Source organism: Hakea prostrata, chromosome 8 (genome assembly GCF_041222555.1).
Source record: "Hakea prostrata isolate BN-2017 chromosome 8, UWA_Hpros_2, whole genome shotgun sequence".
In the NCBI taxonomy this organism is placed as follows: Eukaryota; Viridiplantae; Streptophyta; class Magnoliopsida; order Proteales; family Proteaceae; genus Hakea; species Hakea prostrata.
The window spans coordinates 46144343-46204583 of NC_142607.1; the positions used below are offsets into that span (position 1 = coordinate 46144343).

At 38.2% G+C, this 60241-nt stretch overlaps 4 protein-coding genes across 4 annotated transcripts; 3 read left to right on the forward strand and 1 right to left on the reverse strand.

The window, feature by feature from the left end:
- The first annotated feature begins 2418 nt into the window (after positions 1-2418).
- On the forward strand, positions 2419-5615 carry LOC149008203 (heat stress transcription factor A-3-like). The gene is made up of 2 exons (XM_089167390.1): positions 2419-3327; positions 4312-5615. The coding sequence occupies exons 1-2, from the start codon at positions 2791-2793 to the stop codon at positions 5431-5433; spliced, it is 1659 nt and encodes a 552-aa protein (XP_089023516.1). The 5' UTR covers positions 2419-2790; the 3' UTR covers positions 5434-5615.
- Positions 5616-23166: 17551 nt separating this feature from the next.
- LOC149008204 (polyadenylation and cleavage factor homolog 4-like) lies at positions 23167-45048 on the forward strand. Its single transcript, XM_089167563.1, has 6 exons — positions 23167-23972; positions 27914-28015; positions 28471-28731; positions 36604-37050; positions 39871-41803; positions 43498-45048. Exons 1-5 carry the CDS (start codon positions 23574-23576, stop codon positions 41797-41799), a joined length of 3138 nt encoding a protein of 1045 aa, XP_089023689.1. The 5' UTR covers positions 23167-23573; the 3' UTR covers positions 41800-41803; positions 43498-45048.
- Positions 45049-46034: 986 nt separating this feature from the next.
- Positions 46035-46779, reverse strand: LOC149008205 (phytosulfokines-like). The gene is made up of 3 exons (XM_089166385.1): positions 46627-46779; positions 46474-46535; positions 46035-46368 (listed from the first exon to the last, which is right to left on the reverse strand). The coding sequence occupies exons 1-3, from the start codon at positions 46727-46729 to the stop codon at positions 46261-46263; spliced, it is 273 nt and encodes a 90-aa protein (XP_089022511.1). The 5' UTR covers positions 46730-46779; the 3' UTR covers positions 46035-46260.
- A 10504-nt stretch (positions 46780-57283) lies between these two features.
- LOC149008206 (arogenate dehydratase 1-like) lies at positions 57284-58971 on the forward strand. Its single transcript, XM_089165428.1, has one exon. The coding sequence runs from the start codon at positions 57587-57589 to the stop codon at positions 58841-58843; it is 1257 nt and encodes a 418-aa protein (XP_089021554.1). The 5' UTR covers positions 57284-57586; the 3' UTR covers positions 58844-58971.
- Positions 58972-60241: the final 1270 nt, after the last annotated feature.

The following is a 60241-nucleotide window of genomic DNA, read 5'->3' on the forward strand; positions in this document are numbered from 1 at the left end:
TACTCCATGTTTTGAAATTGAATCTAGTGAACAAGGAGTTGTTTTATAAATTTGAAAAAATAAATGAAGTTTTGTAAAATATTTCTTTTCTCTCCATGGGTAAATTGGTAATTTTAAATTCAAGTGAACAAAAAACTAACATTGGATTTTTTGTAATATTATAAGTTCACTGATTGGGCAAAAATGAAATATTGGTCACTTAAGTGGCTAAGCAAGAGTTTGGAACCAACTTAAGTGGGCAAAAAAAAAAAAAAACTAATTTTATAATGCAACTTTTACATTGAGAAGAAGCTCAAGCCCTCAAGAGATTCACATTGTCATTTTGTCAATTGAACGAATTCATTGGAGTTGAGGTTTGTAATATTATTTTCATGAAACAAAATGTATGATCAAGATTGATTTAACTACATCCAAATCCAACCTATTTGTTGGTGCAACCTAGAAGGGGGGTGATTAGGTTGTACCTAGTGGTTTATAACAATTTTTCGGTTTGATTGCAATTTCAAAATGGATTGACAGTTCAAGATGAAATCTAATGAAAACGGCAATCACAAACACATAATTTATAGTGGTTCGACTCTACGAGTCTACGTCCACTCCTCTCTTAGCCTCAAGAGGGTGTTTCCACTAACGAATCTCTTTCAATACAATGGGTAGAGAATCGAACTCTTACAATCTTCGTTACGGGGCAAGAGTACCCTTTACAATCTTCGTTCACGGACAAGAGTATCCAATACAATGAATTCTAATCAACCTAAACTATAATTAAAATAACCAATTTACAATACGAAAAGTATTAGATATTACCTATCAAAGGAGAGTAACACTTTACCCTTTGAGTGCAAGTGATGCCATGAATGAATCAAGAATAACACGCATCAATATACTTCAGCAGCTTTCAATAACTCCAGGCTTTGCTTCAGTAAAAGCTTGAACTTTGGAATATCCCTCAAAGTTAACCGGAGTTGGGAGGACAGCAATAATGATAAAAACACCAAGAATTTGCTTTTTCACTTGTGAGTGAATATGTGCTTGATGGGGGAGAAGGATGATTCTCAAATGGAGGTGGTTGGGCTTTTATAGACCTCAAGTTACTGCCCTTCCCATTTCCCCAACGTATATAAAATCTTTGCGAGATTTTGCTCTAGACGGACGTCCGTCTGCCCAGACGGTCATCCGTTTCAAGGTATCCATTACAAACAACTGTAGATGATATTCTCTTTAAACTAGCCGTTATAGTCAAATCTGGGCCAAACAGACGTCCGTCTGGCCTGGACTAGCTCAGACGGGCATCCGTAAACAGACAGACGTCCGTCTGCTCAGACGGACATCCGTTTGGGCTCTGTTTTTCTAAACAGTTTTGGGCTGGGACATGGCTTGGATTTTTGGATCTTTTTGACAATCCTAAGCGTTGTACACCTTACTAACATGTCCTAGGTCACTCTAGTAACATGAATTACATATTATGGATACATTTACATGTGTGTGTATGCAAAGGTGTCCTAAGCCCTGATTTAGCCTAAGTCTTGATCTTTGACTTGGTCTTTGACTTGATCTTGATCAGTGGTCTTGATACTTCTCTTGACTTTGGTTCTTTGTCTAAGATGGTTTGATCTTGAGCTTGACTCTTTGGTAATTTCTTTGAACCGGATATTTACATCGAGATTCTCTGCAGTGATGAGCTGGACAAAATATATCTACATAAAAACATTAGTAGAGTGTTTGTCATTATCAAAACTGATTGGAGACTGATGTGACAAATGCTGACATGGCATTTTCCAACACTATTGATTGTGTGAATCAAATTGGAACCTATTCACAAAAGAAATGATAAGTGGAACAATTTTAACCCGGTCCACCTGAGGTTGGGCCGGATGATACAATGGTTCAGACCGAACTGGTTCACTTGGCAAAAACTGGTATAATATATTCAAATCAAAATTGGGTTGACTTTGGTTTTGTACTTCACATCCACGACCAAAATCGAAGGCCGACAAGCCGACCAAATCTAGAAGTTTAGGGTCTTGCTTGGGTCTTGCGTATTAAATGCGCAGGGTCCATCAAGCCACACACTATGGGTCATCGGATCTAAATTCGATCTTGACCATTGAAATTCAATTTTGACTGAGATTTGGGTCTGACGATCCAAAATATCAACTTGATGAGCATGCACATGACCCAAGCATGAGCCAAGCAATTTCCAGAAGTATAACGGTCAGTCTGGCAAAATCCAGAAATTGCTGACTTCACTTTCTGTAGAGAAAAGAGAATCTTTCTCCCCCAGTGGACTTAGGAAGAGTAGAACCAATCAACAAAACGTGATGTCAAAATAACAAATAATAAATCAATAAAAGCACGTGACCACAAATTTATTTACAACTGGCCCCTGTTGCAGATTCTTTTCGAATCTCGAATCTTTCGAACCTACCGACTTGAGTTTTACCCACAGAGAGAGACGAAGAAACCACACAGCTAGGTCAGGTCATCATCTTCGTCGTTGCCGTCGTCGGATTGATGGGTTCGATTAATCAAATGCCCAATAGCGTTCGAAAGCTTCTCCGTGTCCGTCTACAGAGATTTCCGTGTCATGACCCCAAAATCCTACCTGAGCCACCTCCACCGCCTCTCGAGTTTCTCCCCAAAAGCCCAATTGAACCTTCTCACCACCGCCTTTCTGGTTTCTGATTCTCTCTTAGGCAAAATATCTAACAGTTAGGCGGCGAAGTTCTTACCACACCTATAAATTGTCCATTTTCACATGACACTCGACTTCACTCTCGGATATTCTTAATGAATCCCAACGAGAAACAGTATCTTCGTCCAACGAATTCTCCTCCTTCTCCTCCCACCTCGATGGCACCGCCACTACTACCACCTCATTCTCCAACTGGGTTTGCTTCTTCTGCAATGGATTCGGGATTAGGATTTCCTGGGAGAGGTTCTTCCTCTTTGGGCATGCAATCTAAAGGCGACCCATTTGGAGAAAGCTCGTTTCTGGCTGGGTTTTCATCATCTTCTTCATCTGCTTCTCCTTCGAGAGAGATTGAAGGGGTTTCTGCTGTGAAACAAGAGATGGGTGGTGAGAGGGAAAGAGAGCTTGTTGGGGTTCCTCAGCCACTTGAGTGTCTTCAAGGGAGCCCCGTTCCTCCATTCCTTTCGAAGACTTATGATTTGGTTGAAGACAAGTCTCTGGATCCAATTATATCGTGGGGATCGACCGGTGAATCTTTTGTGGTCTGGGACCCGATGGAGTTTGCTAGGGTCGTTCTTCCTCGGAATTTCAAGCACAACAATTTCTCCAGTTTTGTCCGGCAACTAAATACTTATGTGGGTATCGCTGAAACACAGCCAATTTCGGCTGCTGTTCTTTGTTCGTAATTTTTTGGTTTTCTCTTTCTTTTCTTCTTCTTCTTTTTTCGTGTTTTGCATTTCCTTCTGTAATAATATTTGAGCAGGGCAACTGTATGTAAATTGTTGCGGCGACCATTTTTGTAGATTCGAGAGTTGTAAAATTAGTGCTCTAGGAGGAATTTTTGTATTTTTATTTTTTTTGTTTCTTTTGTTGTATCAGCTTGTTTGTATGCTTGTTTGGGTTGTAAAAATCTTTGTATCTCTGTATAGTGTTCTGTTTTATTTCCTTGAAATTGCTTGTATAATGCAAAGGCTTCTGAATGTTGGAGTATTTGCTGTTGTATCTATATTTGTCTGTACAAGTGGTTGCGTTGTGGAAGTGTTTGCCACTGTAAAGAACTTCAGTTTGAGGAGATTCCAGGTGGATGCTCTAGTCTGGGTTAGAAACTCCTCCATGAAGTTCTGGACATGTTTGATTGTAAAGGAAGAGATGTTTGTTTCTGTTCTAAATTTTCCCATAGTGGATCATAAGAGTAGAAACCTCTTCCATCAGCTCAAATTTGGTCCTGAAATGCTCTCTCTGGAAGATATTCTTCATATCTGCTACCGAAGAGAACATCCTTCCTTCCTCATAGCTTGGAGTGCGGAGTCTCTTCGCAGGTATCATGATCTGAGAAATGATTTTATGATTTTTAATTGATAGTATCAACCACTACTGCATTTACTGCATCTTTAAGTAGGAATCTCAAAATATCTTTTTCAAGAAGAAAGCAGGTTTTTAGTGGTTTACAGATTGCCTGTGCATATCATTGGATTCCAAATCTATGTGATATCGGCCTCTGGTATTTTCTACTGTGATGGATCATTGGACTTGTGTATAATGTGAAATTGCATGCTTACTCTTGTAGTATCTGTTGTCTTCTACCAGTGACTTGGAATCCTTTTGATTGTCAAATGCAGGGATTCCGCAAAATTGACACTGATCGTTGGGAGTTCGCTAATGAAGAATTTGTACGGGGTAAGAGGCATTTATTGAAGAACATCCACAGGCGCAAATCCTCCCAGTTGCATCAGAGTGGCAGCTTTTCCGAGTCTTCTATTGTAGCAGAGAAATCTGGATTGGTAAGTACGTTGGAGAGGCTGAGGACTGAGAAGAATCAGATGATGCAGGAAGTTATGACATTGCAACAGGAGCATCAAGGTTCAGTTCAGCAGCTTGAGGCAATGAAGGAGAGGCTCCAGACAGCAGAGCAGAGGCAGAAGCAGATGGTCTCGTTTTTTGCCAAGCTGCTTCAAAAGCCAGCATTCTTGGCTCGTCTTCACCAAAAGGTGGAACAGAGAGAAATTTCATCTCCTAGGGTGAAAAGGAAATTCATCAAGCAGCAGCATCAAATGGGCAAAGTTAATTCCACTTCCCCCATGGAAGGGCAGGTAGTGAAGTATAATCCTGATTGGAGTAGCACTGCATTGGTGGAAAGACAAGAATCAGAACAGTTTGTGGATGAGCAACTTCCCAACTATAGCTTAGAAGATATGGTGGGTAAACTAGACTTCGGTGAATCAGCTTTGCAGGTTCAAATTGAAAATGTTGCTTCAGCTGAGATGCAGCAACACCTCATTGGGCCCTCAGACCAGATGGGGTTGGGAGCATTGGACTCAAAGGCCAGGGGCCCAGAAGATGGTTCCATTAAAGGGAAGAATGTTGTGAGTACCCAACCAAATGTTATGTCTGAATATTATGCATCTTCCTCAGAGGATTTGGCTCAGGAAAGGACATTTCCAGCTTATGCATTCCCAGGAGCTGAGACCATGATGAAACCAGAGGATATATGGAGCATGGGTTTCGATACCAGTGTTGCTACATCTAGTTCTCACTATGATATCTGGGACAATCTTGCCAATTACGATTTACAAGATTTGGGAGTTTCTGGGGAATCGACAGAACCCTGGGACCTGAGTTCACATCAAGCAGGGGTGATTCAGGGAGTTGACCAGTGGCTCGGTGATGAACCTGCTTTGGTTGATCTTGGCAAGAGAGATGAAGAGTCAAAAGATGATACCTCTGTGAAGACAGGTCCATAGGGTTTTAATTATTTTGGCCCTAGCTGCCATTATAAGTAGACTTTATTTTCCCCCTCTAGTTAGAGAGCCCCTCTAGTTAGAGAGTTAAGTTCGAACTTATATTATGGATATTGGTTTTCTGTTCTGTCCTATTATTTGTTCATTCATCCATTCCTGTCCATACATTTTTGGAGAGCACATCAGTTAGGCAATAACTGTTGTAGTTGATAGTGTTCGCCCCCCCCCCTCTTTTTTTTTGGGGGGGGGGTTTCATTTATTTAGTGCATTTGTTCTTTCATGAGATTCACCTGCCTTGTAGGGTAGCATGAACAGATGCTGCTTTATTGGAGTGATGGATATGCAGGATCATTGACTGGAAGTAGCTGGAACGCTGGACTTGTTAGAGATGGAGAGATGGAGAGATGGACTACTTTCAGGTCATTCTTGGAAAGAGCTGCCCGGTAAGCTAACTTCATTAGTTTTTGTTGCCTCACAGATATTATAGTATGTTGCTTTCTAGTTTTTAGCAGTAATGAAGTCAAGATTGATGGTGCTTCATCATAGACTAAGCTGACATGATGGGTAACAATGATGGTTGAATCTGCTCTGTCTGTTCTTCGTAAAAAAAAAGGCCCTTTTTGGTACAATATCATTGTCAATTTGATCATTTTTAATTGTTTGCACATTCTGATTTTTTTTATAGGGACCCCCAAAATCCATAAGCTTGTCCTGGTTGAATTTCTTACCGTAGTTTGCAGAAGAGGGGTAAATAGTCCACATCTCCCTTTTCCTCTTTCCCTTGTTTCTTCTTTTAACTTTTTATCTGCCCCTTTTTCGGTTCTTATTTTCGATAGTCCCCCATCATTCTTGCCAAAATGAAGTCTTGTACTTATTGGTTGGGGATTGATGCGTGCGTCAAGATTGATGGTGCTTCATTATAGATTAGGCTCTTTTTGGTATCAATTATCATTCTCAATTATGAGAATTTTTCATTATTTTAAATTGTTTGGCATCTATTTTCAGTTTTGTTTTTATTTAAAATAATAGAATACCCTCTAAAATTCATAATAGACTTCTTGTCTATTATGGATTCTGGTGAGAATTTAATTCTCTTCATTTATGCAAAGATTTATTTAAAATTTTATAATTAAGATGAGGGCAATTATTTTATAAAAAAAATCGTTTTTTTTTTTTTTTAATACTGGAAATGAAACGTCGTCCGCAAAGATCAAACCCAAGACCTCTCCACTGAGAAGCATGGATCTCTTTTCTCTTTTCTCACTTGCTCATTATCATTTTCTAACAGTTTTTTATTTTGATATACCAAATTTATTTTTCATATCATAATTTGTTTTTGATAAAATTCACCAAACCATTTTTCATTCTTGACCAATAATGAATTCTTGTACTTATTTCTTTTAAATAGGCATAATAAAGAATGAAAATTGATACCAAAAAGAGCCTAAGCTAACATGATGGGTAACAATGATGGTTGGATCTGTTTTGAACATTGAATTCTTATGCCAAGTTTGCTATGAATCTCGGAATAGATTATTGGTCAATGATGCATTCTGAATTCTAATCCCTTTTACCCATCACGATGAATTTTAAACCCACAGTCTATTTAGAGAATGCATAACAAACATAACCCTAAATGGAGAGGGTACAACATGCACCGGTCTGATGTTTATGTTGAAGGGTTCAGCCACCCCCACCCCAAAAAAAAAAAAAAAAGAATGGAAAAAACTGGCCTCTGGTTGATCACCACTACTAGCCTGATGCCCTCCCCCGGCGACCCCCTGCCCCCACCCTATCACCTTGTGTTCCAAAACCTTTTCAAAGATGAGTCCGGATCAGCGACCCCGACGGGGAGCACTTTGTGCTCTCCCCGCGATTCCTGACCACAAAATGCAGTGGGGCCCACGATGAAAAACACTTTTTGGAAAAAAATTTATTAAAAAAAAAAAAAAAAACTTTTTCACCAGTGGGACCCACTGCCACTGCATTTTGTGGTCAGGAAGCATGGGAAAGCACTCTGTGCTCCCCCGACGGGGAGAAGATCCGGATTCTTCAAACATATCCGACCTTAAAACGCATTCGAGCTTTCCAATTTATGCATTGGTCTTGTCATTTTTGAAGAGACAACTAATGAAATGCTAATCCACCACTTTCAAAAAAAAAAAAACTTGCCAATGCCAATGTGTAGATTTCAGTATCTCTCTCCCAGTCCCAACACTATAAGAATTGCAGCAGTTTGTCTGTTTTCTTTCTTTCTTTATTTTTTTTGTTCTCTTTTCCTCTTTTTTTCTTTCTTTCCTTTTTTTTTTAATAATTCGGGCCTGAAACCGAGTGAGCCTTCCGTTCTAGATGATCCACTACCATGTTGGAACCTTTATAGCAGTTTGTCATGAATTAGAAGACCTAAGTTTAGATGCCTTTTTTTGTTTCTGGGAGCTTTCATGCTATTGCATACATTTTCTTTCTTCTAGGTTTTCTTTTAGTTTTACCAAATTTACTTCAATCTCATGTTTTAATGGACATCTTATGTGATGATCTACCATGCATTGAATAAACAGTGAGGTATTATGTACATTAACTTGGCTTTAAGACTGCACTGAGATGTTAAATCTTGTGTAGCAAGTAAAATATTCAAAATGTCAAAAAACTAAATGGGAGGCCAGTGGGTGTAGTTAAGATGTGTGGTTTTGATATGTTGATGGTATCCGACTAAAATCTATGATTATTTCCAAAAGAGCCATGGAAAAACCATATGATGTCTACCAAAAAAAAGAAAAGAAAACCATATGATGCATGCCATAGTCATATTGGTTTGCCCAAAATTAAATTTACTGAATTTTGCTAGGCTTTTATAGGTTCTGAAATGCTGGAAGTAGTGAAACACTTAAGCAGGCTGGTTGAAAGAATCGAAATTTTGGTGATGCAGTGCATTATGAGGCTGAAATTTGCTGATAAAATTTCAAGACATTGAATTTTCAATTTTTTTTTTTTTTCTTTTGAAAAATTATCATCTCATCTCTGCCAATGAAAATATTCAAAAAAAAAACTCTACTGTTCTGGGTGAGGCGAGCCTAGAACTCAAGGCACCTAAACTTGAATCCAAAATCTTATCTAACCTGTGAAACCTAAGAATCTCCAATTCAAACCCTGCCATATCAGGGTTCTTCTAAGCCCGTTTTGTCCTGATTTATCTTGATCCTCAATTAAGGTAGAGATAGCCTTAATTTACTTCGATCTAACCTTGATTTTAAGCTTTCCTTGCCAACGAGGCATGCTTGCATGATGTGTCCTAGTGAAAACAAAACAGCAAAGCATCTTTTAACTATTACAATTTTTCTGTAAATTGAAGAATTAACTAGTGAGAAGAATGTGAGATCTCCGTTAAGAATAGCTTTAAATTTTTTATTTTATATTTTTTGGAGAAAATAAAATTTTATATTAATAGAAATAAATAGAATACATACAATAATGCAAGATTAGGTTCTAAAGAACCTACGACCTTGCCGCTCTTCTATAACATATTGAGAGAGCTGAGCAGGTAAAGAGAGAGGATCTGATACGGAAGATTTCTACCCGACTGGGTCTGACCCGGATGGGGCTCCACATGCTAGTTAATCGGGAAAGATGCCGATCATCCATGACCAAAAGCGTAACATACGCCACATATATAGCAATCATCCTTGTTATAGAAGGTCAACTCAGCAGCTGATTGAATGGGACCAATGACAAGGGAGCATGATCCGAGGAGAAACATCAGCCCTTGTCTGGCTAACTTACCAAATACATAAAAGGTAACACCCACACTATAAATGCACAGATCTACCCCTCCTCTAAGCAACCAATACACTTTGAGCATAATCTTGTGTAGCTTCTGCACGAGACCTCATTCGGTTCATCATCTAACTTTGCCATTGGAGGCGGCTGCCCGGCACACAAGCCGGCCCGCATCTAACCTTTCTTGCAGGACTCATCATCCCGGATACGAGAGGAGGCTCAGTCGGATCCAAAAGCATAATTGATCCGCATCAGGATCCAACAGAATTTCTTGGTTCGCTGTTGCCAATTCAGCTAAATAATCCGCGCACCTATTAGTCTCCCTAACTCCATGCACCAAAATACACTCCTGAAACAAAGATCTCAAGTGAAGAATATCCTCAAGAATGTGTAATATCCCCCAATGTGGGCGGTAAGTACCCAATGAAGTCCTAATTGCCACTTGGGAGTCTGAATGCACCAAAACCTTATTACAGCAGTATTGCCGTGCAAATTGCAAGCTTGCAAGCCACACCTAATTGCCAGCTGCAAGCCACACCTAATTGCAAGCATCTCAGCATGAAAAACACCCACATTAGCACAACCACCAGAACAAGCAAAAATAACATCTCCTCTGCAATTGTGAGCCATAGCACCATACCCTCCAATATGTCCCCGGTGAGAGCCGTCACAGTTGATCAGGATCTAACCCCATGGTGGTGGTAGCCAATAATGAACAAAACTCTTGACTTGGGCAAAAGAAACCGAAATACCCCAACTAGCGAAGAATTGTCTCTGTCTTGGGCAATCCTCCACCACTAGCTTTCCAAATTGAAACCATAATCGGGTCATCTTAGCCGCTAAGCAAAAGATGTCGAGGTCACTCCGAGAACCCTTCTGAAATGTATGATTATACCTTTCCTAGCATAGAAAGTAAATCATGGTAACAAAGTTGAATCGTCTCACATCATTCAAGTTATCAAATCCCTTGAAATGCTCAATGCACCATTGCAAGGTGTCGGCCGACGAGAGAGGACCAGGATCCCTGAGTACATAACTCAATGAATTTTTGCGACTCTCAGATTTTGTAATTGTTTTTCTTTATAAATTCTCGAGTTTCTATGTTATTGAGTAAAAAAAAATGTTGGCAAGGATTTCCTTTACTTATTTGAACTGTATTACGTTATTACAATCTACATGGTCGATTGAGAAAGTGAATATTATAAGATTTCACAATTATCTTCAGTGATTAATTGAAAGTTTGGTTAAAAAAACAAAAAAGAAAGGAAATTTTTGAGAGACTTGGATAGAGTTGGAGATTCTTCAACGGTATGTGGAGTCTTAGAGCGATGGAGTTAAACGAACTGATATGGCAATTGAAACAATAATGCATTTCCAAACTACATGCCACTTTAACCTAATCCCATGATCGTATTAGGGCGCTAAATTTTGGATACAAGTCACGAATGACCTCCTAAATCTTACGGAAGACAAAACTAATTTATAGGAAACAACTACCGTCGAGGCGGAGAGGGAATCGTGCTAAGGTTAGTAACTACTCGCAAACTCCGAATATTAGGGGCAAAATCCTACAATCGGACGGCCACTTGTAGAGATCGAGAACTCACCCAACGGTCGAGAATTGAAGGTAAAATCTATATAAACAAGTGACTCACCCACTCCAGAGTTATGTGAATCGTTTTTCTTATACTCGTATTCAAATTTACGCTCTGCAACTTACCAGAGCTTTGTGATCAGTTCAGTAACTGATTTAGTCTTCGGACGTGGCCTCCCGACCCCACGGTCGGGCCACGCCTAACCCTGTTTTGCAGGTTATCTTTACAGATTCGAAGGCTTAACAGATTCTGGACGCATCATCTATAAATCTACAAATTCATGTTTTTAGTGTAAAAAAAATCTCTAGAATTCATAAATCCAAAGATTTTCACAACCAAATAGGTAAAATCTCTTATTCATGAATCCAAAGATTCAAATCTCTGAAATCATGTAACCAAACAGGCCCGTAAATAACAGAAATAGTCATGTAGCTTAGAACGTGATCAATTTACTTTAAAATCGTCTGATAAATGATTTTCATACTATATGTTCTCATGCTTGAAACTTGGTGTGAAAAATGGATAAAAGTTTTTCATGGAAATCCGATGATGTGGAGCATAGGTGCGGAAGAGGTGCTATTCTTGAACCCAAATTGAAAAATTCAACCTGAATGTAACAGGAAAACCAATTTAAAACATGACTAAATTCTCTTTGAGTTGATTTTAGATAAAATATTATGACCGAAGATCAAAAGAGCTTATATCAAAAATTGAAGAGGTCATAGGTTTAACTAAGAGGCCTGTCATGATGAGAAGTCAATGATGACCTTAAACCCATTATTTAGAAGAATTTTCAATCATTGGGTAGTTGTGTTTCTAAGTGTTCGTACCTGATCTATTGTTTTGGTCATGATTTTACATTGAAGAATACATTAAATGAATGACAACTCTGAGTACCTCCAACATTACCCCAAAAATAGAAGGCCTAGGAATTGGGTCTCTTCTATTCAAGATGGCCATGGCAATACTCTAACAAAAGACAGCGAGACGAGAAACGAATGGCGATGAATTACTTCTCTAAAGCTTTTAACGGTGATGCTCAAATTATTTGCAAGTGGTTGGATCCAAATGGGATAGAACCTCAATGGAGGAAGAAATGGAAGTGTTAAATACCTTGTTCTCTAATGAGGAGATTAAGGGTGTGGTCTTCTCTGCTAATGAATATAGTGCCCTCTAATTCCGATGGGTGGCTCAGTTGGCAAAGCCCAACGCTTTCACATAGGAGGTCAGAGTTCGAATCCCCTCGGGGTCAGGGGCGAAGCTCCGCCTATATTAATTATATAAAAAGCTCCTTGAGGATGTAGTCGTGATGCGCGCAAGCTGGCCCAGATGAACCTCATTCCAAAAAAAAAAAGAATATAGTGCCATCAGGACAAACGGTTTTAATGCAATGCTCTTCAAAAGAACCTAGGATGTCATTGAGTCGGGATCAGCTTCCCAACCACAAATACAGTGGGGTCCACGGTGAAAAGCACTTTTTAGAAAAAAAATATATATATAATAAAAAAACTCAAAATTTTACCTGTGGGCCCCCCCCGGTGTTTTTGTGGTTGGGAAGCCGTTGGTGTGCTCCCCCGACTGGGAGGTGATCTCGATTCAATGTCATTTGCCTTTCAGCGGGTGATGTCATACCGGATTTTTTCATAACTATAAGGCTGCGTTTGTTTGCAAAGGTGGGGTGGGAAAAAAAAACATGTGGGTCCCATGTATAGTGGGTTGAGGGAGAAGGAAAGAAAGGGTTTTGTGGGAAAGTTATAGGGGTGGGTCCCACTTTTTAATTTTCCCAACTTTCCCACAAAGTCCCACCAAATATGTGGGGTTTTAAAATAACATGGGGTGGGAAAGTTGGGCTGCCACTTCAGCAGACAAGTTTCCTTGATGTTTCCTTGATTCAAGGAAACTTGTCTCCCACTTTCCCACCCCAAGCAACCAAACAATCTACCATTTTAGGATTTAAAGGAAAAGTAAGAAATTTACACTTTTTTCAAGAATTTTCCCACCCCTTTTTTCCCACCCCACCTTTATTCCAGCAAACAAACGCAGCCTAATTGGTGAGGAAATCATGGGCTTAGACAGGGGTGTCTTGGTCTTTGCCATCTACCCAGATGGAACCAAGCTGCATTGATGAGGTATATCTAGAATCTAACTTTTGAAAAGCCCTCATGTTGGTGTAATTATGTTCATTGTCAATGGCTAAAACACAATTTTGTTTGGTCATTTCCAGCCCTCAGATGCTTCAGCACCATTGAAGGCCATTCTCAAAATGCGTCCTATTGCACAACACTCTATTCGTTAGAGAATCAATGATGGTATGGGTACTAAGTTGTGGCATGATCCTTGGTCATTGAATGGACTGATTGCTTCTCAAAATGTTCACCTTGTGGAGGCCATTGGTAGGCAACACCATGACCAAGTGTCTTCCATTTGTGATGACGAGGAGAGATGGATTAACATGTATAATGAATTGGTTATAGCGTATCAATGGAGAGAGATTTTAAATACTAAGGTCGACCCCAGGCTTGCTCTCGACATTGCTACTTGATGATCCTTCTTCTGATGGTTATTTCTCCTTAAGAACACTATATTTGAAGAGTTTCTGAGCCTAAGTAGTTTGGACGAAAGAAGTTCAGTGGACAACAGAGCATTTTGTCGGTGACTTGCCAAGATCTGGATTTAGTAGGGGAATTCAATAAGCATGCATTCATCATTATTTATTTGATTTAATTTTTCATATTTAGTTGATTAAAAGAGAGTTAATTGAATATTTTTGTGTCTTTTTTTAGGAATAAAGTGATTTTTTGTTATTATATATAATATGGAGCAAAGTTGGCAAAAATATTAGAGATTTTATTTAAAATAAAATCATGGGATTCAATATTACTGGACAATAAATCATGAATGCTAAGATCCAACTTAATTAATGCAATAAGAGTACTAATCTTAGCTAAATTGGAAACAGGTGAAGGTCCAAAGAATAAAATTGGTAATAAGATATGAAAATCGTATAAACAAACCCACCTTAAGTATTTTGGGCATATCTCTCTCGTATGAACTTGGATTGCGGTGATTTAATATTATCTGGACCCCCTGAGGTTTGGTCCAGGTCACTTTTAGTCCAGTTTAAGTTTCTTTTTGCATATGGCTCCCCTGTAGTTTTAATAAATGATTAAATAAGGACAAGTTAACGGAAACTGTTAATTTAATAAATTTGGTGACAAAAATACCCTCGTTTGGGATTTTTTGTTTTTTACTTTTTATTTTTGTTTCGTCCCACAAGGCTTCGTCTTCAACATCGAATTTTCAGCGAGAGGGAAACCCTAGCGGCATAACTTGCTCTTATCGTTTTGAATTCGGTTCAAATCACAACCTCTCAAACCCTAAAAACATCAAAATGGAAGTAATGAGGAACAAATTTCAAACTTCAATTCGATTATGATCTGAGATGAAAGATTATTTGTAAGATACCATACTGTTCTCACCGTGGTTCTTTGAGAAAAAAATTCAAAACGATGGATCTACAATCCAAAAAAAGCAAAACAAGAGCACAAAAACCAATAAAGAAAGTCAAAAGCCAAAAAGAAAAAACTAATTTTTCTATCGAATGTAGAGGAACGTCAACTACGAATCCATTCTAAAATAGAAGAAGAAAAAAATCGAAAAAAAAAAAGCCCGTACGAAGAAAAAGCCGTCAAACAAAGTCGAAACCGAAAAAATTGAAAATTAGAAATGGGTATATTCATGTATTCAATAATCCCAGAAAAAGAACCGATTGTCATTCTTACCTCTGCGATTCTAAAGAATGAAGCAAAAGATCCACTTCCAAAAAATAGCAACCGATCCAAGCTTGAAACATGAGAAAGGTAACACTTTTGAAGAGCGGTTACCCTCTGCGGCGGAGACCAACGTAGTAGCGGATAAGAGTAAATCGTCCTCATTTTCTTTTTTGTGCGGTAGCATGAGGATCACGGTATGGTTTTGATCTCCAAATGTGGCTCACTCAATCTTCTTCGTCGACGGCGAATGTATTCCGACTCCGACAGATAACTGTTCAAAGGGAATCGATGACTGTTTATTATTTATTTATTTTATAGTATTTATTTTAGTAGATTAAAATAAAAAATAAAAAATTCCAAACGAGGGTATTTTTGTCACCAATTTATTAAATTAACAGTTTCTGTTAAACTTGTCCTTATTTAATCATTTATTAAAACTACAGGGGAGCCATATGCAAAAGGAAACTTAAACTGGACTAAAAGTGACCTGGACCAAACCTCAGGGGGTCCAGATGAAAATTACCCATTCAATATTATATGAAAAGATAACAAAAATATTTACAGCTTTCTAGTTTTGAGTTTTTGCATAATCTGAACGAATAAAGGTTGAATTGATGAGTAAATATGACAAATTCATTGTATGTGAGACATATAAAAAGGAGAAGCCAACCACAGAGAAAAGGGGGAAAAAAGAGGGACGAACACCTTGGCTCTCATCTCTCTCTCATTCCTCAAGAAGAAGACCACAACCCTCTCTCTAAATTTCATCTTTATTTGTTTATTGAGTTTTTTTTTTTTAATGAGTAACTAATTCATTTTCTTTGGAATGTAGATGAATCATTGTTTGTTTCATTAATTTGATTGTTCTATGTCTTCTAGTTGATGTTTTTAATTATGTTTGAGTCTTGCCGAAGATGCTCTATAGCTAAGCAAACTAAGCGTGCCAAGCTTCAGTGAAGGACCATAGTTTTGCGAAGATATGGCATATTTAGGAAAGACTATCATTTGTTTTGAAGCGTAGAGTTATATCTAGGGCTACAACTGGACCGGGCTTTTGCAATCCCAAGCCCAGCCCTATATGTTCTAATCTGAGCTCATTTCTACCCTAACCCTAGTTCAGGGCCAATGATTATTGTCCCTAGCCCTAAGCCCTACAGGGCCAAGCCAAGCTCATTCCTCCCTATTGGCCCTAATTGGGTCGGGTCGGGATGGGTTGGCCCCCCAATGACCCCCCTTGATTGGCCCTAACCTTAGCCCTGACCCTGGCCCTATCACTGGCCCTGGCCCTGACCTTGATTAGCCTTATCTCTGGCCCTGATTGACTCTATCTTGGCCCTACCCTTAATTGGTCCTATCCTTTGACCTAAAATATCAAATGTAAATTCATTTAAAAAAAAAAAAAGAAACATAAAAGTATCACAAGTAAACTAAAAATAAAGTTCATACAAATTTAAAATGATTCAAGCTCCTACAAAATGATCAAATTGTCAATAAGTTGATAGTGTTGCTTTAAACATAAGTAATTTATACTCCATACTTCTATATTGAGCTTTGAAAGTATTCTATTACTTTGGTGATGGAAATTGAAAACCTCTCTCATTGATATCCTTATTCAACAAAAAAATTCATATTCAAAACTTTGTTAACAAGTAAATCAACGATAATTTAGTATTGATATTTTTTTCGTAGTTAAAGAAAATGATATTTTAGTTACAAACATAGCTATCTATTATTAATAATTTTTTTCCTCTTAAATATCACATTGGAGACAAAAGAAAGATGACAATATTCATAATGAGAAGCTGGGGTGTAGATTTGTTAGATATTAATTATCTATATATTATTTATAATATATTATCTAGCCTTAGTCCTAAACAAAAAAAAAATCAATGATTTTTGGGAACTAAAAATGACTTAGTTCTAAAAATAAAAATTATCTTAAAAATAAATATATAAAGTGAACTCATAATCTAATATGATCAAAATGATTGAAGGTCAAAGTTGAGACTTATAGTTATATTAATGTTAATTAAGGTAAAAATCTAGTACATGATCAATGTCAATTTAACATTAAGACTATAGCCCAAATTAGGCTCAAGATCCGGCCAAAATCAGATGGATGCTTACTACATTGGTAATGAAAATATAATTTATTTTAATTTATTTTTTTACAAAACATGATGTTTTTAAAATTTAATATGTGTAAAGTATTCATCCATGTGGATTATAATTAATTCCTCTCCATATTGGTGGAGGGTCTAGACTCAAATCAGAGACATAGTTAATGCCAAAATCAGCTTATATTAAGGCAAAGATTAGGGCCAAGATCATGGTCAAAATTAGGACCAAGATCAGGGTCAAAATCAGGGCCAAAATCAAGGATGGACTAGGCGGGCCAGAGAGTAATCCCAGGCCCGCCCTTGGCCTTAGTTCAGGGTTTTAGCCCTAACTAGCCCTTAGGGCCAAAATCTTTAGCCCAAGCCCTAGTCGGGCCTAGGGCCGCCATGGCCAAACTTGTACCCCTAGTTATATTGGTTAGTGAAAAGCATTAGTGATTTGAAATCCTGAAGATCCTCACGTATTAATAATTAAAGTTGTTGCACTGATTAATAGTTTAATTTCTTTGTGTTTTTTTTTAAGTAGAATAAAAACAATTTAGATTTACTTTAAATTAGGTTTTGTTGAATTCAGTCTTAGAAACTTAACCTTTTAGTTTCCCCTAGTTTTACCTCGTACTTTCTGCTAGCTAGATTAGTATAAGATTTTATCAAGGGGGGTCCCACGGCAAAAGGCATTTTTCAGGATATTCAAAGTGACACCCATTGCAGACGTAGAGACTATTGATCGTTTTTTTCTGGTACAAAACATGAATTTTTCCATAGATGGAAGATAAAAATGGCTTTTAAGATCCCATTCAAAGGCATCATCCTGGACCACTACGCCTTAGGGATGAATATTGTTGAACTGTGACAAGTCTATCTGTTCGGAACTTGGTGGTTATGGAGTGTTGGCTCGTGACAGAGATGGAAATGTGATCTTTGCAATAGCAGGGACAATTACGGTAACAGGATAGTCATGGAATACAATATCTTGATGATGGAGCTCGTTGCTACTCAAAAAGCTGGTCTCCAAAGAGCTCTTTTTGAGTCTTTCATGGAAGTGCAAGCTTGTTCAGATTTGTTCACTGTCGTAGCAATGATCTGGGGAAAGTTTCATACACCTTGGTTTGCTGTTAATATTGTTGAGAGGATTAGGGAGACAATGAGGTATTTTAGTACCTGTGTCTTTCATCACCATGTCATAGAACTCAAAACAGGTGCTAGCTAATTTCCTCATTGGGTTAGCAGATTCTGTTGACGAAATTTACTTTTCCAACAATGATTTTCTTGAAGTTTTAGCTCGGATTGTCCGAAATGATGTTGCAAGAATGTACTATAGACTATAATTCTTTCATTGTCTTCATCAATATAAGTTACATTTTCCCACAAAAAACACACTACTGGCAACATAGGTCAAAATTATAAAATTCCAAGTCCAAACTAATCCTAGCCAATCATTTGGAACTTTAATTCCACTTGAGAGATGCACATAACAATTCTCAACCCGCTTGCCAATGCAGGGTTGGTGGAGTGATAAAGATCCATACTTCTCAGTGGAGAGGTCTTGGGTTCAACCCTTGTAGACGGCATTACATTTCCAGTATTAAAAAAACACTTTTACCAAAATGAAAAAAAATTCTCAACTCGAATCTCAGCATGTATCATCATCATATATGAACTAATTGCTTTGAGTTGGGATCTAGGACTTTGTTATCTTACACCTTTCCACCACATGTTTAGTAGAGGGACTCACCGATCTATTTTATTAACACTTAGAGATAAGCCTTCTTATGTGATGGAGGAATGTAAAGAGCTCAGATTTGATTTTCAAATTATGCATGAATGTTTGGTTTGATAATTTTTTTGGGCATAAAGTATTTTTCACATCAACAAGAGCAATTGTCAAACTCACTTTGTGAAACCCAGCCCTAACCTTGACCCGGAAACTTTGTTATTTGTAGGTCCAGTGACCTGAAGTAAAGTAAGAAGTCAGCTTTGGGCCATCCCAGTGGAGGACTTGGTGTCTGGCTTTGAATCCATGAGTGTTGATGATGAGGTTCTATTTATGGAAACTGAATCTTGATGAAGATCGGATTAGTTGATGGACTTGGAGTGCTCTCTATCATGGTTTGAAGGCATTTCTACCTATTAGGTAAGTCACTTGGTATGTGTGCAAAACCCCTTTAGGGTTGGATTTGATCTGGGGCCTTCAATTCCTGTTTAGAAGTTGCTGAACTAATTGGTCGACTCATTGGTCGACTGGACCAGTCGACTCATTGGTCCACTGGACCAGTCGACCAATCCACTCGACCAATGGGTTCTGTCTTTGGTAATTAGGTCTTGCTTGCTCTATTTAAGTCCAATCTCGAGTCTACTTTGTATTTTGCCTCCAAGCTCTTTGGAGCACACCAAAGACCTCTGCAAGTCATCTCCCTTGCGTCCTTGGTGTTTATTTTAACGGATCTTCGTCAAAACTCTTGTTCTTACACAAAAAGTATGTTTACACTCTCTTCTTCTTCTTTAACCTTGTTTTCTTTCCTTTTTGAGTTAAGACAGAGAGGAGATCTTGCATTCTCTGTTCCAAACATCTCTGAACTTGTCTCTCATGATCTTCCTAAGGATTAATGGCTAATGCGATGATCTTAACCATGATCATTGCAAGCTTTTGAAGGAATCATGATCAAATCATGATCTTGTCTTTGTTCATCTTTTGATTTAAATTCTGATCTTCTTAGATCTACTATATTGATCATGTTAGTAGTCAATCGCTATGTTTTCTTTACATGATCCATAATCTATCAATCTCTAGTTGTTTCTCTTCTACCATACCATGCTTTCTTCAAGAATCATGACTTACATCTATGGTAGGTTTTGTTTCCTTATTTAGATTTATGCTCTTAGGTCTATTTTCTTGAAGATCTAAGTATGCCTTCCATGATATCTTTATCGAATCAATGATTCATTCTCCTATTGTTCTTGTCTATGATTTCTATCTTGAATTCTTCAAGAACCATGATTGATCTAATTATGGTAACTTTTTGTTTCCTAATTTGTAACTTGAAAACTTGATTTGATTAGTGTTTTGAGGTCCTCTATATGTTAGGATACTACCAATTGTAGTTTACCCCTTGTTTAGTACCCTTTTGAACCACCAAATTCGGTTCTTTATTCTTAAAACTCCGATTTTGTAGGCCACTTTGTCTCCATTGGTGCGATCGTGGTCAGATACATTGACCAATCCAATCGACCAATGAGTCCGACAATTCCAGTTTGGTCTTTGTTTTGGATGTTTTGATATCTTTTCAGTTAGGGATCTTTCCTAATATGTTGTATACACTTGTTTAGGACATTCTTCTCAAGTTTGTCAAGATCTTACTTGATTTCTTAGGATTCCTTTGCAAGTTATAAAAGGTAAGGATGGTTACTTCTTTAACAACATAAATTGCATATCTTAGTTTCTATATTTGAATCTTGTTAATTTATTTCTTTAATTAGATTCTTATAATGTTATACTATTGTGGTCTTGTCTTGATATCGGTAGCATTACTTGTTTATATTAAATTGACTCATATATGATTTACTTACCAGTTATATACAAGTTGATTGTAATTATTGATTTCTTTCCATATATGAAGTTACCATATATGGGATGTTATGAATTGATGCTTGTGTATGCTTAAGTATGGTTTGGAAAGGAGAGGTGTCCTTTTGACACTTATGTCCTAGGACTACTATGGGAATATTATAGGATGTTTCCGGAGATGCCCTCTGGACACCTTCCTAAACTGTTGGATGACATATTTAGGACTGTCTAGTAGTGTTTGGCTAGGATGTCCCGTTATGTCAGACCCTAATCGGAGGGGTATTGAGACCGAACGACCCGTGGTAGCAATGGGGATTCATGGGAGCTCAAGACCGGTAACCAACCCGTGAGAGGACAAGAATCACATTGTGGGGGCCATTTATTGGTAGGGTTGCATATGGATAGACTTGGGCTCACGGGCGCTCAAGACCGGTAACCAACCCGTGAGAGGACAGGAATCACATTGTGGGGGCCATTTATTGGTAGGGTTGCATATGGATAGACTTGGGCTCACGGGCGCTCAAGACCGGTAACCAACCCGTGAGAGGATGTGAGAGCTTCCCGTTTACCATATGTGGATAACCAATAGGGTTGATGAGTCCGTAGTCAGGGACTATGAGGACTCTAGTGTGAAGGATACCGGAAAGGATCGCCGGGCGGGAATGGGCGTATCCGGATCCGACTTGATGTAACTAAGTAGAAGACTTGCATTTGGCTAGGCTTTACCCTGGCATGCGTCGGTACTTAGACCAATGGTGATGTGAGAGAGGGGTGACCTATACCCCCGCCATGGAATATCCCGAGGGATGAAGAACCCATTACCACCGATGATGAGTGAATGAGACTTTCCTAAAGAAGTACGGTGCTATGACTTAAAGCATGTCCCATTAGAGACCATCATACATAGAGTTAGATTCATACATTCATTGTTTGTCTCATACCACATTGCATATATGTTTGTTTTGTAATCCCGCCATTTATGTTATTATGGATTTAATCGCCTTATTGAGTTTCTTTGAAACTCATTCCTTTTGTACAATGTTTGTTAGACTATTCTCGGGTTCGAGTATCATGACTGCTTCGTATGAAGAAGCGCAAGGAGAAGAGGCAAATCTCCGGAAAGTGATTGCGTTCGACATTACCTCGAGATCCGCGTGGTTATGCTCCGTCGATGCTTAGTCCGACCATAGAATGGAGCGCCATTGTGCCATTTATGAGATTTATACTTATAGGGATATTGTCTATAAGATTGAGAACAATTTAGTTGCCTTTTGTACCTGCTATTGGGATTAGATTCTATCCTGTTTCTTCTCTTCCAGAACTACATTTCCGCTGGTTATAGAGTGGGATTTCGCCTCACTTTACTCATCTGATTTAGACACTCTGATTATATTTAGTACTCTGATTTATATATGATTCATTCTTTCCTTATTTGGATCTATGGTTTATCTTTCGCACATCGAATATTATTGTTCATGATTATGTTATTGTTTATGTGGGAGGTTGATTACTCGATACCCGATCGTCGGCCTGTGGATCACACTCTCGGGTATGTCAGATTGGTTACTGGCTGGGAGGATGTGACACACTTCCTCTTTCCTTACTCTTACCGTTCTAGCAACTTGCGTTGGCATGACCCATTAAATGCTCATAACGGTCAAGTTGAGATTTTGGATTGTCAGATTCGAAATCTAGGTCAAAATTGAATCTCAACTGTTAGGTTTTATCTATATTAAGTTTCAAAATTAGTTTTTTACATTTTTTTATTTAATTATTTTGTTAATTAGTGTGTGGGACCCATGAGTAAAGGAGGCCCCTCATGACCTTGGTTATGAGGCTGTTCATGACATTGATCATGGGTCTTAAAGGTCTTGATCATGGTGATGAGGTGGGCTTATTTGAATGATGGAATTTACTCAAGTTATAACTCTTGACCTTCATTTCTCATTTCAACTTCATGACCATTCATGGCCATTACCATGAGTGGGGTTAAGGTTTTTGAATTGATTAAATCAAATTCATTCCAAAAAAGTAAATATGAGAGTTATTTTTCCAAGTAGTGGGGAGGTTAGGTCAAAGTGGTTTATTCTCATTAGTGGAGGAGGGACAAGCCATTGATTGTCCAATTCATTGCCTTAAGAATCCTAAGGGGTGTAAGGTGAGGTTTGGGGCTATATAAACCCAATATTTCCTCGCATGTGGTGTGCAATTGAGACACTCTCACTTTCACATTATTTGTGTTATCAAGTTTATTTCTTTCTTTGAATCTGTCTAAGTGTTGTGCTCTAGCTTTTGGCTCCTTGAAGGGACTAAAAGAACTACCTCATCTTCTAGTTGGAGGTTGTTTTATCTTGGAGGTGGTGGTGCGGAGAACCCTTGGTAGGAGGGTGCATCAATTACCTTAAAGACAACACTCAAGGTGTGACTCAACCTCATTGATCGGTGGTCCATTCGGTTGCAACTTCAAGCTCTCCGGATTGGCTAAAGATCTTCATCTCTCAATTGCATTGCAATTTCATTTTTGTATGTTTGAAGAATTTGTAATACAATTACCCCAACATCAACTGTTGAATTTCAATCGTCGAGATCAATTTTTGATCTGACGGCCCATAGTGTGTGGCTTGATGGTCCTGCACATTAAATGTTCAAGGCCCAAGCAAGACCCAAATAAAAGACGCTAACACATCCAATGCAGGGTTGATTGAGTGGTAAAGATCTATATTTCTCAATGGAGAGGTTGTGGTTCGACGATTGCGGCCAACATTTCATTTTAAGTATTAAGAAAAGCACTTGTACAAAAAAACACATCTGCTAATAGGGGTAAATACGTAAATTCACATAATTAATTGTCGAATATTGACAGGCGACCCTCGGATCTCGATTTCTCTCAGACACCCTCTCTTTATGGCGTGGATAAAGAAAGAAAACGAAATATAAAGAGGGAGAGTGATGGAACAAACTCGTTTGGGTCTGCCCTTCGTTCCCTCTCAGATTCAATGGAGCAAACGAGTCTCGCCTGCAAAGCTGTCTTTCCTCCTCTGTTTTCCAAATTACGGAGCTCAATTGCTCTTTCGAGGCCCAAATGCTCCTTTATGGAGAACAATGCTTGTTGACTCCATGTAATCTATTGCAACCAGGGATTCTAGGGTTTCGGATTCCTAAAATCCGTCACCGATTAACTGTAGGTTTAAAGTTTCGATCTTTTTGTATTAGTTTCAGTTTTCTTCTTCCTTTTAAATTATATATTCTTGTAAAGCAAAGGAATTTAGGGTTTTTGTGATTCCCCCTTCTCCCCACTCTTTGGGGTGGTGTTTTGGAGATGGAGATGGAGGGTTCTCGTAGATCCATGGATAGGGTGAGGGATTCAGGAATAAAGAAACCCAGACTTTCAGAGGAAACCGAACGAGATCGTAGTTTGAACAGCGTTGTCGATCGTGATCGAGCTTTTCCGCAAAGAGTTTCTGCTGTTGGGAGTGGACCGCTACTTTCGAGGTTTAGAACGAACGACAGGGACAGGAATGTGGAGAGAGATGAGTCTATACGAGGAGCTTATCAGCCGCAGCAGCATCATCAAGAACTTGTCAGTCAGTATAAGACAGCTCTTGCGGAACTGACTTTCAATTCAAAGCCCATCATCACTAACCTCACTATTATCGCGGGGGAGAACCAACATGCTGCCAAGGGGATCGCTGCCGTTGTCTGTGCAAATATTCTTGAGGTGAACTGGTTTATGCCGTTCTTGCTTACTGTATCGACTGTAGCTGTTTATGTATTGAATGTGAAATTGTCTTCTGGTTGTGTTTCACGGCGAGGTTGAGTTGTAAACGATATCGAAGAAAAAGGGAAGAAAAACGAGAGAAGAAATTCTTTTTGCACAATCTTTGCTTAAAATATGTGTTTGTAACTAGTATCCAAAGCAATGGATTAATGCAGTTCCATACTAATTTCGGTCCATTCGGAGGAAAACAACTCAAGAGCATGTTAATTTTAACGAAGAAAGTTTCCTTATTTCCTAGTTTTTGGCTAGCTATGATAGCCCGAATCTGGTATCTGCTTGAGTGTTACCATTGCTGGTGTGCTTTACAGCAAGTTCCTGTCTCTGGCATTAATGTGATTAGCAATTCCTTGAGGTTTAAAATGTATAAATTATTTTCTTGGTGAGCTATGCGACTGCTCTTTGGGAATTTACATTGAAGTTGGCACATCCTCAGATAACATCAACACTTGGAAGCTTACCCAGTATCTGGTTGTCATGATTCTCTGTTCTCTAGTCTTCATGGGACTCTTTATTGTCTGGCTGTCTGCTTGTCACTAGGGTCGCACTGCCCCAGTTGGTACAATGAGTAAAGTGATATTTCCTATTCTAGTTGCTTAACATGGATATCATCGAGCCTCACTTATGTTTCCAATTATTGTGTGGAATTTGTATGGTTTGGAGATTCAACTTGGACATCTTGTGGCCCTACTTCCTTTCAGAATAGCTTTGTTTAAGTGATTAAGATTCTGCGACTGCACAAGTCCCCTTTCGACTTCCTCACCAATGTCAAGTGTATTATGTCTGAGTGGCAACTTCAACTTTTCTTTGACATCATTAGTTATGAAATTTAGTCATCTTTTGTGATTCTTGATGCAACAGGATTTGTTGAACATTTAATGCAGGGTTCATGCTAGAACTCCAATTATTTTTGCATTGTGAGAATGGTTTAAAAACAGAGATTCTGTAGCCCTGAACCAGGATTATGAAAAAGTGAGCAGGATAGATTAGGCAGAAACCTGATATGATAAAACAGGGAAACCAGATTAGTCTAATGCCCTAGCTGAGCAGCCTTCCTAGTAGAAAAAAGTTTGACACAGTTCACGGGATCCAATGGGTAGATGTGCATGCGTATGCATGACCTTAACACCACTAAGAATGCTGTTAGCAGTCCACAAACTAGAACTTACATTTTAGATGCTCATCTCAAGTTTAGAGTAGAAACTTAATGAGGAACAAGTTTCAGCCACTTGTTTTAAGTTGAACATAGCTTGAGACTGGGGTGATTCTGTTTCAGAAAAGAAGTGGAAAACATACATGGAAATTGAGCTAATTTGAACTACAAGATAGAAGATGTGATAGGGTAAGAATCCACTTCATACATTTACAAAATTTGCTTTCCACTAAGGAATCCACCTCAGAATGTTTGGAGTTCCATCCTATTGCACCATGAAACGGCATTAACAAATTTTGATATATGAAGATAATAATGACAATTTACAACAACTCAAGCTTATCCTATCTAAATATGGGTCCTTTCAAGAAAAAGTGGGGAAAACTGAGTACCACAGAAAGGGAAATCCAAGTAAGAGAACTGAAAATTGAAGTGAAGCATTGAGGTGGGAGAAGTGAGAGGAAGTATGAGGAAGGAGGATGGCAATTTTTGAGAAATACTTCAAAAATATTGCTTGCAATTATTCTATCTGAACAGGCAACTACTTACATACAAGTAAAATCTGACTCCTTAAGAAAGGTGGTAAATACACTTTGCATGAGACTCTTGTCTCTGAGGGTCAGGGCAGGGTAAGAATGTGCACAGTCTAACCCCTGCCTTTGCAGAGGGGGTGATGTTAACCCCAAATCTAGGCTTTGTCTTCAGGATTAATTCAAGTGAACCAGCAGTGAAGTTAGGTTCTAAAACCCTGTGGTTATGGGATTAAGGCTGAATAGGGTGGTTCTAGGGTATGGGATGGAGCAAGCTAGGCTCGGTTATGGCTTGGAGCTAGGGTTGATTGAATTTCAATCCTGAACCTTGCTGTAATTCTAAATTCAGAACTGAAGCTTTAGGAAAATTAGGGTTTGCCGAGAATTAGGGTTTCTAGGGGATGGCTAGGGCTGGGGTTAAGGTCGAAGGTAAAGGAGGGTAGAGGATGATGACTCTAAAAAGGAGTATGTTTTAGATGAAGGGTTTGAAAGATACGAGTAAAAGAGGATTAGGGTTTTGAGAATTAAAGGCAGCAAAGTTATAACGGTTTAGAGTCTTTAGACTAGCATTTGGTTGGTCCGATAGGGCTGAAATTGAGAGGAAAGGTCACTAGGAATTGGGGAATGAGATTCCTAAAGTTTGGGACAGTTCAAATTGGTAGATTGCTGTATATCTAGAATTTTAGGCCTTTGGAAAAGTCAGAAAAATCCAGAAAAATTCTGGAATTCTTTTTAAAAAGAAGAAAAGGGTTTGGGTTTTAGGGTTTAGGGGAAAAGAAGGAAGTCAGTCCTTTTAAGGTCCAAGGGGATGGTTGGGCCTAAGGTTGGGTTTGAAAGCTTGGGGAGGAAGGGGGAAGTTGTTTCCTAAAGGGGTTGGGATGTTGTGGGAGAGGGGGGAGTGGTTGCCTTGGACCTGGGATTCTGGGGAAGAAGAAAGGATGCTGTACGGATTGTGGAGGGGTTTAGAGAAGGGTTGCGATGGAGAAAGAGAAAGGAAAAGGTAAGGGCAGGGTGGGGGTGTCTACTTAGCTGTTGAAGATGAAAGAAGGTTGCTGAATTTTAGGAAATTAGAATGCCAAAGCTGCTGCAGGTTTCCTCCCGACAAAACCCATGACTCCACTCAATATCTCCTTCAATCAATGTTCATTCAATATTCAAAACTGTCCTCTTTACAAGCTAGGGGCTATATTTATAGCCTTACATGAATGGACTCATAATAGACTCAACATTAGAAGTTGACTCAAACTAGGTTTCTATTTGGACTCAAATCAGAAAGCAAACAAACTATGACTTCTAATTTAAGAAGGAGTTGCTTTTAAGACATGACTCCAACTAAGGAACCCTAACAAAAAAGGACTTCTACTGTACCTGGGACTCCCACTTTACTAAGGACGCTCACATATCTCATCCTAGGATGATCTAAATTACAAAACAAGAGTAGGAGTAGACTTCTTGTAGAAATTGGATTAGAACTAAGGGAATCCCTCTCTAATAGGGACTTCTAACCTGACTGGGACTGTTCAGTAACATGACCTAAACAAAACCAAACTTCAAAACAAAACTAGAACTAGTTTCGCAATAGAATTTGGGCTACTACTAGAGGAATCTCTCTCTAGTTAGGATTCCTAGCTAGACTAGGACTCTTTAATAACTTAACAAAGGACTCAAATAACAAAATATAGATAGACTTGGACTCCTAACAGGATTCTGATTGTGGCTAGATCAAATTGGGTTGGACTAGGGGTGCCCAAAATGGCCAAAATCCCTCTCTAATTAGGACTCCTAGCTAGAATAGGACTCGTTCATGACTTAACAAAGAAGGACCCAAAGAACAAAATAAATATGGACTTGGACTCCTAACATGATTCTATTCTTGTTTCCATAACTTGTTGCTACACCTTGCATGCTCAATACAACTATCAAAAGTAAAATCTGTGATAAATAGGTTTTTAGACCATAGTACTTTTCTCAATGTCAAAAAATGTGGCGTAAGCATTATATTTGTCTTCATGGTTTTTCATATTGCCATTGTTTAGAGGCTGTGAAACACTAAATGACTAAATAGTCTGTTTTCTTTTTCTTAAGAATATTACTTTATGATCCTGTTCATGAAATCTATTATTATGAATATATTGTCGTGCTAGATGGCATAAGAAGTTTGCTGATTTCCCATTTCATCCTCTGGTTATACAATTTTGCAGGTACCCAGTGAACAAAAGCTACCATCTCTTTACCTTTTAGACAGTATTGTAAAGAACATTGGGAGAGATTACATCAAACACTTCGCTGCCAGACTACCTGAGGTTGGATTCTTCACTCTACCTGTAATTTATCATGGTTTGTGGATCAATTTTTTTACAAGTGATTTGCATTTTTTGTGTATTTTCTAAAGGAAGTATCAAATAATTTGTGCTGGCCATGGATTTTGTGAGCTTATTGGCTTAATGTGCCCTACATTGAAGTTTTAGCTTTTAACTGATGGAACATTTTCCCTTTTCTGGCTGAAGAAATCAGCCAATATTTTTCAGCAATGTCTATTGTCTTGAAGTATCAACACCTAGCAGTTTTTATCCTCTTACCATTATATAATTTTTCCAAAGTGGTTTTCTGATTTTATGGTGTTCCAATATCCATGTGAATTATTGAGCATTGGTTATCAAAATGAACCCTCAATGGTTAGCTAGCTGAGATTATGACTAAAGCTCCAATTAAGTGATTTTATGTTGCTTCTCCCCCGCCCCCCCTTTTATTTCTATAGGTATTCTGCAAGGCCTATAGACAGGTTGATTCTTCAATTCATTCTGGTATGCGTCATCTTTTTGGGACTTGGAAGGGTGTATTTCCTCCCTCAACTCTCCAGAAAATAGAGAAAGAACTTGGTTTCCAACCTGCTGTCAATGGCTCATCTTCTGGCTTAACAGAATCCAGGCCTGACTCACAATCACCGCGCCCCCCACATAGCATTCATGTGAATCCCAAGTATTTAGAGGCAAGGCAGCGCCTGCAACAGTCAAACAAGGTGAGCTGAGGAACTTTTAGATCTTTGGCTATGTTTCTTTCTTTTCAAATTATATATATCCTCATGCTTATCTGTTTTCACGGTGGTTGATTGCCCTGTATTATTTGGAACTAGTACCGTTACAGGGTACTTTCATAGGTTTCCAGGTCTATTCATGATGCATTCTTTTTTTTTTTTTTAATGAAAAGTTGATCCTGTTGTGGTGTACTTGGTTCATGAATATGTCTACTGTTGATCCAAATGAGACAAAAGTGAATGTGCGTACTGAAGTTGTACCCAGTGCATAATGTTCTCCTATTTAGTAGGGTCTGGGTGTGGTGTACCCTGCCTTACCCTCGTTTTTAAAAATTTTATGTCAACATAAATGCTTACATACATATAAGATTAATGCATGAGACGGCATCACTTTGGTGGAGTACGGTACGGCAGTCGAGAGCTGGATTAGGTTTCTAGCGTTTCACCCCCTATATTGCATAATGGTGAAACAGAGTTTTGAATGTTTTTGGTTTTCTGAAGAAAGAGATTTTCCCCCTTTAGGTTGTGGTGTTTGAGAGGGGGGGGGGACGTTGGACGCCTTTGGTAACGGTCTTGGGGAACAGTTTGGGCATTTTTTGGTGCTTGGGTGGACAGAAGAAAGGGTGGTAAGTGTTTGTTAAAGTGGTTTGTTCTTTTGTTCTTAAAGAGCGAATTGGTGAGAAAAAGTGGTCTGAAGAACGCCTTTTACTGAACATGTAAGATATGTTTGTTGGGGGAATGGAAACATGGTGAAGGTCTCTTGAGACCAAGGCACCAAGCCTCCCCCACACCTTTGCTTGTGAATCCCCACCCCATCCTTGCTTGAAAACTAGATTTTTCAGATTGTGGACTCAATTGGGAAATATTTTGAGGATGGATTTATCAATGCCAATTTCCAAACAAAGAGTGGTCCTGCACTGAAACATGTAAAATTGGTTTTACACTAGAGGTGGTAGTGGAAATGTTACCAAGCACATACTTTTTTTTTCTACCAGGCTATTGTTTTTGTTCTTTTCCAATAATACTTCTCATGGTAGCTACCCATGTTCAAGGAGACGGATTTGACAGCGAGACAAGTTTGTGCTCGAATAGGGAGCTCCTTGATAATTGGTCTTGCCATTTTCTTCTTTTTTCTCAGTTGAAATCAAACTCCTGATTCGTAATCTCAGATCAGATGGTTGATATTGTCCCGATCAGACTAATCCCAAGATGTGACCGTACTATCGAGTTTGTCCCAGGTTGTTCCTTGGATTGGTCAACTTGGTTGGATCGGCCAATGTGATCCAATACCGACTTTTTTTGAATATCAAATTTGACATATTTTCTTTCTCATGGGGCTCTCAGGCTGTGATTCCTGGATTTTAGGTGTCAAGTCCACTGGGGTAAAAAGGGCATCTGATGTATCTAGTCCTGGCCAGCCCGTAATTAGGGTCCAAGTCCACCAGTGAGCTAGGGCCCAACAAAGAGGAACCAAATCCATCCCAGGGGTAGATTGTTCATTTCCTACCCCTGGATCGAGTATTAATGGTGACCAAGTCCAGTCTAATTAGTTTAGTCAGTTTTATTTCCTAATTTAGAGTCTTAAAGGTTGAGTTCTTATTGGTAATTGATTATTAAGTAGAGTTGTTAGTCGGTTAGGATGAGATTCCTCATTTCAAGGAAACATTATCTTAAGGAGTTTGAGTTGGTTTTAGAGTCCAAATATGGTAAGTGTCAGTTTGCTTAAGAGTCAAGATATTTCCTATGGGGTCCTATTTTGAGGTGCCTCCTAATTTCAAGGAAACCTTGTCGTAAGCATAAGGATTTTGCGTTGATTTTAGAGTCCAAATATGGTAAATGTCAGTTTGCCCCAGAGTTAAGATTTTTCCTATTAAGGAGTCCTATTTTGAGGTGCCTTAACTTGCCTTAACTAGGAAAGAGTTATTTCCTTTCGGAAGTCTTATTGCTAGATTGTTTTAAATTAGGAAAGAGTCTTTTAGTTGGGTTTGAGTAGCTGTAAATAGCTTGAGTCTTTCTTGTAATTGTCAGTCTTGATTATTGAATGAAACCAGAATTTGAGAAATTGACTCACGAAGTCTATTCTTTAACCTTCAAGCTCATTCACTGATTCAAGCATTCAACACAGAATTTCTGCAAGTCTTCAATCAGAAGTAAGAAACCCCTTTCCAAAACCCTAAGCTTCACCAGATCTGTCTGCACCTTTTGCAGCACTTCCCCCTTAGTTTCAGACCTTTAGAGCAGACCTAATCCCATCGCAAATCACACCTTCCCCTTCTCCTACTGTCCTAGCAGGTTCCAGCCCCTTCCCCTAGCACCCGAAGCCCTCCCTTCCCCTTCCTCTGTTGCACGGCCTGCATATCCTATCACTAATAGGATTACCCCATTCCTGAGTCAGTTTAAGACCATTCTACCTCTAATAGAGTCTTTCTTACCTATAGATCTAAGATGTTAATCTCAATTTCACCATAACAGCCCTAGTTTTGGAATTGAAAATTTTCTGCTCTTCATCTTCCTCGCAGAGAAGTTGCAGAATTTTGAATTTTCCAGAATTTTCAAAAACCAACCAAACTCTCTTCCCACCTTTCCAATTCTGTCCTATCTTACAGAGTACAGATTACCATAACAGCACCTAAAACCTACAAAACCAGCAGCATAGCCACTTTTGAAACCCTAGCTGAAACCTCAAGAAACCCTAGTTAGTTGCTGTAAGCCTGTAACCCTAACTGTCAATCCTGGAAGCTTACCCTAACCCTATGTTTACATCAGCGTCTGTTAGGACCCTAGGATAATGCCATGTGGAGGAGAGAGACAGTTAAACTTGGCTAGAGGGTTATAAATGGGGGGAAGGTGTGAGAAAAGGTTATCGGATGTCTATGTGGGCGGTTTTGTGCAGCCTATGGCTGAGGGGCAGCATTGTATGCTTTGGGGGTGACAGGCACCATTAAAACCAGATTATCTTTGTTAATTTCTTGGTTTTGGTATTAATTTTCATATTGGATTAGCGGGTGCTTATCAGTATCTTACTGTGACTGGTGAATCAATTAAAGACATATCTTAGTTCCATATTACCATTGATCTTGTTTAGGTGGTTAAGGTTTTAAAACCCAAATTTCATGGTATTCTTCTTCATGAGCCTTTCACATGGTTGTTTAGAGTTTTAGCTTTAAATCTGCATATGAAGATGCAGGTTCTTAATATTTTGAAGTAGGAATTATTGGGATAAAGATTTCTCTCCACAAAAACATGGAATTCATTCCACAAATCTTGAGTTTTTTGAGATAATGGCAGTAGTGACTTAATTTAGCCATCAAACAGCTACGCTGGCTTAACTTCAGGCCCAACTGACCTATACTAGGGGGATGTAGTTGCCATTGAGATACCTTATTTAGAGAAAGATAATTTCCACCATGGTTTCCTAATTTGTGGTACAGAACAACTGATTGTGTGGGCCCTCAGTCAGCCAGCTTGTGATCAGGACTGAAGACCTGTGGGGAAAGTGTGAACAATGTTGTGCGCAAAAATTTATTAGATATTTGAGAACTTATTAGTTATTTAATTGGGATGATTATGTGAAAGATTTTTTTTTTAATTTGACTAGGATATTTCAGGGTAGTTTTAGTTTTGTTTAAACCTTTAAGAGTCCTTCATTGAAGTATATCTCTTTTGTTATTTAAAGAAAATTTTACGTTTCAGTCCCTTAAATTGGGGCTAAACTAATGTGTGGTCCCCATTAGCTCATAAATTACTTTTGGGTCCCCATCCGTCAAAGTCCATTTGGAACCTTTATTAAGATTCAAATTAAATTCAAAATATGACCAAATTACTCCTTGTTAAAACGACTCAATAGCCCCCTAATTTAAACCCTGTTTTCATGGTTGAACCGTAAACCTAGAATTACAATTTTACCCCCATACCCTATTCTCAAAGAACCATACAGGTGGGTGAAGGGACCCCCCCCCCTTTCACTCATTTTCTTCCTTCACCTTGCCAGAAATCATCCACTGCCACCTCACTGCCGGAAACCACCCACGATGGATAAAAAACCACTGGGGAAACGGGTGTAGAAAAACGAATCCCGCCTATCAGTAATCATTGATGGGGGGGTTTTCTAATGTGAACTGGGATGAATCAAGAAACTTGGTCAGGTGTGGATGAAGAAATAAAGAATCCAAAGCACAAAGGAATAACTGAATCAATAATGAGAGTCTTGATCTCTTCGTATAAGAATTTGTAAGTTTGAACTAAAACACAGAAAGAAAAAAAAACATAGTTACCAGAAATCCATGATTTCGGACAAAACCACAATTGTAACTGGTAGTAGAACCAGCTCTCTGGAGTTAGTTTTGTCGTCAAAAAAGAAACTCTAGGGGGCTTTTGAGATAATCTCAGGATGTTATTGGAATGGTAAATCTGATAGAAGGCAAGAGGAGTTAAGAAGCACTGTTACATGTTTTGGTTTCTCTTTTTCACATCACCTTCCATCTGTGATCTGTAATTTGGAAATGGGGAAGGAGTTAATAAATGAAGAAATGGTAGTCTTTTTTCTTTGAATACAACCAAGGTTGAGTTCTTTTTCAAATTATATTGTGGTGGGTGGTTTCCGGTGGTGGGGCAGTGATGGCCTGGATGGTTCTTTGAGAATAGGGGTATAATTGTAATTTTTAATGGTATACGTAAGAGTATATCGGTAATTCCATTTCCTTTATTTTAGTTGAGGGTATTATGGTCATTTTCTCTTCTGACATTGACACCTTTGGAACAGTATAGTTTGAGGGGACCCAAACATAATTTATAGGCTAATAGGGACCACATTAGTTTAGCCCCAATTTAAGGGACTAGAACATTTCTTATTTAAAGGCTTATAATCAGTCTATTGTGTATGGAATGTGATGAATTAAGATTCTTATGCTTGTGCAACTCCCCCTCCCTCTCTCTCCTTTTTTTTTTTTTGCTGCATCTTTTTAAGTTTCTTACAAGGCTCAAAATCTTGGCTCCAAGGCTGGTTTTGGCCAGCCTCGAAACCAAGATGGTGGAAATATTTCAGCCATCTTGACCTAAACTTGGTATTTCTTCCAGGAAATTTTGGTGACCTGTTTCAGCCTTATTTTAATGGGTTTTTGACTTGGGTTTTTGGATACACCCTATTTAAAGCATAAATAACACCTATATTTTGCATAGAAAATCAATGAAAAATACTGTCTTTTGTATGCTACCGGTTGAGTAACGTATATGCTCATTTTGACAAATACAAAGAATTATAAATGTTTCTTACAGGCAAATTGAATGTTAAACATGATGTTAATCAAATAGAATCCTTTCATTTGGCATCTTAAAATTACTTTTCTAGCACTTAATTTAATCAAAAAACATAAACATCATCATTATAAACCACACAAATATTTACATACATACTTGTACTAATATTCCACCATTTTTAAGTAGAAAACAGAAAATAATTGGTTTTTTGTTTTTTTTTCAAATTACATAATATGGAAACTAATGTTTAAAACCAGAAAATTAAAAAAATACTGGCACTTCAAAAAAAAAATAACAACACACATTCATGCGTCATGCTCCTAAACTGAACATGTCTTGATTTGAACTTTGAAGACTAACATGTTTTAAGCCATTAACAATCAAGACAAAAAATTTGGGATGAATATACATACCCAACTTTAAGGTGTGTTTGATCCCCAAAGAACCAGCAAGGAAGATGTTGTTGACCAAGTAGTGCAGTGATTTGAGGGGAAATGAGAATAAAGGCCAAAAAACCAAAAAAGTGGCTGAAAAATTTTAAACCAGAGAGGCGGTATCGAGATGAGACCTATGATACTTGCAGATGTTGTCAAAACCAGCCCCTTTTGTGTATGAAATGGACCAAAATGGTCCATCTTGGTTTGAGAAGGCGAGATGGACCAATTTTGACTGAGATGGACTAAACATCATATAAAAATTTTGGTCAAGGGGTTTCATCTTGTTTTATTTTCCAGGGCCGTCGCCTGGTTTTGGCCTGAGTTTGTGCAGTGCCTTCTGATGGGCTTTCTTTTCCTTCTTCCCCTGTAGCTTTGATTTCTTCTCAGGTTCCCCCCTTGTTTTCTTCTTTCCTTCACTATTTCTGTTCCCCTGTTAGTTAGTTTCTATACATGTTGAGCCTTTGATGCCCTCTGGGTTTTTGGTTCAAACCTTTGGGTTGATATGCAATGGTTTTTATAAATAGAATGGTATAAGAAGGGGGAGAGAATGCATAAAAAGAGAAAACATGTGCACACTTGCCACACAGGCTCTTTACAAACACAATTCCAATTCATAAGTTTTAATGTCTCTAACAATGGGGAATTAAATCATATATAAAAAGAAAATTAAAAGGATCTCAGATTAAGAAACTAATTCAAATTAGCTAGCTTAAAATAGCTTGGAACCAATATCCTACATTTGTGCCTGTGAATGGGTCTTTGAGACAACATTTATTAAGCTGGAATCTTCTCATGTTTAGTGGGCCTCGGAATTCCAGGAGAGCATGAGGGCTGGACTAGAGACAGTCCAAACATTTGATATCACTTCATGTTGTTTTTGTTTTACTTCTTAATGATTTTGGATGGGATTTGTTACCTAGAACATAGGAGAGTGAAGTTTTGAGTAGCAAGTTCTTGTTGGTGTCTGGTGGTGGAACTCCATCATCTCTCTTCCTTTTCTTGGGTTTTGTGAATATTACTGTTTATCACTACGTAACCGTTCAAGCAGCATTGTCTTTTTGAGTGATGGAAGTCTGGTCCTGGTCTCTTAACTGTTTGGTCAAAAGGTTTCTTTATAGATTGGATTGTAGGACTTGACTGCAGCTTTGCTGCTCTAACATTTGTTTGTAGCTTTTTTCTTTTGTGAGGGAAACACATCTTGACTCTGAATCAAAGATTGCCTGGAGGCTTCTACCTAAACTGCCCAACCCTCAAACGTTTGAGTTGGCAGACAACTATTAAATAAGGATTTGTTGTTTTTCTCTCTTTCTTACACTGTCATGGTTCAAATTGTTTGAACTTACTGCTTGAGTGAGTCTAGGGAAATGCATTGTGTACTTTTAGCCATTTGTCATACACTAATGTCTTTTGGCACCATTGTCCATTTGCTACCCTATTTAACTGGTTTGTACTTTGAAGCCTATGTCCAAGACCATGATAGGAGTTGTATTTTCACTGTTTAACCATATTCGAGGAGTTCCAGAATGCTTTACTTTTTGAATTAAGTATCCTCTCTGTCTCACTTTTTCTCTTACATACACATTCCCCTTCTCCGTTCATCAGGCTGTATAGGTACCCAGATACCTGGTTTAATGACTGATCTGACTCACTTTGCAGGTTGTGGGTCAAAACTTTTGGGATACAATCAATAATAGAGTTGGTTTTCTCTCCAGACTGGGATAAAATCCTGTCTTCATCGCCCTTCGTACAACTTGACTATCAAATATGAAAGAAATAGGCTAGGGTTAGTTGATGAATATGATAAAACAATGTCTAAGTTAAAATTGAGAAATCTCATACTTCATCTCAACATTTTCTGATTATTTTTTGCTTTGATATTTTTCTTTTTATTTTTTTATTTTTTTTGAAAATTTTAGATGCCAGAAAAACCGATTAGTAGTTTTTTACCTGGCATTTTTAATGAGTCTGAGCCTAAATTTACATGATGCTGCTACTGTCATTACCTCTGATGAGAATGCAGCTAGGCTGGTTAAAAAATTCAATGTTTGTTTGACAGAACTTCCTGTTTGGAGGTAGTTGATGTTTCATTATGTGCATATTTTTATTTTCCAAATATCTTCTTTATATATGTTAACTGGACCATAATTTGAATTCTTTTTTGCAGAACTCTCAGCGTCCCCAAAGAGAAGCAGTGAGAGAGCCTGTTCATGAGAAGAATTCTAGTGTAGCTTATGTAGATTTTGAATATGGTTCTGATATTTCAAGGCCCCCAGACATGGAAGCAGAAAGTGGCATCGACAGGCATACTGAGAGAGGAGCCGACAGAAGTTTGTATGGAGCCAGAAACAGTTCCGACTCAGGTGTTGGTCTAAGCAATGGATTGGATGCACGGCATGGGTTTTCAAACTACCAAGCACCTAGATCTATTCAAGCTGTTGCTCCGCCCCAGCCAGTTCCGAATACTGCAAACAGAAGTGGCAGAGCTAAGAATTGGAAGAACTCTGAAGAAGAGGAGTACATGTGGGAGGATATGAACGTCGGATTGAGAGATCATGAAGGGCCTGATATCTCAAGGAGAGACGGTTGGACTCCAGATGATTCAGAAAAGCTGGTAAGCTAGCAAAGGTGAAAAAATAAATTAAAACATAACTCTTGAAACTGGATGAATTAACAATCTGATGTCTTGCGTCTCCTTTTTCTCTTTTCCCAAGAGGGGTAATTGTGTTTTCAACAATGCTCAATACAGGCAATCTTTTACTGCTTAGTCTCCCCGATCTCTCATCACTAGAAATCAGCTGTTTTAATAGCAGAGATTTTATTGTAAACAGGGTCCCTACCTGTGCACTTCATTCAACGTCAGAGGTCTCATGTCAACACGGTAGCCTTACCTAGGGGTTGCTTGGTTGCAAAGTCCAGGTTTGACCTAGGTGGGTGATATTTTGGGTTTTACATTGAATGTTTATGATTGACCCCTTGGAGCAGAACACAAGGTGGAAAGAGAGTACCATGACTCCCTCCAAATAACCGATGCCCTCTCTTCTAAGTCCTCCCATTTTTCCCCCGCCAGCACCAGTTGGTTATGGTACTACTTTCTTTCCTCCATGTATCCTGCTTCAAGGGACCATCAGTGTATAATGTTATTAGGTAACAGTTCACTGCATGGCCTGGTCATGTATGCTTGGTTGGCTGGAACAAATTCGGACCATAGGATATCCATGGTGGTCTGGATTGGCCATGTGGCATATTATATTCTCAAATTCCAGCCCCTTAATGTGATGACATACCCTTCCATGCACCCCCTTTTTCTACCTCCGACTCTTTCCTGTTAATTGATCCTGCTAGATATGGCAAGCCAAGAACCAGAGGCCCCACTGTAGCTGAAGGCCCCTTGTGGAGTAAGGTGCCACAACTGCAACTCATTCATGCACCCTTTTTGCAGACTCATTTTTTTCCCAATGCTCTGTTTTCCCACTTGACAGTATCTGTTTGTCCTGCAACCTGACATGTGAGTCTGGGGTCTTTCTAATCAAATATTTGGACCATCTGACGTGTTGGGTGAGAGAAATAGGTGATGAACCCATTCAGCCAAACCTAGGTGGGAGGGAAACTGGACAGCCTTTGGGCTTTGGCTGTATTAATATTATTATTTTTTCAACAAATCATCTCATGGTTGTAGGGTTTATGTTGCTTTTGGTGCATCTATTGTACCTTTCAAGGAGTTAAATTTGAAAGAAGTCAAAATGAGATTTAAAATTGAAAAAGTGGTTGTAATTGTTGTAATTAGAAAATCAATATGATGTTTGTTACCATATTTTGATGATCATTGTTTGACTGGTGAACGCTTCATGTCTCTTCTCTAGTTAATATTTTATATAGATTTGCATTTGGTAGATTAATGTTGGCATAATTTCCTCAGGCAATGCTTCATGTAACCTAAAAGGTCCTGTGGGTATGAGAATGGGAGATTAGGGATGTAAAAAGGTAGGGATTCAGCTTGGGTAGTGGTATCACTATATTTATATCCAATTATGGGATGGGTTCGGAAAATTTCCTGTAAGATTTTGGATGGTAACTTTTTAATACATACATACATACATACTACAACAACAACAGCAAGTCTTGTCCAACACAATGGGGTGGCTACATGGATTCTTACCTTCCAATCAACTCTAATTACGGCCATACTAGATACAAGGCCTAGCTATGCATATCCTTTCTCACACCTTCTCTTAAGGTTATCTTAGGTCTGCCCTAGCTCTTCTACTTTCTTCAATTTAAATTAAGTCACTTCTCCCTATATGTGTGTTTATAGGCCTCTGTTGAATGTGGCTGTGCCACCTCAAACGATTTTTTTGTAGCTCCCTTATTGGAGCTACTCTCGGACCAGCTGTAAAATGATCATTCCTCATGTTATCTTTCCTAGTTTTGCCAATCATTCATCACTATGCTGAGTTTATCTTTATAATGCTTCTTAACAGCCCAACACTTTGCACCATACTATATAACTGGTCGTACAACTGCCCTATAAAATTTTCCTTTGAGCTTTAAAGGCATACTCCCATAACACAAATCAAATATTCATTTTTTTTAACCCAAACTACCTGTTGATGTCTTTTACTGGTTTGCTGATGAGGATTAAGATCGAGACTCGAGAATTCAGAAACTACACCTTTGCTTCTATTCTTCCCACTGTTTAATGCTGTTACCCTTTTTCATTAAAAATTTTTGATTATATAATCTGATTATCTTATACATTTATAAAATTATGAAAAATAAAATCTAGTTAGTTGTGATTAATAGGATACTAAATGAATCGGATAAATAATCGGTGAGATAGGGGGATTAACATATCCATATTTGATTTGTTCCAGACGATTTTGGGAACTTCTAAATGCTAAAGAATGCGAATTCAAGAATGGATGGCAGTTATCCATTTACATCCCCCTTTTTTAAATAAATAAATAAATGTGGGTGTATGAATATCCCTGTTGGAGTTGTACTCAATTGATATTCAGTGAAGACATTTGAACATGACCTGAAAGAAGAAAAGTAACCTCTCTGTTCTTTACAGACTAATGCTCATTTTTCAAACACGTTGGCCGCCCTTTTCAACATATTTTCCTGAACCCCTAACATGTATGACTCTCCTGGATGAACACAATGTGAGCTTCTTTGAGTAGATCACCTGCATGAATACAATGTTTTCTTGCGTGAGTTGGTACTATCAAATGTAGTATATTTTTGAACTAGATATGGGTAATGGATAAAACAAATTTGGAGGAATCATTCGCATATTCTATTGGACTTGTTGACATGGATGTTAGAGGGAAAGAAATCTGTGATTTCCATAGGTTCAGGACAATAGTATAAAGTTATTTACATGTTTAGTGATCGTCTTTACCTAACTTTGCATTATCATCTTCATGTGCAGGATGAAGAACACCTACAACCTCTAAGCGAACATGATATTGGATCTAAAGTTAATAGAGAAATTTCTTCTGGTTCAAAATCATTGACAAAGAGAGGACAAGCAACATTTGGGAATCGAACATCACCAATGTGGTCTTTGCAAGAGCCAGCCCATACAGACCAAATGTTAAAGGTTTCAGGTGGTTCAGCTTCTCTGAGTGCTTCACCTTTCACCAGGGGGGCTGCGCTGCGTTCCCGGTCTCCTAGTCTCCAGGATCCTCGTTTAGCTGTATCTTCAACGCTTCATCAGCGTCAACAGTCACATAATTTGCCTGAGCAAGACCATCCCCAACCAGAATCCATTGTTCAGCCTGTTCTAAAATCAGCCCCGTTTGTAGGATCATTGAATCGTGTATCACAGGAATCTCCCCCCATCCCTTTTAATCAAGCTGGTAGTCTGCAGAATTTGCAGTTAAATCATTCACAACCTCCTCCACATTTACAAACTTCATCTTCCTTATTGCCTTTTCCCCAACTAAGGCCTCATGTTTCATTCTCACAACAACAGCCAGAGCCAGAGAGAGTGCCATCTCAGATATCTGCTCCATCCCATAGACTATTGCATCGACTCCCAAAATTTGGAGCGCCAAGCCCTACTGTCCCTAGCCATTCAAATAGTTCTACTGTGGAGCAAGCTGGAGAACCAAATGCTAGAAGATTGTTGGATGCAATTTTGAAGGGGGGACTGCTTCCGAATAACATTGCTAGTGGTGGCCTCCCCAGCCTTAATTTGCAGGAGTCTGAGTCATTGCTGCCTAATTTGAACATACAGCCTCCTCTGCCAAGTGGTCCTCCTCCTATCCAGCATGCTGGGTTATCTACTCCCATGGTTTTACCATCTTCAGCTGCACCTGTATCAACACTTCCTCAGGGAACGACTGTACGGCCTCCTCTGCCTCCTGGTCCTCCACCTTCCTCATCTGTTTTAGGTGGTACATCAGCCCAGCCATCAAGTGTAACTAATGCTAGTCCCAATCCTTTTGCTAGTCTTTTGGATTCATTAGTTGCACGGGGCTTGATATCTGCCTCAACGACCGAGGCCTCAACTGTTGCTGCCACCCAAGTGCCGAGTCAAAATCAAATTCTTAGCCCTGATCCAAGTACTAGTAGCTCCATGTCAGGATCCCCACGTCCTGCTGCTGCAACCATCCCTCCATCTCTGTATTCTGGTCCAAGTACCAGTAGCTCCATGTCAGTATCCCCGTGTCCAGCTGCTGCAACTATACCTTCAGTTTCCAGGCGCGAGCTTCCTTTTACAGATTCTGGTGTGAAGAGCACAACTAGCTTGTCTCAAGCCGCTACAAGTGAATTGAAGGGTCTCATAGGGGTGGAGTTTAAGCCAGATATTATCCGGGAATCACATCCCTCAGTCATCAGTGGCCTCTTTGCTGACCTTCCCTACACTTGCGATATCTGTGGTCTACGACTTAAACTTAAAGAGAAATTTGATAGACACATGGAATGGCATGCTTCAAAGAAGCCTGAACATAGCAGCTGCAATATGGTATCAAGGAGATGGTATGCATATCTGGTTGACTGGATAGCAGGGAGGTTAGGGCATCCAGCTGGACTGGCATCCTCTGCTTCTACTGAAGTCTCAGAGAAGGCAGCATCAGCGGACGTCTCAGAGAAGGAGGCATCAATTGAAGTCTCAGAGAAGGCGGTGTTGGATGAGAACGAACAGGCAGTGTCTGCTGATGAAAGCCAGTGTGTGTGTGTCTTGTGTGGCGAGCTATTTGAAGATTTCTACAATCATGAAAGAGATGAATGGATGTTCAAAGGGGCTGTATATATGACTAGCTCAGCTGCGAACAATGGAGGAACAAGTGGTGGGGAAGCTGCCCAGGGTCCTATTGTGCATGCCAACTGTTACACAAATTTTTGCTTATAACTTGGTAAGGTTCTTGTTCCTTGGAAAGAAAAGATAGCTACATATCTGATCTCTGTCCTGACATAGTTGTGTTGCATGCATGGACATCATTGGAGGGATTTCTTCATTTATATGCATTGCAATAGATCTTAGCCAGTTATGGGAATTTGGATGGATAAGCTTATTCTATCTACCTCTATAATTTCTTCTGGACATGTAATGATCCTTTTATTGCCCTAAAGAGTGGGTAGAGTTGTTTGATCTTCTTGATGAGTCCATTGCAAACAGAGGATCTTGATACTCCGCATGTCTTAACCATCAAAGCTGGTAGTTTTGGGCTGAAGGTCAGATCTGATGGGTTTGGTATCTTTCTTTATTCTGTGGTAATTGTTTAAGCGTCGTGTTTCATCCATTCCTTGTTCTTCTTCCGTCTCAACTTTAATTGTTTCTCTGTACCGCCTTCTTTGGACAGCTTTCTTTTCATGCTTAAATTTTGAGCCTTGACCAACATAATTGTTCTACATTACAAATCCTAGACTGAAACCTGTGATATCAGAGTTTTCCTTGGGGGAACTAGAAGCCTGCAAGTTCTTTGATAGGGTGGGACGGGGAACATGGTACATGTTGCTGACTCCATATGGTTGGATGAATTTTGTGTTGTAAAATTGGTACCAAAATTATGGATGATGTCAAGTGACTGTTAAACTATGGCTTTCTTTGGTACAGTTTAAATTTATGATTATCTTGCCAGTAAATATAGGTGGATGTACTTGGTATGATTTATAACCCGTTTGATAGATCAAAGGCCGTTTATGATTTATCACCCTAAACTGTTAATTCTTGTTTATGTGGGTACTATTAATGAACATGTGTAGAATTGCTCTCAAGTTGAAGTAAAATGGTGAAGTTACCAAAAATTAGAAGTTTATTTTGCTTTTCTCTTTCTCCAACTTCTACCTTGCTTCTATCTCCACTTTTAATGGTTTTTTAGGGATATTGAAACTAGCCAAAACCAATAAAAGCAAACCAAAGCCAAAGCCATATATATTTGTAAGGTAAACCAAAACCAAACTGATGATACATTATATATTCTTCATCTAATTATGTAAACCTAGTTCTTGTTATATAATATACTGCATTTAACAGTAACCAAATGGTTACTGTTTATCACATATAACCAGTTATCATGCTTGATTATTCACAAATAGATCATAAACATAAATATAAACTATGACAAAGAGAGCCTAAATGTTAATTAATTATCTGGATTATTGACTTCACTTTGGCATTAGCGGTTATAATCCATAAATGAAGACCTATAAATGCCCTTGTACGGAGAAGTGATATAATCCATATTGAAGGAACTAAAAGAGCTAGGGGTAGACCTAAGATAACCTTAAGAGAAGTGGTGAGAAAAAATATGTATAGCTTAGGCCTTGTATCTAGCATGGCCTCGAACAGAACTGATTGGAGGGCAAGAATCCATGTAGCCGACCCCATTTAGTTGGGACAAGGCTTATTGTTGTTGTTGTTGTATTGACTTCACTTTGGCATTAGCGGTTATTCATCTTGGTTCTTCTGGAGCTTTTACAGTTGCCATGTAGGCATATTTTGCATCCCAATTGTGTTCATGTGCACTGCAGCCCGGGAATTGTTCTGTCATTTGATGGATGTTAGGTTCTAGATGTTGATGGTCTCATGTTCTATTGTGCTTTGCAGGAACAGGTGGATGAATGATGCTTTGAAGTCCACACCCATTTATTGTATCGTGGATATGCTGAATGAACTGAAGCAGGATATGAAGTGTTACCCTCTTCAGGCTAAATTTTCTGGGGTCCTTAAAAATGGGATTGTGGGCTGAGAAAGTGGGGGCACTTAATATGTTTTCTTTTCCTTCTCATGTCTTTTTTAAAAGGAAATATATAATTACAAATCCATAGATATTTTTCTCATTGTGTGTCTTCTCTCATGTGGGTTGTGTGCTACTTATTGAAATCTAATACTCAACCTGCTTAAGTTGGTTTGTCATTTAACTTTAGCAAACGATGTAGCTACTGAAGCATCCCATCCTGTGATCAGTTCTGCAGTATCACCGCGTTCACCTTTAAGGAGATGAGAATATAGTTTCACCTAAAAAAGGATGATGAGATTGTAGCAGGTTTTTTTCCCCCCTCGGAAAGTTTTTTTTTTTCTTCTCAAAAAGTTATTGTTTTTAAATTGATTCTATTGTATTCTCATCAGCTTCCTGGACTCCTATAATGGTTTGTAACAGTTGATATTTGTATTCCAATTCTTTGCATCTGAGGGTGGATTCTTGTGGTTGTGCTTCCTAGCCTTTTTATGAATATTTTGTCCATATTGGATGCTAAATTGCAGCTTTCTTGGATCGTGCTGTTTATGGAAGATGCTGCAGAGTAAGAAAACTCGAGTGGTACCTTTTTTAAGTCTATGGTGGTATTAAGTGCTAAATGCCTGGAGTGGCAATCCTTTGGTCTCCTCTGTTGTGCCTGAATGATTTGTGACTTGTATCCTTTAAATTCTTTCAATCATAGTGTTAGTAGCAAGGCGTTTTCAGTGTAGCTTGAAGCGGGAAAAAGAATGGAAGCCTGATTGTTCTTATTGAGAACCATGAATTATTGTCTAGTAGTGATGGTGTTAATGATAGTATTTGCTCTCTTTTAGACAACCCATCACAGCTTTAAATGTCGTCTGCTTATGATGTGTGCAGGAAGCTTTAATGGTTTGGTAAAGGCCGCTGAAATGATAAAATTTTTCCTCTTCTCTACTTTAATCTGAAGGCTTGTATTTTTTTCTTTCGCCTTTAACTCTTTGAATAATGCAAGTAGGAAGCTCTTTTTGGGCTTTTTGTGGATGGTAGGGAATGAGATATAGACCTCTCAACTGGGTTCTAAAAACTGGAATTGAAGTGGGGGTGATCCAGCTGAGTTTGAGTCGGGCTGTTTTGGGTTTGGATTTCGAAACCATAAATTTTTCTGGGGTTTTGTCTGATCCTAGCTGATTGGAACAGCTTCTAAACGAAATCCTTTTGGCTGGAATCAGCTTAAGGTTATGAGAATACTATTTGGTATACTGGGGGACTGTATTCTGGGTTTAAAATGCATTCTGAAACAAGAAAATGAAGACCTTTCTGTCAATCTATTTTCAAGATGCATGTCGACCACAGATTTAATGTGTCTTCATTGAGGAACTCCCACTTCAGAGTTCAAACAAGTACATGAATTTATCATGAAACCCATTTTACTGAACCGAAATCATTATCTAAAGGTCATTATCAATGTGAACTCCAAAGGAACGTTTTGACCATAGTGCTTTATAAATTCCAGATAAGGACTGCTTGGAAAGTAGCTAAGGTTTGACCGAAAGCTTCTCTGATGATCAGTGCCTTTTGGGAGAGGATGCTATTTACTCTTGAAATGTTGTTATCGTGGGACTAAAAGAATCATCAAATGAGTCAGCCTGGGCCATAGGTCTCTTTAACAGAGTTTATCTCTGCTGGTGAGAGAATTAGAACCGTGTAAGGCAAGAACTATGGGATTTGGACTTTATATGACAGAGTCAATTAGATAAAGTTAATGGGTCTCACTGTTTCTTGCCTTGTATGGTCATAATCACTCTGAAAATTCCATTACCCATGTTTCTTCTTTTCATTGGCCGACAGCATCGAGTGGAATCTTAAAAATTCCTGTTTCTTTACTTTTTGGTAGGAGGAAGAACTCCTGTTTCTCTTTCTTTATCAAGAATTGGTTTTGCTGCAGAGATTTCTTTCTGTAAATACTTAAATTTAATTCAAGAGTTCAGTAATCTTCTAAATTGAAATTGCTTGGTTGACTCTTTAAATCCTAACTATCCTCTGTACTTGAAGAAAATGTTTTGAACTTTCTACCAAAAACAGAGGTTTCTGGACTTTTAAAGTGGTCTTCTCATCTGTTTCTCAAATTAATGGAGCAGATTAATGCAGTTGGATATCAAAGTATAACTTCCCAACTGAACTGCTATTAAATTCACAGGTTTGACCATCTGTGTCGATTAATAAATTTTAATAAAGGGATGGGGGGGAAGAAATACCCAGTTCATTACTCTGTTTGATGCTATTCTTGGAAATGGAAGCCTTCTTTGCTCTATTCATCACTGGATAGTAGAAAGTCAGTACTACAAGCTTCAGATTTATATAATATTTCAGCTTTTATATATTTCGCCCACAATCTGAACATGAACATGAACAATGAACAATGAAGAAGAAGAAGAAGAACCATCCCTTTCTCTAATACCAGCATGTCCATCTATAGAGATGTTACTTTCTATATTTAGTACATACAGGAATACAAATAGACTTATCAACTCTGGTTCCTTGGAAGTAATCCAGAAGCATTCAAGTCTATGAAGACACAGACAGTAATTGAAAGGGTACAGAAGCTATGATATTATCACATATCCTCATCACTTAGTCTCTAATTTCATATTCTATGGTTTATGGTGCTGAGTATAAATGTAATCCAAGTGGGCTTCTGCAACCATCCTTCTCTTCAAGCATTCGTCATCTTCATTTGCACAGGTCTCCATCCCCATCGGCTGTTAAATTACACACAAGAGAAAAGCCAATAATATCAGAAAAAAAAAATGTAATAGAAGAGAAAAACCAGGATGGAAGGACAGATTGAAGATAAGGATACTCACATCCACTTCTTCAGTTCCCAGAACACCACTCTGAACATGCTTATTATCAACCTTTACCATCTCTATAACCATACCCAAAAAGGAAAGATCTTATTAAATAATTCAAAGGAGTGTTATGGAAGAGATGATTAAATAAGAGAATTAATTGCTTACCTTGTTTTCCTGCCAGGGGACGAGCTGCTTCTACTGTTGAATGGGAGAAAACAAGAACAAGGAAGAGGAAAAGGATGAGATGAGAAAGAAAGCTTTGCTTCATGGTTTCTCAACTTGAGCTTTCAAGAGAAAAAAAGCTTTTGTAGATAGTAGAAGTAGAAGCTGCAGGTGACACATATAAATACATGCAAATGAGGCTTCAGCCACTATAAGCTCTAAAGTCACATGCAGAGGGACTTACAATACCTCAGACAGTGGGCCCATTCCCAAACCACAACCCACCCCTCCCCACCCCACCTCACCTCCCCACTATGACCCTATACCATTTGTCCTCTTGGTTGTGCAAAATGTCTATCATGCTGAGACCACCCGTGTTAAAACGAACACCAAGACATCACGAACATAAATCAAAATAAGACAAAAAAATATAATTTTAATTCTGTTCACACATTAATGTAGTGTGCTTCGTCTACTAGTGAAGAAAAATTTTCCACTTCATAGAAGAAAATAATGTAGATCTCTCAGCTGATTTGATTGCTAGAACGACAAATTACAAAACCCTCACCTAAAATTCTAAAGTGAAAATCTCAAATCTTACGAATAAATAGGTCGATCCGTGAGATTATTTGAATTTTCCTCCCAAACATGTCCATATAGATATATCTTTCAAATTGGATACAGAAATTCAAATCAACATAACAAATAGCCCCTCTCCCAACATCTGTTTGAGAAGGAAAAATGAGAGAGAGTGAGAGAGAGAGAGAGAGAGGTGGAAGGGAGAACTTACACGGCTCAGCTCAGAAGGGGATGGTTTGTCTTGTGACCTCTGTAGTTGACAGTGCCAACAAGTCAACCTCTGGACTGTAGTGCCGACAGCTGTTACCCAGATTCACATGTTCCTCTCTTCATTTTTCCTTTCTGTTCACAGATTCCCAAGTGTAACAGTTCATTCCTTTCCTTTCCTCTCCTTGGAGATATTGATCGTCTCACCCATAAACCCATTAAAGTACAGAAAGCCACCAAAAGAACACAAATTGCTTAGCCATTTCTATTAGTCTTTACAGACTATTAAGAGGGTACTTTACCAAAACCCAACACCGACAGAGATTTAAAATATAGATCAAAATTTCCCCATGAAAGAATATATATTATCTATCATTAAGGAATGTGCTTCTCTGCTCTTGTGTTCCCTTCTGCTTTTCTCAATTCTCATGCATCCTTCACCTTCCACACTTTTAATACTTTTTTTTGTAGTGGGGAGGAGAATATATTATCATATACAGACTGTAAAAACTATGGACAGGCGATGGTTATCTTGGTAAAGATGAACAGAAAGATTTGATTATGCTTCTCTTTTAGGGTCCTTGGCATATACCACTTCTCCATACAATATATAATATTTCTGGCATTGTTGGGTTCTGTAAAGGATTTTTGTTCTTTTTACAGGATTCTCTAATTCTCTTTAGAAATGAGTTGGGAAGGAGGAAGGATATGTCTGCTAATCTCGGACAGATTTCATTCTTTATTCATCCAATGTCAAGGTTTTATTTGGACCATAATTGTGTGTTTGATCTGTAAGTACCACCTAACAATCTAGAATATATTCATGGGCTGCAAAAATTTTCAAATAAATAGGATTCTTCTTTGAAGATAATCAAATTACTAGTTTAGCTTTTATAAAAGGCCGGAATATTTCAAAAAACGTTTCTTTGGCTTTATCATGTAGTAAAGATTGTGAAAGAGAAGAACTCCAGAATCTGGAGGGATAGGGAGACAGGGGCTTTTAATCGATTTGTCAAACCTCTCTAGTTCAGTTTCTCTGAAGATATCACATTATTGATCTATCATGGTAAAGGACATGAGAGAGAAGAATTCTAATTGATAAAGACCTTTGTTTCAATTAGTCAAAAGTTTGTCTAATCTCTGATTGACCCCCTTCACTCACATTCATAATTTCTCATGTTCAAAACCCCTATTCTAAGGTGATAGACCCAGAATCACAAAGAAAAATGCAAGCAAAACACTCTTATAACATTAAAGAATTCATGGCAAAATTTTCACCAAAGAGAAACAGATATTCCACTATTCTGAAAACCTCACTACTCTCATACCTTACAAATGACTATTATTTCCTTACTTTGTTCCAAGGTCTTAGGGAAACCCCAAAACCCTAATCCCAATTTCAATTACAATTACAATTTTAATTATGTACTAATTTGACCCAAAATCCGTATTTATTACAATTACAATCAAACTCTAATTATATGGACTTACAAAATACAAGACATACTCAATCCAGCATGAACTAACTGCAAATTACTTCTCACCTCAGGAGCATACTTTATATAACAGGTCCTTGTTAAGCTGTTAAAGTTTTAAGACTAGGTGTTTGACTTAATTAAATATCAACAAGTGAAATGACCACATCTTTTCCATGCTTTTGTTTTCATTTTATTTCATTTCAATAGAAAGATATTGTCCAAAAAACATATACTCAGAAGATCTTGCCCTAAATAATTGCTCTTAATTATCAGCCGGAATTTGAAGAAGAGAGGAAGAGGACAAGCAAGAATGTTGAATTTCTCTTGGATTTCATGTTTCATTCATTCTCATAGGGGGGGGGGGGTCTAGGAATAGTAACCCTACAACCTAATGAGATTTGATGTCTGTAGTGGTGAGTGGGACTGGAGAGAAGATTTTAGCACTCAGGATGGAAAGATGAACCCATCTTTCCAACTCAACATGTTCAGCTTTAGCTTTAAGCTCTTATCATCTATGGATCACACAAAGTTTTTGTGGAATAAATCCTAACTCCCAATGCATTGGCATCTCCACCTTTTCCCATATTTCAAAGAATACAGAACTGGGTGGGGAGTTAAGTCTTTTGTTCTGTTTTTCCTACTACTTCCACTTCATAAATGTTTCTTCTTTTCTTGGTAAACTCATCATTCAATGTTTTGTCACTCTCACTATCATGTGAACTTGGAATTTAGCTACAGTTGGGACTTCTGGATGGAAGTCCACATCTCTCTTAATTAGGAATCCAGATTAATCTGGAACCCTTGCATAGCAAAAAAATTTCCTGGGTTACTGGGTGGGGAACTAACACTACTACATAATTGCATATTTACCTAAGTTAGAATCACCAAAAAGATTCTCAATTAAGTTCAATGGAAGGATCACAAATAAAAGACTTGAAGTAGTTTAGGCAGTTGGATGATATGAAGGTACATGCTTGTATTGGATGGTTAGATTAATTTCTTTGAAATCAAAGCATTGAATTGAGTTGATTATGATCAGATCAACATGAATGAGAGAGTCAGAGAGAGAGAGAGAGAGAGTCAAGGATCTTCTTTGACTCTGATTCAAAGAAAATTTAGTTGATGTTCAGTTTTTGTTGTCTTCACTCATTTCCCATCAACTTCAAGCACAAGATCCTGCCATGGGTATTTGCTCTACTGGTTATTCTCTTCCCACTTGGTTTTGCTCATTGTTTATTGTGAAGAAATATTGTTGTGATATGTCCTATTTTCATTTATGAATTCAAAGATGATTACTGAATTGCCACGCCACACAATAGAGAACTTTGGACTATAGTTTTATTTATGTTTTAAGTTATAAGAAGAAAAATAACCTGTGGCTATAGTTACTAGAACATTTTTTGATACAGGTGTACAACATATAGGGCTGTTCTGATGGTTGATACAATCCTAGTCTAAACTTCCAGAGGAAATCAAATGAATTGTAGCAGTTTTTCTGGGTAGAAGTTAATTAATTATGACAGTTTTTTTTGGGTAAAAATTAATTATGACAGTTACAACTACATATTAATGGAGAGAAGAGAGAAAGAGAGAGAGGTAGCTAGCCAAATGAAGGTTTCAGTGAAGGTCAAGTCCTCTTTACCTGTTTTAGGAGTTCAAATATTTTTCCTGTTAGTGGCGAAGCCCCACATATATAAAATAGTTATCTCCTAAAAAGGAAAAATTACTTCTAAAGCAAAAGAATAGATTTTGGCCAATCTATCATACACGTCAATAATAGAGCCTTCCTAACAAAGGAATCGTCAATAGAGTTTGCTCTCCTTAGATATCATGGAAGGATGAAGAGGACTTCATCTGACTAGGCCCGAGAAGGTTGACGAAGCGTTTCTCTACTTTGTTTTTATTAACCAGATTCAACCCAGAGTGATCTGTAGCCATTTCACGAAGCCTAAGACACTATATATACCATATGGTAAGAACCCCAACTTAAAGTGGTTTATAAGTTGCAATAAAATAAAAACAAATTTTCTATACTGACTGTGCTTTCCTCACATCTTTTCACCATATTAGGAGAGAAGTTCACATCTAAATTTTGACAAGAAGAATTAGAGGTGGTTCCCTTCCTGTGTATGGTGGAGAACTTTGAAGAAAATAGGAACCTTATCTTGCCTATCAAGATTAGTGCTTTAAGTATGTAATTAGAACAATGATCATAGAAGAAATATGTCTTCAGTTTTTCTTAGCAAATGAGAAAACATCAAATTTACATCAAAATTCAACATTATTATTATTATTTATTTTTAATTTTTTGGAAGTTTTTTCTGTTATCATTGGTTTAATTTTATTGTCAAAGATTGCTTACCAAAGTCCACGTAAGCATCACATAATCAGAATTGAATGGGGGCCCACCAAGGCCCATAGTGTTGGGAGTTGGTGAATAGAAGACATAAGTCATGAGAGAAGCCAAAACTGGAATGAGCTACCACTACTCTGTGGCTATTTTCACTCTTGTCCCATTTTTCTTTTGAAATCAATGTGTTTCTGGGGTCCATCGACTGGTTTTCTTTCTCTGTAACAGTAAACTTATGGCCCACCTATCAGCGAGACCAGATATTACACGGGCCCATGTAAGAGCCCATAACACCAACCTATAAATCCAAAAAGAGAATAGTAAAATTAGCCAAAGCACTTTTAGTATAGGATCCAATGAGTAATTGCAAAAAATGTATAGGATTCAACAGTAAGGTTGTAATTTAACTATATTATAAGGAAACAACAGTAATTATCTTTTTTTTTTCTTCTTTTAATTGATATTTTCACTTACGAAAATATAAAATGCTGTAATTCTTGGCTTTGTAGTGATTGGTAAATTAATGGTGTCAATTGAATCAAAAGCTGTACCGGAAAAAATGAAAAAATTAATAACTCCGAGGAGTGGTTTAGTTGGCAAAAAACCAATACTTCTACACAGGAGGTCAGAGTTTGAATCTGCTTGGGGCTAGGGGTGAAGCCCTGCATATAGTTATTATATATAAAGCTCTTCTGAGGATGTAATCGAGATACGCATAAACCAACCCAACCTGATTGCAGCCCTATAGAGAATCGCTTCAACAAATTCTGTATAGTCCATTGAAGTTTGAACCTGGTTCACTTGGGTAGTTTTTAAATCTAACCAAACAAAATTGAGGTTCACTTTTGAACCGAAAATAGGCGAGCTAGGTTTGTTCTTTTTCATTTTAGGAGGAACTTATGGCCCATTATACATTGATCATTGAAAAATCAAGCCCATGAAAACCTCAATTTTTAATCTGGTGGCTAAGCCCAATTGCGCCTCTAATATTTCCTTGGGATATTCTCTAAAAATCATATCTTTCTGCTTCTTTTTTTTTCCCTTGTAGATATTCTTTGAAAATCATACCTTTCTGCGTGTTTTTTTTATTCCCCTGTCCAATGGATTTTCATCAGCTACTATTTTGACACCATTCCGTTTTGAGTTCAGATCATCTCCCCCCGACGAGGAGCACTCTGTGCTCCTTGATGGCTATTAACCAGAAATTATGGGAGGTCCACAGGATTAGGGTGATGGTTTTTTTTTTTTTTTTTTTTTAATATTTTATTATTTTTTACTTGTGGGCCCCACATTGTTTATAATGGTAAAGCCGTCAGGAGAGATGACTGTTTCCTCCTGTTTTCCATTGGAATTTTGATACGTAGGGAATTCTGATCTAACGGTAAAAAACGTTTCATTTTCAAATGAGTTAGAGTTGACCGAAGTTCTTCCCTCTTCTTCCCTCTTCGTATGTTCTTCCCTGTTCTTTCATTTGAGGAAAATCCTTCTTTGACCTCATGTGCCATCGTAGCGTATTCTTCACGAATCTTTTTATCTCCTACGGCTTCAAGCATCAATGTTACTGTAAAATTTCCGACCAAAACCTCCACTTCAGTTGCAATATCAAAAGGTGAAGAAGTTTTGTAACTCTCAATCTCTGTGCTACCTCCTTCACCAGGTAAACTCCCTCTTTTATTTTTTTCACCCAAAAAAACAGAACAAAAAAAGATAAATTAATCTGTTTCATAGGAGAAATCACCACTCATTGGGAGAGAATCTGAAAGATAAATTAATCCCTCTCTTCCATGTATTTGATTGTAAGGAGTACCTTTTTTTTTTTTTTTTTTTTGTAAACCTGACTGTAAGGAGTTGTATAACCAATTTTAAAGAATAAGAGATGGTGGTTTAGGTATTGTGAAAGATAGCTTTTGTTGAGTCTGATGTGTGCTTTAGACCTTAGAAAAATCATACTTCTATTATTAGTAGGAGGACTACCACTATTCTTGTGAAGTAACAATCTCGTTCATTTTGTCATTGTGAAAAAATTAATCACAGCAGAGATAAAGACCCTGATGTCATGATTTTTGAACAATTTCCTTAACTTTTTGATTGCTTGTAAATCTTGTTTGTAGTGTGTTTCAATGTCTCATTTTCACTTTAAAAAGCAAAAAGTATAGTTTTTTTTAGTGCCATTTTCGAAGCAACTCGACGAAAACAGGGGGAAACGGAAGGATATCAGAACAGGAGCGTATAAAAATCCCTGTCCAACCTTGGAACCCTTTAGGTTACGCTAAATCCATCCAAGACTTGACTTAGGACCTAAAAACTAAAACTCTTTATAGTAAGTTGATCTTAGAAATAATAAAATTCTTGGGTCAAGAAGACTCAAGAGGAACATGCATGTGTAATGACAAAATACACATGCTCTCAAGATGAACAATTAATTCTTGAGCATCGATGCTAGTAGAGTATTGATAATGATAAAATACATAAAGTAAATAATAAAAAAAAGAATCTAATAAATAAATTACATTTTTTTTGGTAAAATAAATAATTCGCCTCACGTGCCTTGTCAATCTGGCTCAGGTATATTTTTAACAAAAATAAATTATATATTAACAATGGAGTAGAGCTATTTATAGTCAATGAAAAAAAATCTTATCTAGGATCGAAAAATATTTCCTCCATGTTAGACTAAAAAGAAGTGTATTTTTGGCAATGATAGTATATTTTCTTTATTTTATATTAAGTATCTCTTTATATCCTTCTACCATGTATGTAAAGATTTATTTTTCTCATATCTCCACGTCATCTGTATAAAAGATACAAAATATAATTGAATAATATGAATTTTATTGGGTCACCACCATCAATGAAAAGTTGACAAAAGAGTCCAAGAAAATTGAAATTGCTTGCGTCATGCGCATTTAATGCACATGATCATCAAGTTGAGATTTCGGATCTTCAGATCCAAAATTTTGATCGAAATTGAATCTCAATCGTTGAATTTCGATCGAACGGCTAATGGTGTTTGGCTTGACTGTCCTACTCATTAAATACGCAGGACCCGAGCAGAACCCAAAAAAATATTTTATTAATCTAACTCCAAGTTGAAAGGAACATTATTGAATATAATGGTTCTGCTTTTCAGTCTTCACATGGTTTTACGAGCCATGGCTGGCATGGTACTGTGGCATGTGGCCAACTTTTTTTATATTTTTATTTATAAACAAAGAATTCACGTGGAAAATGTTTCATATGTAATATAAATATGAAGAAGGACATGTTTTTTATTATTAAAAATGCTTTAATAGACATGCATTGATGGTAAACGACAAATAGTGTTTCATCGAAAAAGGATATCAATAATAGAGGTCAATTGATGAAGGAATGGTGGACGAAAGGTTAGATAGAGTCATGGAGACTACAAAACGTGAGATAGATAAATCTTAATACCGAAAACACCTTATGAAAAGTTAATTTTCAAAGACAAGTATCCTAATCAATAATCTCGGGGTCCTAAATTGGGCTATGTTCCAAGGGAGTATTACTAATGCAATGGAAAAGCAAAGAGGGGATTTATAGGGTCCCTAAAAATATTCACATTAATACCACTTTTCACTTGTTTAACAATGTTTTGTCAAATGATATCCTTCTCTGACTGAATACTTTTTCAACCCCATGAACAATTTTTTGGGACAAGATATTCAAAAAAATGAATGTCCTTAATGTATTTTGCATGCATTATCTGAGCCTATAATAAATTTGAGTTGATCAAGAATTCTAACTTTGATTACTATTGTAGTCCATCTAGAAATATGTGGATAACCATGTTCATAGGGTTATTTGGTTGGTTTAGATTGTAGATACACATCTAGTTAAGTCATCTCATCTTAACAAAATGTCAATTTAGTGGTTAACAATTAACCACTAAATTATGCAACCACCTTATGGAGAAGGTGATCAAGATATACGTGAGTTAGCCTAGGGAAATTTCAGATTCATTAAAAAAAATAAATAAAAATTTGATTACCATGGCATACTTGGTGAGGTGGTAATAGTACACCAACAACAGTAAAATGTTCGTAAATAATAAAATTATGAACGTTAGAATTCAAATTTCCTCGAGCCAGGAGGAAAAGCCATGTCTTCTTATAATATAACATCACCATTCCCAATATACAAAATTATCTATTACAAAAACATACAAAAAAAATGAAATCAATATATTGATTTGTACTACTGGTGGAACCAACCAATGCGTGGGGCTGGACCCAAAGAATGGGTTGATCCCTTGTGAACCGGTCGGACTTGAAGAAGGCAAATCCCATTTTCAAACCAGCAAAATCTAAAATGGTCATGTGGCTAAATAACATGCCCGTTGGACCCTGTGGTATCTATATTCCAACATCCACTTGTTTTTTTTTTTTTCTTTTCTTTCTGGTGGTAAAAATCTGTACTCGAAGATTCTTTTTTGGTAAACAATCTCCTCTAACATCGCGACAAAATAACAACTAAGATGAGTTTGTACGGTTCAACTTTAGTGTTGCACATTTGTACATCAAATGCACAGTATTGTGCTACCAACGGTCGAGATCAAAATCTTGACTGAGATTTCAACCTCAATAATTCGTCTTGCTTTCACCATCTATGAGACGGATGGTTGAGATCAAAATCTCGATCAATTTCAATCTTAACTATTGGCAGCAGCCAACAGGTACTACACATTAAATGCACAAAATTAAAATTTCACTTGAGTTGGCAAAGACTAAAAACTTATTTCACGCCAACAGACAAGAGAGAGGCTGAGACCGGAGAAAAGGGTAGGTGTGAGTGTGACCGTGTGAGCGTGAAATTGGTGGATTGACATAGAGCAAGTGCACCCACTCGCGCTCACGACGCACCACCCTCTTTTCTCACGCTCCTCCGTCCAACTCCAAGTCACGCAATGTCTTTGTCCTGTTTCTTCATTCCTCACCTATAATTTCTCCCTCACCCCATATATAAACCCTTTCCCTCTACCATAAATTTCTTAGCTTGAAGTTCCGTATCTCAGCGAACTACAGGCTTTCCTTTCTTCTTCTTCTCTTCCACCAACCCACCTACCCTCTCTCTTCTTTTCTTCAAAAGAAGAAATCAGAAGAGGAAGAAAAAAATATATTTCTCTTTAACGTTATCTTTGAAATTCAAAATCTAAATCTTCCGCGAGACCGGTTCGATCCGCGTTGTATGCTTGGTTGTGGTGGGTGAGTCTGCGGGAATTTTTTGCATCCACAAGGATTCGATAACGGAATCTTACTTAAGCTAACCAAACTGCTTACCACTTGAACCAACCCCCTGTTGGTAAAAAGCCATTTCTTTTATTATATAATACCACCATTCCCAATATACGAAATCGTCTATTACAAACAAACAAAAATGAAATCAAAATATTGATTTGTACTACTGGTCGAACCATCTAATGCATGGGAGTGGACCCAAAAAATGGGTTCATCCCTTGTGAACCGGTTGGACTTGAAGAAGGCAAATCCCATTTTCAAACCCGCAAAATAAGATGCCGGTTGGACCTTGTGGTATCTATACTCCAAAATCCACTTGTTTTTTCCCGGTAAAAATCTTTACTCGAAGATTCTTTTTTGGTAATCAATCTCCTCCAACATCGCGACAAAATGAGGAGTAACACGAGTTTGTACGGTTCAACTTCAGTGTTGCACATTTGCACATTAAATTCATAGTACTGTGCTACCAACGGTTCAGATTGAAATCTTGACTGAGATTTCAACATCAATAATTCGTCTTGCTTTCACCACTTGTGAGACGGACATTCGAGATCAAAATCTCAGTCAATTTCAATCTTGATTGTTGATAGCAACCAGCAGGTCTAAATGCACAACATTCAAAATTCACTTAAGTTGGCAAAGTCTAATAATTATTTCACGCGCGCATATACGTACACTAACATTCGCACGCCGACAGACGAGAGAGGCTGAGACCGAAGAAGGTAGGTGTGAGCGTGAAATTGGTGGATTGACACAGAGCAAGTGCAGTCACTCGCGCTCACGATGCACCACCCTCTTTTCTCACGCTCCTCCGTCCAATTCCAAGTCACGCAGTGTCTTTTGTCTTGTTTCTTCGTTCCTCACCAATAATTTCTGTCTCAACCCCATATATAAACCCTTTCCCTCCACCATACATTTCTCTCAGCTTGAAGTTCCGTTTCTCGGCGAACTACAGGCTTTCCTTCTCTTCTGTTCCATTCCTTTCTTCTTCCTCTCTTCCACCAACCCCACCTACCCTCTCTTTTCTTTTCTTCAGAAGAAGAAATCAGGAGAGAAAAAAAAAAAATTCTGTTTAACTTCCGCCAGCGAAAATGCAGGCAATTTCACCATCTCCCAACACCCTCTTCTCAGATCCTCACAAACTCTTGACCAGATCTCCTAAGAATTGGAACCCTACTCGCTTCATCGTCCAATGCGTCTCGCGACCAGACTCCTCCAACAACTCGGCTGGCAACTTCAGCTCAAATCACCGCTCTGACTGGCAAAGCTCCTGTGCAATCCTTGCTAGCAAAGTCGTTTCTCAGCAGGGAAACCCTAACCCTGAAAAAACCGGCAACACTAGTATTACTGCAGTTAATGGCCACAATACTCTAGATCTGGTTCCTGTTGCCAAGCTTCCCAAACCCTTAACCATAGCAGATCTCTCCCCTGCTCCTATGCACGGCTCTCTGCTCCGCGTAGCTTACCAAGGCGTCCCTGGTGCGTACAGTGAAGCTGCAGCCGGCAAAGCCTACCCTAACTGTGAAGCGATCCCTTGCGATCAATTCGAAGTGGCTTTCCAAGCAGTCGAACTCTGGATTGCAGACAGAGCTGTTCTTCCGATAGAAAATTCTCTCGGCGGTAGCATCCACCGAAACTACGATCTCCTCCTCCGCCACCGCCTCCACATCGTCGGAGAAGTTCAACTTCCAGTTCACCATTGCCTCTTAGCGATGCCCGGAGTCAGGAAAGAGTACCTTACACGTGTCATCAGCCATCCACAAGCCCTAGCTCAATGCGAGCTCACCCTCACCAAAATGGGCTTGAACGTCGCTCGTGAAGCCGTCGACGACACCGCCGGCGCGGCGGAATACGTCGCTGCGAACGACTTGAGAGACACCGCAGCGATCGCGAGCGCTCGTGCGGCGGAGTTGTACGGATTGCAGATTTTAGCTGATGGGATTCAAGATGACTCGGCGAATGTGACCCGGTTCGTTATGTTAGCTCGTGAACCGATAATCCCCCGGACGGACCGGCCTTTTAAGACCAGTATCGTGTTCGCGCATGATAAGGGGACTTCGGTGTTGTTTAAGGTGTTGTCTGCCTTTGCTTTCAGGAATATCAGTTTGACGAAGATCGAGAGTAGGCCGCACAGGAACCGTCCGATCAGGGTCGTAGATGATGTGAATGATGGGACGGCGAAGCATTTTGAGTACCTATTTTACGTTGATTTTGAAGCTTCAATGGCTGATGTGCGAGCCCAGAATGCGTTGGCTGAAGTACAAGAGTTCACATCATTTCTTAGAGTGTTGGGAAGTTTTCCAATGGATATGACCCCTTGGTGTCCTTCTCGCGTAGATTCTCTTTGATTGGTGTATGATAAATTGTATTCTTGAATTTCTTTCTGTATTTCTTATAAAATTTTAAAAAGTTCAAAAAATTATTATGTAAAAATTTAGATTGTCACATTTTTTTTGCGATAAGAAAACAAAAATCCCTTTTTTTTTTTTTTTTTTTTTGGTTTTTAAGAATGATAGTGGATGATGGATGTGTGGTTGGTGGTAAGAAAAATGCGAAAAGCGTCTGTGTGATGAATAGGTGGTTGATTTGGTGGTAGGTGGAATTGTGAGGTGAGCATTCACCGGTGGAAATCCCCCATCCCTTGTCTTTGACGACCTCTACCCAACCATGTCATGACATTTGTTGTGGTGGTTCATTACTGGTTCGATTTACTGGTTTTTCTTATCCATCCGGTTCATTACATTGTAATTTTTCATACTAATTTACATACAAGATCTTTTTCAACGAAGGGTCAAAACAAGAAAAACTTCCATTCTCTTCTAACAAAATAGTCAATGGTAGGATGGTCGAGCGGTTAACAACTCAATTTTCCATAGGGAAGTCTTGGGTTTGCATCCATCCGACGGCACATATATTAGTAATATCCCCAGCTTGCCACTAGGAGAGCCCTTGGTAATCGATCTTCCAATCTCAATCTTTATACCTAAAACTGTGTGTAAAAAATTAAAAAGATCATTGTATGAGACTATAATTTACTTTGTAATATCATTGTATTATTTCTTTTATATATATTTATATATTCTCTTTTGTTTCAAAAAAAAAAAATTAAAAAGATCTTTGCTTTCCTAAAATTGTGTGTAAAAAATTGGATGTTATTTATCAAAGATCTTTTCTAGGAAAATCAAACAAGGCAGAACAATTAATCTTCATTTCTTGGGATATTAACTGTGCTTTACTACTTAAAAAAGATTGGCGACTCTATGAATTCTTCACTCTTTGATCCAAAGGTAAAAAATAAAAGAGGAATCCTGGTTTGCCAAAGTATCTCTAGTATCATTCTCCAGCTTCAAATAATGATTCTAAGAATAATTTGAGATGGAAAGAATACTTACTAGTAATATCCATATATTAGTAATATCCCCCCATAATATTAACTCGCCAGCTCTAAAGAAAAATGTGTGAAATAAATGGCCACTTGGAGAGCCTTTTTTTTCCTCCTATGCGGGAGAAATCCTTATAAAATCGGTCTTCCAATCTCAATCTTTATACCTAAAACTGTGTGTAAAAAATTGAAAAGATCTTTGCTTTCCTAAAATTGTGTGCAAAAAATTGGATATTATTTATCAAAGATTTTGTCTAGGAAAATAAAAAAAGGGAAAACAATTAATCCTCATCTCTTGGGATATTAAGAGTGCTTTACTACTTTAAAAAGATTGGCGACTTCTCAAAAATCTAAATTCACTATG

Coding starts and splice junctions, on each gene's coding strand:
- LOC149008203 (XM_089167390.1), top strand. CDS start 2,791: ATGAATCCCAACGAGAAACAGTATCTTCGTCCAACGAATTCTCCTCCT. Junction 3,328..4,311: donor TCCGGCAACTAAATACTTAT/GTGGGTATCGCT, acceptor TGTCAAATGCAG/GGATTCCGCAAAATTGACAC.
- LOC149008204 (XM_089167563.1), top strand. CDS start 23,574: ATGGAGATGGAGGGTTCTCGTAGATCCATGGATAGGGTGAGGGATTCA. Junction 23,973..27,913: donor TCTGTGCAAATATTCTTGAG/GTGAACTGGTTT, acceptor ACAATTTTGCAG/GTACCCAGTGAACAAAAGCT. Junction 28,016..28,470: donor TCGCTGCCAGACTACCTGAG/GTTGGATTCTTC, acceptor TTATTTCTATAG/GTATTCTGCAAGGCCTATAG.
- LOC149008205 (XM_089166385.1), bottom strand. CDS start 46,729: ATGAAGCAAAGCTTTCTTTCTCATCTCATCCTTTTCCTCTTCCTTGTT. Junction 46,536..46,626: donor TCCCCTGGCAGGAAAACAAG/GTAAGCAATTAA, acceptor GTATGGTTATAG/AGATGGTAAAGGTTGATAAT. Junction 46,369..46,473: donor TGGGAACTGAAGAAGTGGAT/GTGAGTATCCTT, acceptor GTAATTTAACAG/CCGATGGGGATGGAGACCTG.
- LOC149008206 (XM_089165428.1), top strand. CDS start 57,587: ATGCAGGCAATTTCACCATCTCCCAACACCCTCTTCTCAGATCCTCAC.